The sequence below is a fragment of the Hyla sarda genome, chromosome 2 (assembly GCF_029499605.1).
Source record: "Hyla sarda isolate aHylSar1 chromosome 2, aHylSar1.hap1, whole genome shotgun sequence".
NCBI lineage: Eukaryota > Metazoa > Chordata > Amphibia > Anura > Hylidae > Hyla > Hyla sarda.
The window spans coordinates 53,447,141-53,519,229 of NC_079190.1; the positions used below are offsets into that span (position 1 = coordinate 53,447,141).

General features: G+C 43.2%; 1 protein-coding gene across 1 annotated transcript; it reads left to right on the plus strand.

Moving 5' to 3' along the window:
* Positions 1-19,723: 19,723 nt before the first annotated feature.
* On the plus strand, positions 19,724-35,125 carry GTF3A (general transcription factor IIIA). Its single transcript, XM_056561808.1, has 9 exons — positions 19,724-19,921; positions 21,762-21,862; positions 22,187-22,283; positions 24,784-24,872; positions 28,636-28,709; positions 31,080-31,166; positions 32,633-32,859; positions 33,689-33,745; positions 34,707-35,125. Exons 1-9 carry the CDS (start codon positions 19,736-19,738, stop codon positions 34,884-34,886), a joined length of 1,098 nt encoding a protein of 365 aa, XP_056417783.1. The 5' UTR covers positions 19,724-19,735; the 3' UTR covers positions 34,887-35,125.
* The last annotated feature ends 36,964 nt before the right edge of the window (positions 35,126-72,089 follow it).

Sequence of the window (72,089 nt, forward strand, 5' to 3'; positions counted from 1 at the left end):
AGGAAAACTAGAAGAATGGTCCGAACTCTGGGAACTGAAATCTAATGTGGATAAGTGCAAGATAATGCACCTGGGGCATAAAAAATATCAACAAATATATAGTAAATGTGTGCAGTAAAAATAAAAATAAAAAACCTGTAAAAAATGTATATACATATGGTATCATCATGATCATAATAGCACTAAAAATCAGGGTACTGTGTTACTGAAATCGCTTCTGAAAACCTGCAAAACAAGCCCTCATACGTATATGTTGTTGGTAATTTTTTCCATAAATCATGTTTTCATTGTGCAAAAAGGCTCCTGAGTCTAATCTGTACTTCCCCAACAAACCTCTGCTGTAAGGCTGTTGGTCATAAATAGGTCAAAGAAGATGATCAGCAGGATAGGGGAAAAATGTCTGATTGCTGGGGGTCTGACCGCTGGGATCCCCCCCGCAATCTCCCATACGGCCCGACTCTGCGCTGCTAGAGTGTGTTTCGTACCCAGCACGCCTCTGACGTCACGGACGCGTCCCAGCCCTGGCTGCTCCACGCTCAGCAGGAGGAAGAATGTGGAGCTCTGCGTGCTGATGCAGCCTGCCTCCTGCAAACGGTGAGAGGGCAGAGAGGGGGTGTCTGGGGGGGGGGAGGAGAAGGGGCACAAAAGTTGAATAAAGGCTGACTGGGGGACAGAGGGAAAGGTCACAGAGAAGTCTGGGGGAGGGGAAGAAGGGGACAAAGGGGTCTGTTGGAGGGGAAGAAGGGGACAGAGGGGTCTGGGGAGGAAGAAATGTGAAGGAGGATAACTGAGGAGTCTGGGGGTAAAGGGGACAGAGGGGCCCTGGGGGGGCACAAAAGTTGGAAGAATGATGACTTAGGGGTCTGGAAGGGGACAGAGATGTCGGGGGGGGGGGAGTGTGAAGGAGGATGACTGAGGGCTCTGTGGAAGGGGAGGGGATGGAGGGGTCTGGGGGGAGGCACAAAAGTGTGAAGGAGGATGACTGAGGGGTCTAGGGGGGGGTAGAGGAGTCTGGGGGAGGACTTAGGAGTCCGAAGGAGGAGGGGAAAGATGGGTCATGAAGAGGGCTAAGAGGTCTGGGGGGACTAAGGGCCCATCCACATTGAGGACATTCTGTTGATAGAAATCAGCTTTCCGCAGAATCCAATTGTTTTCAATTGGATTCTGTTGCTCTGTGCTGCGGAATTCCATTGGCAGAATGAACATCCACCCAAATAATGAACATGTTCTTTTGGTGGATGTCCATTCTGCCTGTAGAATTTTACCAGACTGCATAGACTGCATCAATAAAGATGGTATACATCCATGCAGGTCTACTGCCAATGGCTTTGGCTGTTGCAAGCGTACATTTCATGGCTGAATGAATGTCCACAGTATGGAGAAGCCCTTAAGGGTCTGCATTGGAAAGATGGGTCTGGAGGAGGAGACTACTAGTGTTAAGCCCGAATATTTGAAATGCTAATTTTTACCGTGAATATTGGCACTTCGCGATTTCGCTAAATATTTAGAATATAGCACTATATATTCGTAATGACGAATATTCGTTTTTTTTTCTTTTCTTCACAGTACACATCACAAAAATTATGTGTACTGTGTAAAAAAAAAGTGATCATCCCTCCCTGCTTCCAGCCTGTGGTCCAAAGAAGGCTCCAATATTATTTACTGTGTGAGTCGGTGTGAAGAGCAAATATTTCGTATATGCGAATATGCAAATATTCGCGAATATCGGCACTTCCAGAGGACACTGATCCTTCCCTTCTTTTAGCTTGTGGGCCAATGGGAAGGATGCAAATACAGTTGTCAGAGGTTAGCAACATCCCTAGCAACCAATAGGAAAGTTGCCCACCCTTCACTATATAAGATTCTTCCCAGCAGAGATTTTTTGCAGTTTCTTGTGGTTGTGAGAAGAGATCGAATACTGTCTGTGTTGTGCTTTTTGTAAAAGCAAATCAAATAATATACTGAATTGATAGTTAGTGTTAGATAGGGTAGGTTAGTTTAGCAGATAGGTTCTAGTGTAGGGTATAGTGTTAGTTAGTTGAAAGATATAATCGCGCATGCGCACTATACAAATTTCATTACAATTTTTGCATGGAAAAAAAATGTGAATATGCAAATATGTCCATATATTTGCAAAATATCAAATTCAAATATGCCCCCTGCCGCTCATCACTAGACAGTACAGGGGTGGGATTCTGCCAAACAGAAGAAACAGTGTCTGACAGTATTATTTTTAGGGGGCATTGTGTCTAGCAGTATAATTTTTAGGGGGAATGATGTTTGGCAGTATTATTTTTAGAAGGCATCATGTCTGGCAGGGTTATAATGATTATTGTTGTCATCCAGAGGATGAGGATCTGCTAACAAAGTAACCAATGATGTCCGGGCATCAGACTCTGCAGAGAAGATGGAAGAAGACACGGCATCTGGACCAGATGAAGAAAAAACAGGAAAGACAACAGAGAAGACGTCTCCTGTGAGTCATTATATTATTGTGTATTATGTCTGACTGTCCCATCAGATCTGGGGTCACTTGTATGTTCTACAGTGATGATGGGTAAAACTGTGCCCAAATCTGTGGCTCTACAGCTGTTATAAAACTACAACTCCCATCATACCTGCAGCATTGCAACAGATGGAGAGTCATTTTACCAAGGTGATTTCAGACTATGCAACCTTTTTTTATTTTAACCCCTTAAGGATGCAACTTGTTTTTACCTTAATGACCAAGCCTAATTTTTAAAATCTGACATGTGTCTCTTTAAGTGGTAATACCTCTGACACCCTTTTACTTAGCGACGCAATTCTGAGATAATTGTTTCGCGACATATTGTTCTTTATATTAGTGGTAAATCTTTGTTGATTCATGCAGCATTTTTTGTGAAAACCCCAAAATATTGTAAAAAATTATTTTATTTTTGTTTGATTTTAACAGCGTTCACCGTGCGGGATAAATACCATTATCGTTTTATTATACAAGTCATTATGGACATAGCAATACCTATTATGTATAGGTTTGGGCGTTTGTTTGTTTTTTTGTGATAATATAGGGTTTGATTGGGAAAGGGGCATTTATTTTAATTTTTTACACTTTATTAATTTATTTAAAAACATTAAATTTTTTTACCTGTTATACTATGCTGCAGTACATGTACTACTGTTATACTATTCTGTACATCTGTACTGCAAATGTACTGCAGCACAGTATAACAGTCAGTACTACACAGCCTGGGCAATCCAGCCTATGGCTGAACCTCACAGGCTGTCATACTAGGCAGACAGGAGGTCATCAGCAGGCCTCCTACTGCCAAGGATCCAGCGATTGCATGGCGGGATCACCCTTGGTGGACAGGGGGAGCCCCCTTCCCTTGTCATCCCCATAGATTCCGTGATCAGGACTGATCACGGCATCTATGGGGTTAATGCTGCCGAGACTGACGTGATCCCAAACTCGGCAGTTGTGGCAGGACACTGGCTGTAATTGACAGCCAGGTACCGCTGTTGATCTTCTGCAGCGCATTGCACTGAGCAGGATGTTGCCAGGACGTATGCATATGTCCAGTTGCGCTAACATGTTGGCAACTGGGACGTGTGCATATGTCCTAGGGCGGTAAGAGGTTAATGGGGGTCTGACTGCTGCGACCCCAACCCAAAAAGATGGGCAGCATAGTCTAATATGCCCGGGCCTATTTTTGGTCCCAGTCCAGATCTGGTATGGTGTGTGTGTGTTTGTGTGTATGGTGTGTGTGTAAGGTATGATGTGTGCAGGGACAGACTGAGGGGGAAGGGGGGCTGCCGCGGCCAGGATCTTTTTTTTCTTTTCATTTTTTATTTATTGTTTAACAGCCACCCTGCTGCCTTAGGGCGTTTGGCATTTGCCAGAGAACACCAATATTGGTAAATTTACCACTGGTGCCCTGTGCTCTTCACAGATGAAAGCAGGTTCACACTGAGCACATGTGACAGATGAGACAGAGTCTGTAGACGCCGTGGAGAACGTTCTGCTGCCTGCAACATCCTCCAGCATCCTCCTGGCAGTGGGTCAGTAATGGTGTGGGATAGCATTTCTTTCGGGGGCCGCACAGCCCTCCATGTACTTGCCAGAGGCAGCCTGACTGCCATTAGGTACCGAGATGAGATCCTCAGACCCCTTGTGAGACCATATGCTGGTGCGGTTGGCCCTGGGTTCCTCCTAATGCAAGACAATGCCAGAACTCATGTGGCTGGAGTGTGTCAGCAGTTCCTGCAAGAGGAAGGCATTGATGCTATGGACTGGCCCGCCCATTCCCCAGACCTGAATCCGATTGAGCACATCTGGGACATCATGTCTCGCTCCATCCACCAATGCCACGTTGCACCACAGACTGTCCATGAGTTGGCGGATGCTTTAGTCCAGGTCTGGGAGGACATCCCTCAGGAGACCATCGGCCACCTCATCAGGAGCATGCCCAGGTATTGTAGGGAGGTCATATGGGCACGTGGAGGCCACACACACTACTGAGCCTCATTTTGACTTGTTTTAAGGACATTACATCAAAGTTGGGTCAGCCTGTAGTGTGGTTTTCCATTTTGATTTTTAGTGTGACTCCATATTCATAAATTTGATTTCCATTGATCATTTTTGTGTGATTTTGTTGTCAGTACATTCAACTATGTAAGATGAAAGTATTTCATACGATTAGTTCATTCATTCAGATCTAGGATGTGTTAACTTAGTGTTTCCTTTATTTTTTTGAGCAGTGTATTTAAAGTGCACAGTGTATAGTAGTATTATATTCTAAGGCCACAGTGTATAGTAGTATTATATTCGAAGGCCACAGTGTGTGGTAGTATTATATTCAGAGCGTGCAGTGTCTGGCAGTATTATATTTAGAGGATGCAGTGTCTGGCAGTATTATATTAGAGGGTGCAGTGTCTGGCAGTATTATATTTAGAGGATGCAGTGTCTGGCAGTATTATATTAGAGGGTGCAGTGTGTGGCTGTATTATTTTATCCAGAAGGTGCAGTGTGTGGCAGTCCTCACCTATTTATTTACTTAGGTTGTTAAACATAGATGGTCTTATTTTATCTACGCTATAGTACACTACAGTGGCATTTAAAAAACAAATGTAAGTATTACTTACAAATGCTCTTCATACGTCCAAAGAAAATGCCTATGGGTCGTGTATTTCAGTATGGGCGGAGGAATTTTGTATGGGTGGGATACATTGGCATGGGTGTGGCATACCTTGTGGGGGGAGGAGCTTAGGGGCCTCCTCAGTAGGTCTCGCAGGGGGGCCCCCAAATTTATTGTAACATTACTGTGTTTACTGCCATGCCTGCAATGGAGCAAAGATGACCTCTGTGCAGTGAGGCAGGTGCTGCATGGACCAGCAGCAAAAAATAAAGAACCAGTTAGCAACATAATGGTAGATAAAGTAGCAGTTCAAATAGAGATTCTGGAGTTGCCATAGCAACCAGAAATTAAGGTAATGCTACAAATATTGTGAGAGCTGTACAGAATATTGATGAATCACATACGCCCCCTTCTAATGCAATTCCTAGTATATGCATTAAGGAAGCATTGATATGTGAATTATCCCCACTGGGGATTTATCTGTCATTAGCAATAAAAGAAAAATATGGAAGGGGGAATATGTTGATATTTTTGCTTTATTACCATTTAATAAAGAACAATTAGTTAAGAGTACAGATGGTAAGAAAGATCATAAGGAGGATGAGCGTAAGTGTCCATTTTTAAATAAAACATTTCATAACTGGGTCCAGGCTTTTTGCATATTGGCAGCAGTAATTGGAGAGAAAAACTCTCTACTGTGTTCCTCATTATTTCAACATTTGAAATAGATCCTGGTTGTACCCAGTGAAGATCTGCTCCCTTCCCGATTAGCGTTAAGAAAGACCACTCAGACACCTGTCAGCTGAGTAGACACTTTCTTTATTACAGAGGAAGCAACTACAGGAGGGGGGGGTTATATACAGGGATAATAGTGGACGGTCGATATGTGTCACCAAGGCTCCTGGTTTTGGTGAAGAGCCGGTATTTATTCAGTGTCTGTGCTGCAGTGCAGACTGACACTGTGACAGTAGTATGGCTGGAAGGTCAATCCGGGACGGCTCTTACTGGGAATGACCAAGTGTAGGGTGGGGGCCATTCCCCACAATCCAGGACGTCTTTTGTTGGCCTTAAAGCTAGGCTGCCTCATTAGCTGAGGCGGATTTGCTAGTTGCAGATCACAGTGCCAGAGAAAGCTGAGTGTGGAGTTCTTCCCTGAGAGTTTGGATGCTGGTCAGCAGACTGCCTGGAGGCTTGGAAAAGACTTGCTTGATGCCACATGGCATGGACTAAGGTGTGAACAAACACTTAAGGAATACAGTTGGAATTTTGTTACATTATCCTTTGTTTTGCATTTAAAGACTGTTTGCTGTTTGCCAAGTGTGAATAAAACACTGATCTTTGAGTTTAAAAGTCCTGTTTCCGTGCCTCTATACTGCAACCGCACCTGTCTGCAAGAGCGAGTCATCACATACAAAGCTGTGTGCAGGAGGTTACGTGAATTGGGGGTAAAAAACTGCAAATTGGTTAAAACTCCTTCTACGTATTCCTCTAGAAAGTAACATTTCTTATCTCTGCTACATTCCAACGCCATCTTTGATTCTCGATGGGAGGGGGAAGGAGCATTTCAGGTGAAGGAGGAGGGAGCAGTTCAGCTGGAAAAGGAACTCTGTATGCAGTTAAGGAGTTAAGGAAAACTAGACATTTTAATAAGTGCAGTCATAAATGTTGGCATCCTTGAAATTTTTCAAGAAAATTAAGTATTTCTCACAGAAAAGGATTGCAGTAACACAAGTTTTGCTATACACATGTTTTTTCCCTTTATGTGTATTGGAACTAAGCCAAAAAAAAGGAGGAAAAAAAGCAAATTGGACATGTCACACCAAACTCCAAAAATGGTCTGGACAAAATTATTGGCACCCTTTCAAAATTGTGGAAAAATAAGATTGTTTCAAGCATGTGATGCCCCTTCAAACTCACCTGGGGCAAGTAACAGGTATGGGCGATATAAAAATCACACCTGAAAGCAGATAAAAGGGAGAGAAGTTCACTTAGTCTTTGCCTTGTGTGTCTGTGTGTGCCACACTAAGCATGGACAACAGAAAGAGGAGAAGAGAACTTTCTGAGGACTTGAGAACCAAAATTGTGGAAAAATATCAACAATCTCAAGGTTACAAGTCCATCTCCAGAGAGCTAGATTTGCCTTTGTCCACAGTGCACAACATTGTCAAGAAGTTTGCAACCCATGGCACTGTGGCTAATCTCCCTGGGCGTGGACGGAAGAGAAAAATTGGTGAATAGGTGTCAATGCAGGATAGTCCGGATGGTGGATAAGCAGCCCCAAACAAGTTCCAAAGATATTCAAGCTGTCCTGCAGGCTCAGGGAGCATCAGTGTCAGCACGAACTATCCGTCAACATTTAAATGAAATCAAACGCTATGGCAGGAGACTCAGGAGAAACCCACTGCTGACATAGAGAAATAAAAAAGCAAGACTACATTTTGCCAAAATGAACTTGAGTAAGCCAAAATCCTTCTGGGAAAATGTTTTTTTGGTAAAGCACATCATTCTACTGTTTACCGAAAATGGAATGAGGTCTACAAAGAAAAGAACACAGTACCTACAGTGAAATATGGTGGAGGTTCAATGATGTTTTGGGGTTGTTTTGCTGCCTCTGGCACTGGGTGCCTTGAATGTATGCAAGGCATCATGAAATCTGAGGATTACCAATGGATTTTGGGTCGCACTGTACAGCCCAATGTCAGAAAGCTGTGTTTGCGGCCAAGATCTTTGGTCTTCCAGCAGGACAATTACCCCAAACATACGTCAAAAAGCAACAAAGGATGGATGGCAGCAAAGCGCTGGAGAGTTCTGAAGTGGCCAGCAATGAGTTAAGATCTAAATCCCATTGAACACCTGTGGAGAGATCTTAAAATTGCTGTTGGGAAAGGCGCCTTCCAATAAGAGAGACCTGGAGCAGTTTGCAAAGGAAGAGTGGTCCAACATTCCGGCTGAGAGGTGTAAGAAGCTTATTGATGGTTATAGGAAGCCACTGATTTCTGTTATTTTTTCCAAAGGGTGTGCAACCAAATATTAGGTTAAGGGTGCCAATAATTTTGTCCAGCCCATTTTTGGAGTTTGGTGTGACATTATGTCCAATTAGCTTTTTTTCCTCCCTTTTTTTGTTTAGTTCCAATACCCACAAAGGGAATAAACATATGTATAGCAAAACATGTGTTACTGTAAACCTTTTCTGTGAGAAATACTTAATTTTCCAGAAAAATTTCAGGGGTACCAACATTTACGGCCATGACTGTATTTATATATATAGTACTTGGATTAGCTTGGATTTTGTATGATGAAATGTTCAGACAAAAATTAGCGGTACATCCTCAGATGAAATGGGGTCAAAAAGACGTTGGATTATGGTTGAACTTAATGTTGCCCCAAAGGAATCACACTTTTCTTGCCACCAGAAAAGTAACTTTCGCAAAGGTGTCTGCTTTCAACGATGGGTTGTGCGGGTGGCAGGCAAACTGTAAATACCGGCACGAGTGCTCTCATTGTGCCGGTAACCACCCAGTTAATAAATGCTTACAATAAAATCAATATGTCATCACAAAATCAGCCAGGGAGGCACTTTCAAGGAGCATCGACGCCAGTGAGGCTCAAAAAGATGTTGCCTTATCTAAGCAGGTACCCAGACATGCAGACTGCTAATATGCTGATAGAAGGTTTTGCAATTGGATTTTTTGTACCTGAATTCAAAGGTTTAGGTTGTACATGGGTTGAAAATTTAAAATCAGTAGAACAGCACAAAGAGGTGGTAAGGGCAAAAATTTGAAAAGAGGTAGAAGAAGGTAGGGTGGAAGGTCCATTTGACTCCCCCCTTTTCCAAATTTTAGATCATTTCCTTTAGGTATCATCCCAAAAAAGGAACTGGGTTAATTTCATATGATACATCATTTATCATACCCAGCCAAAGAATCATTGAATGATGAAATGAACCCAAAGGACTGCTCAGTTGAGTATGCGTCATTTGACTCTGCATTGGCATTACTACCGAATGTTGGGCAAGGAGCCATTCTTGCCTAAGCGGACATCAAATCTGCATTCAGATTATTACCAGTGAGAGAGTCTGGGTACAATTCATTGGGTTTCCAAGTTGACGATACATTTTATTTTGACAAGGCGTTGCCAATGGGCTTCTCCTTGTCCTGTTCATATTTTGAAGCATTTGCATCTTTTTTAGAATGGGTAGTAAGACAACAGTGTTCAGTTTGGGAAATTATACATTACTTAGATGATTTTTTGTTGATTGGTTCAGAAATTAAAAGGGAAAAACCATTAGGAAAATTTATTTTTCAAATCAACTGGTACAAGAAAGTTAAACAGATTTGTAAATCACTTCTATTTAAATATCTTAACCCTTCTAGTACTTATCAGCTACTGTATACTAGAGATATGCCACAGAGAAATTTGTGAAGTTCTTGCCAGCCTGACTACAGTGCTCTCTTCTGACACCTCTGTCCGTGTCAGGAACTGTCCAGTAGAGATGAGCGAACTTACAGTAATTCGATTCGTCACGAACTTCTCGGCTCGGCAGTTGATGACTTTATCCTGCATAAATGAGTTCAGCTTTCAGGTGCTCCAGTGGGCTGGAAATGGTGGATACAGTCCTAGAAGACTCTCTCCTAGGACTGTATCCACCTTTTCCAGCCCACGGGAGCACCTGAAAGCTGAACTAATTTATGCAGGATAAAGTCAGCAAACGCCGAGCCGAGAAGTTTGTGACGAATCGAATTACTGGAAGTTCGCTCATCTCTACTGTCCAGAGCAGGAGAGGTTTTCTATGGGGGATATGATTATAATCTGTACAGTTCCTAACACGGACAGGGGTGTCAGCAGAGAGCACTGTTGTCAGACTGGAAAGAAATTCACAAATGTCTCTGTTTTATATCTGTAGTATACAGCAGCTGATAAGTACTAGAAGGGTTAAGATTTTTAAATAGAAGTGATTTAATAAGTACTGGTAGGATTAAGATTTCTTAATAGAAGTAATTTACAAATCCATTTAACTTTCAGGCACGAGTTGATTTGAAAACATTTATTTTCTACATGTTTCCACTAAAGTTCACCTTTAATAGCGAAGTAGATCAGTTGTTTAACCCCTTAAGGACCAAGGACGTAAAGGTACGTCCTTGGTCCTGCTCTCCCGATATAACGCGGGGTTACACAGTAACCCCGCGTCATATCACGGCGGCCCGGCGTCATAGTAAAGCCGGGACCCGCCTCTAATAGTGCGCAGCGCCGCGCTATTAACCCTTTAGCCGCGCGCTCAGAGCTGAGCCGCGCGACTAAAAGTGAAAGTGAAAGTTGCCGGCTAGCTCAGTCGGGCTGTTCGGGATAGCCGCGGCTAATCGCGGCATCCCGAACAGCTGACAGGACAGCGGGAGGGCCCCTTCCTGCCTCCTCGCTGTCCGATCGCCGAATGACTGCTCAGTGCCGGAGATCCAGGCATGAGCAGTCACACGGCAGAATCGTTGATCACTGGTTTCTTATGAGAAACCAGTGATCAGCATAGGAGATCAGTGTGTGCAGTGTTATAGGTCCCAATGGGATCTATAACACTGCAAAAAAAAAGTGAAAAAAAAAAAGTGAATAAAGATCATTTAACTCCTCCCCTATTAAAAGTTTGAATCACCCCCCTTTTCCAATAAAAAAAAAAAACACAGTGTAAATAAAAATAAAAATAAACATATATGGTATCACCGCGTGCGGAAATGTCCGAATTATAAAAATATATCATTAATTAAACCGCTCGGTCAATGGCGTGCGCGCAAAAAAATTCCAAAGTCCAAAATAGTGCATTTTTGGTCCCTTTTTATATCATTTAAAAATGAAATAAAAGCGATCAATAAGTCCTATCAATACAAAAATGGTACCGTTAAAAACTTCAGATCACGGCGCAAAAAATGAGCCCTCATATCGCCCCATACACGGAAAAATAAAAAAGTTATAGGGGTCAGAAGATGACAATTTTAAAAGTATTAATTTTCCTGCATGTAGCTATGATTATTTCCAGAAGTCCGACAAAATCAAACCTATACAAGTAGGGTATCATTTTAATCGTATGGACCTACAGAATAAAGATAAGGTGTCATTTTTACCGAAAAATGTACTGCGTAGAAACGGAAGCCCCCAAAAGTTACAAAACGGCGCTTTTTTTTCAATTTTGTCGCACAATGATTTTCTTTTCTGTTTCACCGTAGATTTTTGGCCAAAATGACTGACGTCATTACAAAGTAGAATTGGTGGCGCAAAAAATAAGCCATTATATGGATTTTTAGGTGCAAAATTGAAAGAGTTATGATTTTTTAAAGGCAAGGAGCAAAAAATGAAAATGCAAAAACGGAAAAACCCCCGGTCCTTAAGGGGTTAATGTTTTTGTAGATGTTTGTAGTTTGTTTGGGATTCCTTTAGCACATGAGAAAACAGTTTTGCCTTATAAGAAGTTAATATTTTCAGGAATAGTTATAGATTCGGTTAATATGCAATTCTGTTTACCTGAGGAAAAGGCGTTAGTAATGTTGGAAGGGATAAGAAAAATGTTGTTAAAGAAGAAGGTGACACTGAAAGAGTTACAGGAAATTTTGGGGATGTTTGTGTTTGCATCCAGAGTCATTCCAATGGGTAGGGTATTTCAAGACGCATATTTATGGCCACCAGGGGGGGTTAAATCCCCTAGGTGTCACATTAGATTAGACAGAAGTTTCAAAAGACGATCTTTCATTATGGTCTGAATTCCTGTCTGGTTTTAATGGGGCATCAATATGGCAAACAGTATTTAGAAATTGGGAGGAATTAGGAGTGTACACAGATGCAGCAGGATCATTTGGCTATGGGGCTTATTTTCAGAATAGTTGGAGTGCTGAACCCTGGCCAACAGTGAGGACTGAGGCGAGGTTTCGTTATACATATTGCTACTGGAATTATTGCCGGTTGTTGAGGCATTAGTTGATTTGGGAACATGTTTTAGCAACAAACGCATTGTGATACACACTGATAACAAAGCTGTTCCTATTAACTGTCTTGCATCCAAATCTGACCCTGTGATAAAACTATTGAGACACTTTGTCTAAAACTCAATATATGGTTAAAGGCGGTCTACATTAACCCCTTAAGGACCAATCCCATTTTGACCTTAAGGACCAGGCCAATTTTATTATCGCCTTCTAAAATCCATAACTCTTTTATATTTCCATGTACAGACCCATATAAGGGCTTGTTTTTTGCGTGGCAAATTGTACTTTGTAATGAAACCTCTCATTTTACCATAAAATGTACGGCAAACTCGAAAAACTATTTTTTTAGGGAGGAAATTTTAATGAAAACCACAATATTTCACATTTTGGAGGGTTTCGTTTCATTACTGTGCACTTTATGGTAAAAATGACATATGTTCTTTATTCTATGGGTCAATATGATTAAAATGATACCCATGGCTAGATACTGTTATATTTTTGCACCGCTTAAAAAAATCTAAAACTTTTTGTACAAAATCAGTAATCTAAAATTGCCCTATTTTGACCACCTATAACTTTTTCATTTTTCCGTATATAGGGCGATATGAGGGCTCATTTTTTGCGCCGTTATCTCTACTCTTTATCGCTACCACATTTGCATATATACAACTTTTAGATAATTTTTTCTTATTTTTTTGGACTGTTTTTTATTTTTTACATTTACACTGTTTACCATACGGGATCATTAACATTATATTTTGATAGTTCGGACATTTATGCACGCGGTCATAGCAAATATGTTTATAAGAAAAATTTTGGGGGGAAAAACTGAAAATTGGGGATTTCTCCATTTTATTTTTTTAATACTTTTTATGTTTACGTTTTCATCTTTTTTTTTTTTTTTTTACACTTTTTATGTCCCCATAGGGGACTATCTATAGCAATCATTTGATTGCTAATACTGTTCAGTGCTATGGCAATCTTCTGCTCTGGTCTGCTCGATCTCAGACCAGAGCAGGAGATGCCGGGAGACGGACAGAGGCAGGTGAGGGGACCTCCGTCTGCCATTACAGATGATCGGATCGCCGCTGCAGCACTGTGGGCGATCCGATCATTTATTTTAACATGCGCATTGCCGCAGATGCCGTCATCTGTACTGATCACGGCATCTGATGGGTTAATGGTGGACATCAGCACGATCGCGGATGTCAGCCATTACCGGCGGGAAACCTGCAGTTTTGCAGATTTTATAAGTTATGCCCGTGGGCAAGCGAGGAGGGTTTTCCCTGTGTACCACACCTATGGAATCAGTATCAGAGAAAACTTATGCAGAATATTGTAAGTGTTGGTCAGTTTGCTGTGAGTTCTGTGTCAAGAATGGTATTTTGCTTTCACAGGCTGATGTTAATTGTTCATTATCATTTTTAACAGATTTGTTATCAAAACGGTTATCATATGGTTATATAACTAATATTTTAACTGGAATAGTATTTTTCCAGAAATAGCTGTGTGTTCGTCCCATAAATTCTTATTATCAAACTAAACAAGTGATGAAAGGTTACAGGATGTCTTCAGTGAATAAAGATCAGAGGAGACCTATTGACTTGTTACAAAAAATTGTCTGTGTTTGTCAAGTAGCGTGTAAAGATGATTATGAAGCTAACCGTTTCAGTGTGCCTTTATAATAACATTCTTTGGAGCACTAAGGGTTGGTGAATTGGCAGCCAATAACAGGGCATCAGCAGCAACACTGGACAGTTCAGGAATTCAAATTTCTGAGTCGGGGTTGGATATATGGATCAGAAAGTCAAAAATAGACCGTTTAGGTCTAGGGAAAAAGCTACACATTAATAGATTACCAGGGAACTCATTTTGTCCTGTTGGGTTAACTGAATGGTACATATCAGTTCGCCCAGCTGGCTATGTTTATGTTAAATGGTAACTCTCATTAAAACTAATTTTTGCTATTGCACTCCTTATGGTAAATGAAAAATATTTCTAATATACTTTGTTTAAAAAAAATGAAGTTTTCTATGTTTTATTTGTGCTTAAAAAAGCTCAAGAGCACATTTTCCCCCAACTCATACACAGACTTTGGACCAAAGTCCGAACAGAGGAAGTGCCGCCTGGAGTTCTGGGGGGTCCAGCCTCATCCAATCATAGCTCCTCTCACACATAACTGCCATATGCTGTTGGCTGGACACCCCCTCCCCCCCTCCCTCAGCATTCCAGGCGGCACTTCCTGTGTTCGGACTTTGGTCCACAGTCTGTGTATGAGTTGGGGGAAAATGTGCAAATAAAACAGAAAATTTCATTTTTTTAAACAAAGTATATTAGAAATATTTTTCATTTAGCATAAGGAGTGCAATAGCAAAAATTAGTTTTAATGAGAGTGCCCATTTAAAGAAGTGTTGTACAGAAGCAGGACTGGATCATTTTAGAATCAGTCCACATTTACCGTATTTATCGGGGTATACCACGCACCGGCCAATAACACGCACCCTCATTTTACCAAGGATATTTGGGTAAAAAAAGTTTTTTACCCAAATATCCATGGTAAAATGAGGGTGCGTGTGTGTGCGTGTATACCCCGATATACCCCCAGGAAAGGCAGGGGGAGAGAGGCCGTCGCTGCCCGCTTCTCTCCCCCTGCCTTTCCTGGGGTCTAGAGCGCTGCTGTCGGCCCTTCTCACCCCCTGGCTATCGGCGCCGCTGCCCGTTCTGTCCCCCTGACTATCGGTGCTGGCGCCGATAGCCAGGGGGAGAGAAGCGGCGCCGACAGCCAGGGGGAGAGAAGGGGCAGCGGTACCCATTGCCGGCGCCGCTGCCCCGTTGCCTCCCCCCATCCCCGGTGGCATAATTACCTGAGTCGGGTCTGCGTTGCTGTAGGCCTCCGGTGTGCGTCCCCTGCGTCGTTGCTATGCACGGCGCGGCGCACTGACGTCATGCGCCGCGCCGTTCAGCGCATAGCAACGCTGCCCCTTCTCTCCCCCTGGCTGTCGGCGCCGCTTCTCTCCCCCTGGCTATCGTCGCCGGCACCGATAGTCAGGGGGACAGAACGGGCAGCGGCGCCGATAGCCAGGGGGTGAGAAGGGCCGACAGCAGCGCTCTAGACCCCAGGAAAGGCAGGGGGAGAGAAGCGGGCAGTGACGGCCTCTCTCCCCCTGCCTTTCCTGGGGGTGTATCGGCGTATAACACGCACACAGACTTTAGGCTAAAAATTTTAGCCTAAAAAGTGCGTGTTATACGCCGATAAATACGGTATTTAGAATCGGGGCGGTAACCGAAGAAGCCATGTCTGGTTTAGGTCTGGAAATCATAAAGGCTATAGGCAGATGATAGATATAAGATTTATGTACGTCCTGAATTGTTAATTAATTGATGTTATGCTTTCTTTCAGAACTATCCATAAGAATTATCTGGATAGTAGGACATTCTATCATTCATTGGGCAAAAAAGCGAGCAGCAGTTAGGTCCTATTCATTAAACCTGTAGTGTGACCCAGATAAGGTCTGTGTTGCTTGGGCGGGAAAAAGGGATTTACAATGGGTGGAATTGTTTGATTTATGTTTAAGTAAAGCCGCTATCTGGCCCTCCCCTGATGTCCCTCCCCCAATATCTGGCCCTCCCCTGATGTATTGATTGTGCACATGGGGGGAAACGATGTGGGCATAATTAATACATCATTATTGTTTCAGAGTTTTAAACAAGTGATGTGGTCTTGATGAAGTTTTCCCTTTAGCAGTATTAGTTTTCTCAGAAATGTTACTAAGGCTGGTTTGGTCCAACAAGAATGTGAGATTTTTGGAAGGGATGAGAAAGAGATTGAATAGAGGAATGGAAAACTTCATGAAGGCGGTTGGTGGATTTTCTTATAGGCAAAGGAGTTAGAGAATATTATAGCAGGATTATATTGGTCTGATGGAGTACACTAATCAGAAATAGGAGTAGATAAGGCCATGGTTTTGGGGGGGGGGGGATGCCTTTAGAGCAATGCGTGTGGGTGTCACCCAGATGGGTCTGGGGGGACAGTATATGATTAGAGTGGTCTTATGGTGATTTTATCCTGGTTACAAAGTGATGAGTTAAATATTTATTGTTGAGTAATTAATTAATTAATTAATTAATTAGACGGCCATGGCCTTTTAGCCCAATAGCAGTCTCATGTGTTTATTTTATTATATAGTTAAGTAATTTGGGGCAGTGGGGGGGGGGGGGGGGTGCTCTATCCCATGCCTGTTGCCCATAGCAACCAACACATCACAGCTTTCATTTCCTATTTAGCGCCTGAAAATGAAAGCTGTGCAGTGATTGGTTGCTATAGGTAACAGACAGTTGTTGTTTTTTCCTCCAAACATTTGCTCCATTAACCCCTTTCCGACTTTGGACATAAATGTATGGCATGGTTGCCTGTGCCTTACACACCGTGCAGTACAATTACGTCATGAGCTGCATCCTGTCTGGGAAGCGAGCACAGGCACTGCACTTGCTTCCTAGACTGTAAGTGGCAGCTGCCATCACCGCCGATGTCCATCATTTATCCCCTTAACTTCTTAAGGACCAAGGCCCATCGCTAATATTGGCGGACATTAGCGTTAGGTCAGGTACCCCATCGGCACCTCCGCAACATATTTGTGTCCATTGGTTTCTATGGCAGCTGGAAACCTTTACTAGACCTCTGTGCTGGCCATTCTGCAATCTATTAATAGAGTCTGTCTCAGGATGACTCTACTAGCCGAGGGCAGATCTCACTGATCATGTGCTTTGTTATGGAACTCTGTTTCAGCTAATATTAAAGTATAACATTATTGATTAACGTTGAACAGCGTAAACAAAACAATATACCACAATTGCTGATTTTTTTTAACATTAACATCTATAAAAAAAAAATAAAAATAACAAAAAGAAATTAAAAAGTCCCATCTAAACCGAGCTACGTCCAAAAACTACAGATCACAGCGCAAAAAATGAACAGCCTCGTATACAGAAAACTACATAAATTGTGATTTTTCTAACAATAATAAATTCACTATGTAAACCTGGGTATCATTATAATCATATTGAGGTGGATTTATCAAAACCTGTGGAGAGGATAATTTGTGCAGTTGCCCATAGCAACTTATTAGATTGCTATTTTAATAATAAAAAAAAAAAGAAATGGGCCACTTCTACTCTGCACAGCTCCCGCTGTATGAAGCTCCTGAGTGTGCTTCATATCCGGTGATAGCAACCAGGACCCAAGGCTAATGCTGGACATTGCCGATCAGGCTGATGTCCAGCATGAACCCTTTAGACGTTGCAATCAAAGTTGATTGCAACGTCTAAAACGGGAAAAACCTCATCCCGGCTAGCTGGGACCACCACGATGAAATTGAGGCATGTCAGGAGTTCCCTTACCTGGCTCCTTGCTGTCCGATCGGTACTCCAATGCTCCAGGAAGCCATGGCAGGCAGAATCAATGAAGTGCCGATAACACTGATCAATGCTGTGCAATGGCATAGCATTAAACAGTGTATGCAATCTGAAGAATGTATGTAATAGTCCCCTATTAACTAAGAAAAATAGTAAAAAAATGTAATAAAAAAATGTTAATAAATGTGAATAAACTCATTCCTTAATAAAAGTTTGACTCACCCCCCCCCTTTTCCTATTCTTTGTAAACAAAATAAAATAATGTTAATAAAAAAAAAAACATAAACCGCATGCATAAGTGTCCAAACTATTAAAATATAACATTAATTAAACCACATGGTCAATGGCGTACAGGTAAAAAAAATACCAAAGTCCAGAATTGTGTATTTCTGGTTACTTCATATAAAAAAAATGAATACATATCGATTAAAAAGTCCCATCACAACAAAAATGGCACTGATAACAACTACAGATCACAGCGGAAATAATGAGCCTGATACATCCTTTCATACGGAAAAATAAAAAAATTATGGGGGTCAGAAGAGGACAATTTTAAGTAACTAATTTTCATTATTTTTTAAGTAGTAAATTAAAGCTAAACCTATAGAATACCTATTGGGTATATGGTTAAAATAATACCCCTGGTTACATACTTTTTCTATTATTGTGCTGCCCTATTTTGACCACCTTTAATTTTCTCATTGAGGATGTGTGAAGGTCATTTTTTGCACCACGATCTGTATTTTTTTTAGTTCCACTTTTGAGTATATGTGACTTTTTGATCGCTTTTTATTAAATTATTATTTTTTTTTGCAATGTGATGTGACCAAAAAGCAGATTTATTTTTATTTTTTTTATGTTTACACCGCTCACCAAATGGGATCATTAACATTAGATTTTTATAGTTCTGACATTTCTACACACGGTGATACCAAATATGTTTGTAATTTATCATTTATTAAACTTTTTTTTTTTTTTTTATAAAAATGAGGAAAACGGGTGGTTTAAATCTTTATAGGGGGGGGGGGGGCTTTGTCACATTTTTGATTCCCTTTTTTTTTTTTTTACATTTTACTATTTTTTAAGTCCCCATAGGGGACTATTTATAGCAATCGTTTGATTGTAATACTGCTCAGTGCTATGCATAGGGCATAGCGCTGATCAGTGTTATCTGCGATCTTCTGCTCTGGTCTTCTGGAAGGCAGATCAGAGCAGAAGACCCCGGGAGAGCGGCGGAGGCAGGTGAAGGCAGGTGAGGGGACCTCTGTCTGCCATCTTGGCTGATCTGATCCCCGCGGCAGTGTCATGGGTGATCAGATCAACCATTTAAAGTGCCGCACTGCCGCAGATGCCGTGATCTGTATTGATCACGGAATCTGAGGGTTTAATGGCAGACATCAGCACTATCGCTGACGTCCGCCATTACCGGAGGATCCGCAGCTGCTGACAGCCCCCCGGAACCCACCTTGCATGAAGCAAGCGCAGCTCCACCACTTGCGTCATAGCCGCACTGTAAATTTACAGCGATGGGCGCGAAGTAACACGCTGCAGCACCGTACATTTACAGCGGATGTCCTTAAGGGCTTAAAAAGATTTGCAAGTTTGTCGCAAAAGTGTAATTATAGAAAGTGGTGAACTGATGTGAATTATAGTTTTTTTGCTTATGTGAGCCAAATTTATCAACCCCCTTGGGTTATTATGATAAATATATATTATGATGAATATGTCTATATGTCTCACGTAAGCAAAACCAAATAAAAAATAAGTGACTTCAAAACTCGCTTTCTAAAGACATGATAAATGCTAAATGCTCCTCTATGTCTCTTAAAAGGGAGAAGGACAAAAAAAAACTTAAATGAAAATGATCCGTCCGCAAAGGGTTAATCTGATTTATCCACCACAAACGAAAATAGAAACTTTCTAAACTTCTCAGCTACATGTCAGTCCCTGACTCCCTTTACAAATATGGCGCGCCTAGACGTCAAAAAGAAAATCACCCACGTGATCAACTAAGCACAAACCATTTACATCTACAAGGGGGGGGCATAAATGTGCGAAAGTCTGAAAACCATAAGTAACTTTAAAGTAACCTATAACACCAACAAAGTGTTCCAAGAAATAATGTTGTAAATAATGATAGTCATCTTACGTATTTGATCAGTCTATTGTAAACTTTACGCGTCGTCGCTCCCCCCCCTGCAGGATGTGGGCAGATGGTACGGTCCTCTTATAGAAAGCCGGGCTATGGCGGCGGTCGTAGTTTCGCGGTGCTGTTCGTTTGCGCTGCTGGAGCCGGTGCACGGTGTCAGTATGGGGGAGACTGCGCCCCCGGTCGTTTATAAACGTTTCATCTGCTCTTTCGCCGATTGTAATGCCGCGTACAATAAGAACTGGAAGCTGCTGGCCCATCTGTGCAAACACACGGGGGAGGTAAGACGCAGCGCTACCGCAGTGTGTGTATGGGGCGTTGTTGTCGCCGTCATTAGTAGCGTTTTTTGACTGGTTTAGTGCTTGTTCTGGAGCTGCCCTGTAGGTTAGCACGTGGCTTCCTTTTTGCATTGGATGGTTATGTCTGGGCATGTCCATAGATCTGCAGGGCTCCTGATCTCACTAGGCTTTCCCAATCTGTAGGTCTCCAACTATTGTAAAACTATAACTCCCATCATGGAGCTGCAGATTAGAGAACACCACAAAAAGTATGACCTCCTATGGGTGACACTGGCAGTGCTACCCATTCTGGAAACAATAGCAGGCAGACTTGTGGTGGGGAAATCATTTAAAATATAATAAAAAAAAAAATGTAATGCAATTTATGGAAGTTTTTACACTTACACAGTGCACTTCACCCTGATCTGACTTGTGTTGTGTTGGTCAGTAAAATTACAGTGCAAATTTGAAAGGTTTATTTAGACCTGACTTTAAAATAGTCCTATTCTGACCACTAACACTTATTTTTTTAAACTTGATACATCAGACATTTCTGCACATGGGCATACCAAATGTGGTGGTTTTGTTTACTATATTGCACATTTAGGGGGCTGATAGCAATCATTGGACTGTTCACTATCATAGTATGATCGGTGATCTTGTTCAGTCTGCCTAGGCATCCTTCACAAGATTGAGCCATCCTGGATGCCGGAGGAGACATCTGGCCACCATTTGCGCTCATCTGACCCCATTTGATGGACTGCAATGGTCTGTGAGCCTCCATTTTTCCTGTAGGTGCTGTGATCTCGCGCTGATGACATTCATCAGTGTCCTTTAAGGGTTAGGCGGCTTTCACACTATGAAAAGTACCCGATATATAACCTGTTATAAAATAGCAGTGATTGCGGGGTTAAACCGCTATTAGAAAATCCCTAACAGAAGTTAGAAAATCCCATTGTAGTCTGGGATTTTTCTAATAGCCGTTTTAACCCGTTATTCATAACGGGAGTTATTTTGTTATGGGAGATAGTAATGGGAGCAATAGTGAATGCGCAATTTCTTCCGAATGCCTGTCACAAAATAACGCAAGTTATGAATAACTGATTAAAATGGCTATTAGAAAAATCCCATAGACTATATAATGGGATTTTCTAATGGTGGTTTAACCCTGCGATCGCCTGCTATTTTAGAACGGGTGTTATATAACTGGTACCTTTCATAGTGTGAAAGCAGCCTTAAAGGGGTATTCCCACCTTAGACATCTTATGCCCTATCCAAAGGATGGGGGGATAAGATGTCTGATCACAGGGGTCCCGCCGCGTTGGACCACCACAATGCAGCACCCACCTGTTTCTTGTCCGGAAGCGCTGGAGGGTCTGGGTCGCGACCACAGGAACGGAAGTCCATGATGTCAATACTCCGCCCCATGTGATATCACGCCCCGTCCTCTCAATGCAAGTCTCTGGGAGGGGGCGTGATGTCACACGGGACGGAGTCCTGACGGCACAGACTTCCGGTGGTCGCAACACAGACCCTCCAGCGCTTCCGGACAAGAAACGGGTGGGTGCCACATGCAATATTGCGGGGGGTCCCCAGTGGCGGGACCCCCGCGATCAGACATCTTATCCCCTATCCTCTGGATAGGGGATAAGATGTCTAGGGTGGGAGTACCCCCTTTACTAAGCATTCCACAGGCCTAAAGTCAGTGAGTTGCCTGTAATGTAGGAGAGGGCAGCTCTTCCGGAGTAGAGCGATTTTCTAAAGTGGGCAGCCCCTTTGTTTATATAGTGTTCCACCCCCTTAGGTATTGAAAGTGTTAATCTAACGGCCTGTTTTGTTTCAGAAACCTTTTCCTTGCACGTATGAAGGCTGCGATAAAGGCTTCACGTCCTTGTTCCACCTGAACCGCCATATTCTGACTCACACCGGAGAAAAACCTTTCAAGTAAATCCTCCTGCGCTGCTTATGGCTACTAATCACTTATTGTAGAGACGTCCTGATCAATGACCTCCAGCAGAACTTACTATAATGTAACAATGGTCTGTCCATCAGATTAGCCTATCATTGTAGGGTCCCCACAATCAGTATGACAGGGGTACATTGACAGATGTGGGACTACTCCTAAATACGGTCACAACCCATTTACTTTTAGTGGTTTAACCCCTCCAGACCGCTTGGCTCTAGTACTAGTTGGGAGGAATGTTCCTGTTCTTGTAGTTATCGCTTTTAATTCTTGACGTCTGAAGTGTAAATCTTCTTCTCCTTCAGGTGTGATGCAGAAAACTGCAGCTTGTCCTTTACCACGCCATCAAACATGAGGAAACACTTTAAAAGGGCTCACGCTTCTCCAGCTCAGGTCTATGTGGTAAGTTTTGTTACTTCAATGTGCACTGTAACATATAAAAAATAGTTGGACATCTTGGCAAAACAATAATTTTTTTTCTAATCAACTTCTTTAAAAAAAATCTTCACATTCTATTAAAAAACTGCCTTTGAAAATCCCACCACTAGGGGTCCCCATACCTCCTGGGACACGGAGTCCCACAGCAGCATAAGCGCGTCCAAGGGTCATGGACACAAGGTGGCTGACAAGACTGCAGGAGGAACACGGCCTACACCCACACTACTGTAACGGAGTTTTCCCGAACATGTGCCTCCGGTTGTTGCTAAACTACAACTCCAAGGATGTCTGGACAGTCAAAGGATGTCTGGGCATACTGGGAGTTGTAGTTTTTCAAAAGCTGTAGGCTCACTGCTGAAGGACACACTGCAGCAAAAAGGTTATTCAAACGCTGTACCTCCAACTATTCCAAAACAAGTCCCAGCATTACATGACTGCTTAAGGATTACATAGGAAGATGGCAGTCATACACTCACCATATTGTCTCTGGTAGAGTACAGGAAATCTCCAATAATCATTGTGCACAGCATAAAACCAGAGGAGAATGGGTTACAGAGCAGGGCTGCCAGGCTACAAGATCAGGATGAGGTACTGAGTAACATAACTTGAAAAAACAATGTACCCTCCCCCGGTCTGCATAAAAAGGTAAAAGGTATTGGCAAATCTATAGAAGCCTGTGTATGGTGTCCCACACCACCCCTACATGTTTTGGTCTTTCATTCAGTAAGACCTCATTGGGGGATATACATGGGTGTAAGTACAAATGTGAGTTATCAAAACCCAGGTGACCACCAGTATGTCACTAGTTCACCACACAATATCTAGAAACAAATTAACCAGCCTGCATACCGTAAGACCTAAAGTGAGCGCCATCAAGACCATAGGTAAGTCTTAGATGCTTCAGTCTTCCTATACTGTGTGCCCTCGGTGGTGGGGCGTGCAGTGTTGCCGGCTGACATGTACTTGTTACAGTGGGACAGATCTGCTGTTAAAAATGTGACTTAAAACTGTAGTGCATGCTGTGCACCTCATCTAGGCTATAGGTTACTTAGTCCCTAATCCTGACCATGTACATCTAATTTCTGTGTCTAGCACCATTTATTTTTATGCACTTGAATGAAGATGAAAAGAAAAGATCGTTCACTCACCACTTGTAGCTTGCAGAATTTCTTCTTTATTGAAAAACACTCAGACATGTAGTGGGGGGGGGGGACACTGGATGGCAACCAAGCTCCGTTTCGCACAAACTATGTGCGAAACGGAGCTTGGTCGCCATCCAGTGTCGTCCCCCCCCCCCCCCCCCCCCTACCCTCTTTTCCCCGCTACATGTCTGTGAGTATTTTTCAATAAAGAAATTCTGCAAGCTAAAAGTGGTGAGCCGCCGATCTTTTCTTTTCATCTTAAAGTGCATATAAATCTCTATCTCTGATCTGAGCACCACCATTAGCACATCAAGGGGTCCACTACCACCTATTTATATCCTTACACTGGGACGGTGCAGTGCCGTGCTATCTTTGTCTTTCACCTTTTATTTTTAAATATATATAGTAGCTCACTAGTTTGACTTCTTCTCCGAGGGGGTGTGGCCTCACTGTGCAGGTCTCCGCCCCCTCCCTCAGTATGCTGTCTGCTCACATCTCTCCTAGCATTAGCAAAACTTCAACTCCCAGCTTGTCCTCACTGTCAGGGCATGCTGGGAGTTGTAGTTTCGGACAGTTTACTGTACCCTAAACCTCTGCCCACTGCTCTGGGCTCTCAGCAGTGGCATTGTCTAGGGGTGTCCTCTGCCTGCTCAGCCTGGCCAGGAGAATTAGCCCCGCACATCTGCATATTGTAAAGACTCACCTGGGCAGGGGTGTCTGGCTGCAGTGTCCAGGTTCGGCAGTCAGGGCCCCCCAAATCCTGCTCAGAGGCTCACTGAAGTCCGTGTGCTTGCTCCCAGCACTGGACCTGCTTTCAGAGGATTGTTCCAAGACGTGTAGGCGATGACCTCTGGACACAGCAGACTGGTATGTCAAAGCATGAGGGGGGGACCCCTAGTTGACTGGCTGCTTCACCCTGAATTGGTTACAAATTTTCTAATAAAAGCAACTGCAAAACCTATTGGTTATCCATGCTTTACAACATGTGAAACGTTTTTGTATCTGACAGTTTCCATTTAAATAAAATGACTTTCACTACAGCACTTCCAGGTGCGGGTCCTGTGCATGAAAATTGTACAAAGCTGCTCACAGAGGTAATAGAAATATATTACACATACGTTATAATGTGGCGACATAATCCACACCCAGTCTGGCACTCCAAATGTGGCTTAAATGGGATCTGTCATTTGGAAAAACTAAAGTAGCTAATATGCATATTTGGAATTAAGGCTGGTCTAGTTTCTGGGTAGCTGTTGGGAAAGATTAAAAAATTTTATATTTGGTCTTTGTTTTATGGTTAACTTCCTCTATTTTCTCTTTAGTGTTATGTTGCAGACTGTGGCAAAGAGTTCAAGAAACATAACCAGCTCAAGATCCATCAGTATATACACACAAACCAGCAACCTTTCAAGTGAGTGGCTGCAGGCACTAAAATGTTGAAGAATCACTCTGGGGGGGGGGGGGAAATCCTGGTCTGGTCTGGTGTGCTTCTTTAGATGGGCACTTATTAAAACTAATTTTCCCCATCGCCATGACGGCACCATCTGAGGTACTCCGCCCATAAGGACAGGAAACCAGAGAATAGAGCCCTCCCCTCCAGCCTCAGTGTTTAATGTCCCTAAGGAAGCCTGAGCTGGGCAGGAGTCCCTGTCTCTGGGGGTGGACTTTCCATATCTGAGGGAAAGACGCTAAATCCCCGTCGTTGCAGGGTTCCCCTTACCCTACATACCTACTTAGTTGGGGAGGAGAGTCTGGCTCCACAATGGGTTCCGGGAGCTCTGCAGGTGGGGACCGCTTATGGCCGGCATTGTAGTAGTGCATCTGGGGCCAGAACCTGCTGTTGGACTACAGGTAGTGCCCCCCCCCCCCCCCCCCCCACGTGCGCTGCAGGGCAGAGGGCCGGCAGACGGATATGACATTGGATCATGTGATCTGAGGACTTCAAAAAGTCAGCTGTGAAGTTGGCAGCAAGTGTCCCTGAACAGCGGTCAGCATGAGTTCAGCCAAGGAGGACCCCCTAACAGGATACTCAAATGATTAAAATAGATTCAAAATTCCCTGAAAGGGGTTAAATACTTCTTTCTATATCTGTCTGCTTGCCAAACCCCTGCAGCTATATTACAATCTGCTGTGGGGTCAGAAGATTATAGTAGATTCTGGAGAATAGGGGGATGAGTCTTCTGAGGACACTATTAGAGATGAGCAAAGTTAGTGATTCAATTCGTCACAAACCTCACGGCTCAGCGGTTGCTGACTTTAGCCTGCATAAATGAGTTCAGCTTTCAGGTGGGCTGCAGACTTTCCTAGGACTGTATCCACCTTTTTCCATCCCACCAGTGCACCTGAAAGCTGAACTCATTTATGCAGGCTAAAGTCAGCAACTGCCGAGCCGCGAGGTTCATGACGAATCGAATTACTAACTTCGCTCATCTCTACACACTGTCTGGAAGCCTTTTATTGTATATTTTTTTCTTCCCCCCCCCCCCCCTTCTATCCAAGGATACAGATGGACTTATTAAAAATGTCCGTATGGCCATGAACAGAGAATCCGAAGGAAGTTAAAACTATCCAGGATATGTTTGAGGGACTTGAACCAGGGAAGCACAGGGGGTTTTCTGGTCCACAGATGCATTTCTGGTCTCACGAAGTGTGAAACCCTGATAAGAGGTTATTTTTTTTATTTGATTTTTTTATTTTTTTTCCTCAAGGATCTAAAACACAAATATCCCTTTGATAAGGATCTTACTATGTGAGGAAAAGTTCCTAAGATAGACGTATCAATCTCTAAAATTCCTAATAAAGGGGCTCTTCCCTTGGAAGGTTTGGGGGTCCTTTAGGGATCCTATGGATAAAAAATCTGAATCTTTCTTGAAGGGCCTGGGGAGCCTCAACTGCTTCCTTCAAACCAAACCATATGTGGCAGCTTCATGGGTTTCTAGATCCATGTTACTATAGATCGATTGTCTATGGATATCCAGAACAAAGTTCCCCATGGACAATTATCTTCTATACTTCCTCAGATTCCTTGCTGCTGCTGATCTGGCAAATTCTGCCCGCAGAGCCCTTTGGCTTAAAAACTTGGCAGGGGGTTGTAACCTCCTAAGAAAGAAACTGTGCCCTCCCGTGCTAGGGAAATTGGCATTTTGCTTTGTCTGACATTTTGGACAAGGCATGTGACTGAAAGAGGGTTCCCTATCCAGCCTACCTTTAAACAAAACAAGCCCGATCCTTCAAATATAAAGTCTTGGGGTCAGGGCCATAAAACTGGGAAATTCTAGATGGTGGTTTCCCAAGGGTTCTCTTTAACCAGTCCGCCTCAATAAAAAAAACAGGTCAGCAATGACTCTTCAGATTGAGTCGGCAGCAACGGAAATTTGTTCCCAATGGATGAAGAAACTTCTCAGTTCTTGGGTATTAAAAACCCTAAAAGGGATTAACTTCCTACTTTCTCAGCCTCCCCCCGACTCGTCTAAAAATCACGGTAGGTCAACTAGCCCTAGGAAAAATTAATTCCTTAATAGAAACGGAGGTCTGTCCCAAAAAGTGGAAAGGTCAGGGAGCATATGCTAGGTTCCAGTCCCAAGGGTCATAAAAGATTTGGATGGACAAAGATCAGGTGATCTTGATGGCCACTGAGGGTTTGGTTTTCCTCACAAAACTGTCACAGATCCATGGGTCCTTCCAGAGTCAGAACCTCCTGATGCAGGGTCCAGTATTAAATCTGTTGGTAAATCTTCATCTGACAGCATGGCCCTTGAGGATGATTCTTAAAAGTAAGGGAGTCTCTGACTCGGTTATATTGACCTTACAAGCCAGTAGGAAGGTATGACCTACAAAATTTACTTCAGGACCTGGAAAGTTTATCTATCTTTTATTTTTTAATCAACCATTCTCTCATTCATCCATCCCAAATATTTTAGACTTCCTTCAAGCAGATTTGGAGAAAGGGTTAAAACTAGACACTTAAAAGTCCAGGTCTCAGCATTAGGTGCCCTGTATAATTCCAAAATGGCAGATCATCCCTGGGTTATCAGATTCCTCAGAGCTAAAAACTTTGGATCTAAAAAACAGTCCTGTTAGTGGCAGTAACTTCAGCCAGGAGGGTAGGGGATCTTTCTGCCCTTTCTAGCGTAGAACCATATACTAAAATTTGAGGCTAGCATAATCTTCTCCCAGATCCTGCATACTTAAAAGTAAATTTTTTTTTTTTCAATGTTTCTCAGAATATTGTATTACCACCTTTTTTGTAACCACCCCTCTAATGACAAAGAAAAGGCCCTTAATTCATTAGATGTTAGATGGGTCCTGCAGTATTTAGACAGAACTAAGGACTTCAGAAAATCTACTGCTTTATTTGTTCAGTTTGCAGGTAAGGTATCCAAAGCTAGTAGAAATACATTAGCTAGGCCGATCAGTCTATTGCCTTAGCTTATACAGAGTTAGGTCTCAATCCACCAGTAGGAGTGAGGGCCCATTCTACCAGGTCCATGGCTGCCTCTTGGGCTGAAAGGCATGGAGCTTCTCCAGATCAAATATGCAAGGCTGCTACTTGGTCTTCTCCACATACTTTCTTACGTCACTACAGGGTGGATGTAAGGTCTTACAGGCAATTATCCGACCCTATGTTTAACCCCTTAAGGACCCATGACGTATGCGTACGTCATGAGTCCCGGTCCTGCGATATAAGGTGGGGTCAAAATAGCGCATTTTTGATCACTTTTTATACCCCGGGGGGGTGTGGGGGGGTAGGGGGCAAGTGAACTGGGAGGATTATAAAATTCAACAAGATCATGAGGGGTACTCTTTAAGACCATCCTTGCTCTCTAGGTTACCCTCAATTTGTCCAAAGAGAAATTGGCCAGTCAGCACAATTCCTTGATGGTGGCAGGCAATGTCACTGGGGTATGTGCTACTTGTAAGTAATTGTTCCCCAACCAGGGTGCCTCCAGCTGTTACAGAACTAAAAGTCCCAGCATGCCCGGACCGGTCCAGGCATACTGGGAGTTTGTTTTACAACAGCTGGAGGCACCCTGGTTGGGAGACACTGACTTGTCACTTCATGCCTTTATGTAGTGGCTAGTAGGTGCAAAATGGAGAAATTGATAAATGCTTAAACTTGCATAAACGTATTTAAAATATATAATGGTTTATACATTTTTTTTTTTTTTTCCCAGATGCACTCATGAGGGATGTGATAAAAGATATTCTTCACCTTCACATCTCAAACGCCATGAGAAAACTCATGCAGGTAACTTCTATCAAGGCAAAGTGTGCTCATCAAGAATGTGTACAGCGTATTTCCCACTGCCTAGTGTGAAATACGCTGCATAACCACTATGTAGGACCCTACCCTTAAGCCACTTTAGGCAGTACAGTTGCCAAGGCATCCCTATCATGTTCAAAGTTCTGTGAAAGTATCTTTATGAATGAGACCAATGCATAGAACTTCTGTGTGGTACAGTTGCTTCGGCATCTACCACCCAGCATTGCCAGCATCTTCCCACGCTGAAGATTGTACGGTAACGGTTTGGCTGGAGGTTTAACATTGTGTTCATTTCTTAGTATAGCTATTAGGGATCAACTGGAATTGTTTTTTTTAATTTTAGGGCAGCTACCGATAGATAATCTGTCACCTTTCAGGCCGATATTCTGGTATAAGTTATCGGCTACTTCAATCAATGGTTTAAAGCGGGCGCTTTAAATCAATGAACTGCGGCGGCTTTTGCCGGGCCAGAGACCGCCACCACCCGCTACTCTCCCCCTGCCTGTGCTTGAGTCTAACCACCACAGCTGTCCCATCGCCTCCCCCTGTTATAATTACCTGTTCCCGGGGGTCTGTGATACTTCCGTCGGCGTCCTGTGCTGTCACTGTGCACACTGATGGCGATGTCACTCGTCATTGCGCTTCGCACGGGAGCCAGAAGTAGCGCGGACCCCTGGAACAGGTAATTGTAACACCAGGGATGGGGGGAGGCAATGCGGCGGGGGTATGTGGCCAGAGGATGGAGGGAGGCAATGGGGCAGCAGCAGTATGTGGGCAGAGAATGGGGGGAAGCAATGGGGCGGCGACGGTCATCTCTGCCCAGGAGGAAGGGGCATTATCACCAGATCGGTAAGGTAATTGCCGATAATGTCCAAAGTCGTGAATATCGGCCGATAATATTTGCCAAACCGATAATCGGGCAATCCCTAATGGCTATATAGCTGTACATGGCAGAATTTCAGCTTCCCTATGTAAGGTCAGGGCTGTACTGTGACTTCCTGTAGCACTACTGATTGACTGATGCAATCCACAAAATTGCATACAACCAAATGTGTTGCTTTGGGCTGTAGCTTGTATAGACAGCCTACATTATACCCTACATCTAGTCACCACTGGGGAAGCCTGCTGCATAGGAATCTACATAGTGGTTGCTACTGGTCGACATGATTGGTTAAAATCGGCTGCAAAGATGACATCCATTGCTCCTTCCATGGTTCCTTGGAATCCCTAGAGCTTAGACAAAAATCAAGATTTGCAGATATTACATAAGGGTATATTCACACTGGAATTCCATGCAGTGAACATTACATCAGTGTAAACAGGTCTTCCGATAGACCTGTTTACACTGATGCTAATAAGCAGTGTGAATATACCCTAAGGCTAGGTTCACCCGACCGTTGTCTTTTTCCACTTTCCTCACCCTATTGCTACTAAGCGGACCATACTAACAAATCAATGCAAAGAAATGCCATTTAGTGATGTCTTTTTGAATCAATTTTTCATTAACTGAGTCAGATGCCTACAGACTCCTTCAACTGGTGGTACTACTCCTATTATGGAACAGGCTGGCTTCCATGATGGTGGTAGTTCCCTCGGCTGGGGAGACTACAGTAGTGCTTGTACTACTACTACCCCCATCATGGAAGTCTGATCCATGTTGGGGGTAGTAGTACAGGGGCTGAGGTATTGATCGCACAGGGTTCACTTCTGAGATCTTCTGTGATAAGCTCTTAACCACGAAAGCGGGCGGCATACTCTGCTCCCCAGTGATGTATATTTGATACCCCATACTTCATTTTCCAATCCTCAGCCAGAGCCCTGAATGGCCGGCAGGGTGGCCATTCACAACTTTTGGTGGGGTTTTTAAATTCATGATTTTTTTTTTATGAGACTAATACTGCATGCAAAGTCTTTTCTCCACAAAAGAGAGATTTATCGATGTTGCCCATAGCAAAAAATCAGATCTCTGCTTTCATTTTTGGAAAGACCTCTGGCAAATGAGAAGCAATCTGGTTGCTATGGGCAACTCGGCCACTTTTCCTCGACAGGTTTTGATAAATCTTCCCAGAAACCACACAAGTGACAAAGGACTGTAACAAACCTGAACGGATTTGAGAGGGCACACATTATGACGGGGACTGACACTAATGTGAACAAGCCCTAACCTACATTGGCCCCAGCTGTCACTGAGCATCACAATACACTAACAGGAATTTGCCGGATTTTAGCTATGAGTTAGAACATGGTTAGCAGTACAGAATGGCAGCATTTTCTTTTGAAAAATCAATGTGCAACTGAGTTATATTTACCCTTGTGTAGATTTATTTAGGCTATTACAGACTTTATCTTCTGCAGGGTATCGATGCCAGAAGGACAGTGCTTGTCCATTTGTAGGAAAGACCTGGTCGGAGTACCTAAAACACGCTGCAAACGTTCACTCAGGTAAGCAGTCTGATTTGGAAAAAAAAGGGACATACAAGTTGCTTTAACCCCCTTAAGGATGGGCCATTTTTCATTTTTGCACTTGTTGTTTACTCCACCTTCTAAAAATCATAACTTAAAATTTTCCACCTACAGACCCATATTGGGGGTGCTTAAGGATCCACCCCACTTGAGGACCACTGGGGACTGGTTAAAGGTCCCTTTTTAGATGCTGCTGTCAGCTTTGACAGCAGCGATATAAAGGGTTAATAGCCAGCCTTGGCAATTGCCGCATGTTGGCTATTAACAGCAGCCCCCAGCTACAGGAATCGGCTGGGAGGTCGGCCGGTATGGCACGGCTCAAGTCGGGAGCCCGCACCATACACTGGTTGCCATCTCAGGACAAGCAGGCTTGTCCTTAGATAGCAACCAGTTAATATAATGGTGCAAGATATATATAACAGAATTTTATAAGGTATTTAATTACAGGGAACCATCATGGGGAACTAAGCTACTCCTTCTAGATCTTAGTGCACACAACAGGACTGCTCCATTTTATTTTTGTAGTATTTTTAGTGTTGGAGCCCTCTCCCACCCAGTTCTTAGGGCTTTATAGGCTTTGGGTGCACAATGTGAAGATGGCAACACTGCATGTAATGTTAGGCTACATTCACATTACACTTGAGCTCAGCTTATGGGAGCTTTGTCCCGAAAGGATTGGAGGTGTGTGTATAGAAATGAGATACTGCATGTCCACCCCAGCCCCCATCTAATTCCCTAAAATATGCATCGGACTTCAAGTTATTGGGATCTGGCAGTGTGTGATGGGCAGAATGTCTGTCTGGGCTGAATGGACCATGAACTGGTCAGGGCACATCGATAATGTGAATGTTGCAAAAAAAAAAAATCTGTCACAGGTCACCTTTTCACCATTGACCTTTATGCAAGTCATATACAACTGAGACCTGCTTGGAACTTCTTTCAATAAAGCAGGGGGTGGAAGGTGTAGGCAAGTCGGGAGGCTTGCAAGGTGGTGGCATTTTAGAGAAATAAAAGGGATTCTATAGGTTTAGCAACAACCCTTAGCTCCAGTAAAGATACTGTTTAATTCTATAACCTATCCAATGGTGTCTGCAGCTCATAGCAGAAAATACATGTGTCTGTGCTATGTCAAAGTATTTAAGTTTGGCAATGCATTGGCTTGTTACTCTGTGGCACACAGACAGCTGGCATCTGCCTGTCAAGGCATGACACGGATTCAAAGGGCATCGAAGAAATCGTGAATCATGCACATCATCACTCGGCACTAGACATGGCTTTTGCTTGGCTTGTTAATATAACAATCCTTATACAAAACTTCAAGAGCAGTCTGACTCATATAAACTGTAAATGGTTAACTTTATTAATACAAAATACAAAGTAGCTTGGTCCTGACAGGCCACTTATAGAAATGTGAGGAATATGTCTGACCCTCTCTCGCTCTACAGACGTTACTTGTAGTGTCTGCAATCGAACATTCAAGAACAAAGGAAACCTGAAGGATCACAAGCAAGTCCACAAAGGAGAGAGAATTGTCTTTTGTTGTCCACGAGAAAACTGCGACAGATCATATACTACAAAATTCAACCTCAGAAACCATATCCTAGCATTTCACGAAGGTGTGCGACAATTTGTTTGTGAACATGAAGGCTGTGGAAAAACCTTTGTGATGAGGGTAAGATATATTTTTGTACATGGGCAGGTTGGACAAAATAGGTACATGCCTATTCGAGTAAAATTGAACTCTTCCAGAAACAATCACCCCTAACACCCCTTGTGTTAATACTTATTTGTGTTAAGTGTCTGTTTCTTTGACCACGTCTCAATATGCAAAGACCAGAAAAAATTTGGAAGACTGAAGTAGCTGTGGTTAAAAGCCAAACCTTGACAGGAGAGCATTTTTTTTTTTTTGTTGACTTGTAGCCAGATAGACATCTTTGTGCAGTGCACACCTGCTGGCTTTAGCTAAAATTAAGGCCCTTGGTTAACTTTTTTTTTTCCAATTTCTTGAATAGGTTCTACTTTACCTTGCATGAAGTGTTGACTTTTAACCACAGCTACTTCTGTCTGCAGATATTATTCTGGTCTTTACATACAAAGATTTAATTAAGGAAATGGTAGACCTCAACACCAACTTGGGGCAGGCACACATGACAATCTTTTGGAACTGTCATGTCTGACAGGTTCCCAAATTTTTTTTTTTTTTTACTCTAAGTTTATAAACAGAACTTCTGCAAGGGTTTGCCAAAACAAGGATGTGATTTGTGTAATTTTGAGCCATGTGGAAGAGGTGTTAATGTGTGTGCTATTACCCTGTACATTCCCTTACTGTTTGAAGTGCCTGTTATCTAAATTTCAGAAGCAAGCTGTTTGGTTCATTTCAAGTTAAGACAGTATAGACAAAACTAAGCATATATTTGTTGTAGAGAACTGTTAACACTGGAGTGTGAAAGTCTTAAAACATATGTAATTCTTGAACTGAACTGTAAATCACTTTATTACAGCAAAGCTTGGACAGGCATGTCAATACCCACAACCCAGAGAAGAAAAAGATGGTAAAGGTAATGCACTTTAAGCAGAGATAATGTACATTTGTCTATGTTGAACAGCAGATTAGAAACAATCTTTTTTCCTTGATCAGGAGACCACAGGTCAGCTTCTCTGTATACAATATTTGCAGAGTTGGGTCTTCACTTTTATTTTTTTATTTTATTTTTGCAAATGGGCTCCTGACCTTTATCACAAAGTGAGATTTATCATCACTTGGGGGTTTGTCAGGCTTCAAAATATAGCTGGTAAGTGGTAAATAGGTTATCTAGTATCTAAAAATGTATCTTGTATCTGCACTATAGGGCATTTCAGGGGCACTGACTGCTGGGACCCACTGATCGCGTGCCTGGTGCCCTGCTCTCCTTAGGCATGTAGGTGTCTACCACTGCACAAGCTATGGCTGGTATGCCCCTTCTGTGCACCGCAGATTCAGAGATACCTGAACGCTGTATATCCAGCTCTGCATAGCTATACACTGAGGGGGGCACATCAGCCAGTTTGATGTATAGAGCCAGGAGATTGTGGGGGTCCCAACGGTCTGATCTAGAGATGAGCGAACTTAGTGATTCGATTTGTCGCAAACTTCTCGCCTCAGCAGTTGCTGACTTTAGCCTGCATAAATTCAGCTTTTAGGTGCTCTGTTGGGCTGGAGACTCTCTCCTAGAAATGTATCCACCTTTTCCAGCCCATCGGAGCACCTAAAAGCTGAACTAATTTATGCAGGCTGAAGTTGGCAACTGCCGAGCTGAGAAGTTCATGATGAATCGAATTTAAGTTTTCTCATCTCTAGTCGGACCCCTGCTATCTGACGCTTATTCTCTATCCTACGGATACAGTCTTAAATACAGGACAACTTTAAGCATTTGTACATCTTGTTAGAAGTATATGCCATATCTAAGTAAACTACTGGTGAATGCTTCTTTGATCATGGTTGAGCCCTTTTCAGTATTTATTAACTTGGTGTCCCTATAGGTGAAACCGCCACGACCTGTAAGAAGCCTTGCTTCTCGCCTTTCTGGATACAAGCCCAAGAGTTCATCCAAGAAGAAGAAGAAATCCTCTTCCAAAACTCCTGCCCTAGAGTCTATAAAGAAACCACCTGATGTCAGCCGACTAGACTCTCTATTAGTATTGGAAAATCTGAGCCTTTAAATAACTGCAGTGTCTTGTACACTAACAGAGTATGTATTATGTTAATATTTCTGTTACACACATGTAAATCTTGTTTATTCTTCCTGGAAAAGGAAATTTTTTTGCTTTTGTTCTATGCAGTTGCTTTAGTCATGTACTTTTGACAGAATGCTTGTAGAGATTTAAAGGACCAGTTGAACTTTATGTAAGATCATGTATTAAAGAGAAGCAAATGTAAAGTGCTGTAACCTTCTTAGACTCTTAAATACTGACAATAGTACTGTATAGACAAATGGAGTAGGGAATGGCTCACAGGAGTCAAATCCAGTCACCCTTTACTTTTTCCTGGTTATAGGAAACATGCACCACTCGCATAAGGCACATGAAAGTTTGGATAAAGCGTACATAGTAAAAAGAGCAGATGGTGCAGATTGGACAACTAATACTACAGGCCACTCAACCTATTTTGCAATAGCCTGGGTGCTGTACTGTATAGGGAATGTGTATGAATTAGGGATTGACCGATAGATATATTATTATATATCAGCAGGCGCCCTGGGGATCCTGAGACTGTTTAACTATTTTCCATACCTGTGACACCAAGCGATGTAGAGGCAAAAGGCAGCTACCCCCAGGGGAAGGCATTTCCAACCAGGCACGAAGAGTTTGGTGGGCAAAATGAGCTAAGTGGTGATCTGAGTTGGGCAATGGCTCCATCCGCACCCAGGACTGGAGCAACTGCAGCTGTCCAGCCAGGTAGTACATATGAAAGTCCGGGAGGGCATAGCCCGCCCGGTCCCTTCCACGCTGAAGAGTGGAAAGCTTTAGCTTAGAACGGGAATTGGCCCATTTAAATGCCGGCAATAGGGAGTGGAGCGAGTTAAAAAAGGGGACAGGGATGGCAGCATGTTTTAAAACATTTTGGTAGTATGATCATCTTGATCAAGTTAATCCACCCGGGGACCGATAGAGGTAGGGAACTCCATATTTTAAACTTATCTTTAATTACAGTTAAAAGAGGGAAAGAGTTTAACAAAGTCCTCAGTCATGTCTCTATGAATTATAATGCCCATGTACTTAAACTGTTTGACCACCTGGAGACCAGCAAAAACAGCAGGCCACCCAGAAGGTTGAAGAGGGAGCAGGTAGGACTTGGTCCAATTTATCTTAAGACCGGAGAAGATGCCAAACCTGTCTATCATATAGAGAGCCAAGGGGAGGATTGTCGGTCGTCAAGAAAAAGGACCATATCATCAGCATATAACCCGATACGGTCCTCCCTACCACCATAGACCATACCCCTGATGTTCACATCATGCCTTATTTGTATAGTTGGGGGCTCAGCTGCAATAGCATATAAAAGGTCGAGAGGGGGCAACCCTGTCGGGTGCCCTGTCCCAAAGGCAAGAAGGAGCAAATCCCATTTATACAGATTTGAGCCTTAGGGTTAGTATATAGGATTTTAATCCAATGAATGAAATTAGTTCCAAAACCAAATTTTTGCAATACAGGTAGGAGATAAGGCCATTCAATGGAATCAAAGGCCTTGGCTGCATCAAGTGAAGCTAAGGCCCAATCTACATCTAACGCACATCCCAACTGCACCGCCGTCTGAACCCTCCTAATGTTATCAGTAGTAGACCTACCCGGCATGAAGCTGGATTGATCTTCATGAATAATGGTCCGCACTACTTTATTGAGGCGATGCTCCAGAATTTTGGTTAGTATTTTATAATGGATATTAACAAAGAAATTGGCCTATAGGACCCGCACTCCAAAGGGTCCTTGCCGGGCTTAAAGAGAACTACTATGGTGGCTTCACATAAAGAAACCGGCAAGGACCCCCCCCCCCGGCAAATGCGTGCTCAAACATGGTTTTAAGACTGATATGTGGTAGGTACCTGGAATAGACCTCCAGTGGAAGCCCATCAGGGCCAGCCGCCTTCCCCCTGGCCATGGCAGCCACCATCTCCTTTATGTCCTCAGTCGTGATGTCTCTGTCAAAGTCCGTCCTGCCTTCAAGGGATAGTTGGGGAAACGAAATCTGTGCCAAGAAGTCCGACAATTCGTCAGGTGAGTATGCAACCCTGGAACAGTAGATGTCCTCATAGCATTCAGCGAATCTGGAGGCTATACTGTCAGAGGTCACCAAGACTATACCTCTCGATGAGAGAAGTCGAAGTACAGATGGGGGTGTCCTATCCTGATGGACCAGATGGGCCAGCAGTTTGCCAGATTGGTTACCATGTTCGAAGAACTGTTTAGAGTAAAATAATTTTCGGTTCAGCCTCTCATTGAGATGCTGCATATAGACCCTGCCCGCAGTGAGCCAAGCTTCCCTATGGACATCGGTAGGTTCATCCACGTACCTGGCCTCCAAGTCTGCACACTGCCTAGCTAGATCCTCCTCTCTACCAGAGGCCTCAATTTTTAGATAAGAAATGGATGATTTAAGGCAGCCACGTAAATATGCTTTAAAAGTCTCCCACAGTATCCCTGAGTTCATATCGTCAGTCTGTACCCAGAGAAATATTTGCAGTTGGTCAGGGATCCTGTCAATCGGATCTAAAAACTGCAGGGTAGAAACAGATGGGAGAGAAATGGTTAATAACATAGGAGAATGGTCTGAAATCGCTCTGGTGCGATAGGATACCTCTGAAACCAAACCCACCTGTGCCGGAGAACCATAGGCAAGGTCTATACGGGAAAGCGAGTTATGACTACTAGAATAGCAGGAATATGCCCTACTGCTTGGGTGTCTAACTCTATATAAATCAAGCCACCCCACTTCCTGCATCAAAGCTCGGAGAGGACTGGGGTCCCCAGAAGGGGAGCTTCTCTGACCCACATGGCGATCTAGATTAACATTGGGTAACATATTAAAGTCCCCCATACAGAGACTTCTAATACCTGGGTATGCAGCCGCAAAAGTTGTCGCCATATGCAAAACCTCCATCGTCGCCGGTGGCGGGTTACAAATTCCCATAAGGACGATAGGGTCATGGTGTATGAAACCGTGAGCAAAGACAAACCTACCCTGAGTATCAATTTTAGTAGTGAGGGGTTCCCATCTAAGAGAACGATGTATCGGCAAGGAGACACCCCGTGAGAAGGATGTGTGGCAGGAATGTGCCTGCCATTGTACCCACGGCCTTCCCAGGAGGTGGCATCTGGAAGGCATCAAGTGTATTTCCTGTAGACATATGATTTGTGGCTGTAACCGAGGTATGTGTGAATAAACTAATACTCTCTTCTTGGGAGCTCCCAAACCCCTCACATTCCAGGACAACACACGATATTCAGCCATTAGGAGACACAAGAGATATACATACAGAATAAGTGAACATCCCGCCCCACCCACCCCCACCCTCCCTGCCCCCACCCCGACTCGAATCACAGAATAGAAATCTCCCATATGAAAAGACACGTGCGGCCCATAACCAAAAACTAAAACCTAACACAGTAAAACAGGTACCCGCAGATTCCCGCAGACAAGACTAAGTCCAAGGGACAAGTGACACTAATGTCCAATACCCAGTACGGAGATGGTACAAAGGTGGCTTATGAAGAACCGGAGATGTTGCATTATGTAATGTAACCCCTTCCCCATCATAAGGCAGTCTCAGGCAGATGGTAAAGGGGGGGAATCAAGGGATGTAGGCCTCAGCATGGGGCATAATAGGTAGTACTCAAGGGTTCAGGCGTGGGAAAGCTCCATTCCTCCCTCCTGTGCAGCCAGGCCGGTGCTTCCACCGGATCATTGAAGAACACCGCCCGATCTCCATCCGACACCCGCAAACGTGCAGGATAAGCCATTGAGTAGGAAATTTGTAGCTCCCGGAGTCGTACTTTAACATTCGCAAAGGAGGCCCTTTTTTTTCTGCAGGTCAGCTGAAAAGTCCGGGAAGAAGGAAACCTTGGAGTTGTCGTAAGTAATGTCTCCCAGTATTCTCGCCTGCCGAAGGAGTAAGTCCCGGTCATTACAGTTCTAAATGCGTGCCAAAAATGGCCTGGGAGGGGCCCTCTCTACGGTAAACGCCACTGAGAATGGCGCCGTAGGGAATAACTCATGGAACCAACGCTCTGCAAACATGGCGGGTGACTGACCTTCGGCCCTCTCCGGCAGCCCAATAATGCGGACGTTGTTCCGTCGCAGCCTGTTTTCTAAGTCATCATTTTTCTGCTTACAAAGTGATAACTGTGACTTCAGAGAGGAGAGTGCATTCGGGAGACGTGAGACATATCCACTTTCACTTCCTCCAGCTTCCCGGTCAGCGTTGTTTGGCAAGAGGTAATGGCGTGGAGGAGTTGCTCCGAGACTTGCTTTAGAGTGAGGTCGGAATCTGCATCCTCAGAGCCCTCAGCGCCCTGGGGACTCACCTCCATCCCCTCAGAGTCCGTAGTGGCGCAGGGCGCACCGCCGGCGCCATCTTGGACAGGGCCTCTAACGAACTCTTGCAGCTTTTCTACTGCAGATTTGTCCCGAGTTCGGTTTGGATCGACTTTGTTGGTCCGCCCCATGGTCCGTGAAAGCCCAGGTGGAGGTTCCAGGGACAGGATACCGGTCAGGATAATGAAATCTCCGGTTCAAAGCGGGAGCTGTCTCTACATGCGACCGCTCAGTCCGCTGCTCAAGCCACGCCCCCGGTCAAATCAGTTTTAATGGAGTGTAATATGGGGGGGTGGAAATTTAAGGCAAAAAGTGTCTTTAAGGTTACTTGGGACTTGAACACCCAGGCATGTGAGGGATCTGGTGCACCATTTGAAAGGGTAAGTCTCCTGTAGTTGAACAGTCTCGGGGGAGGGATATGTTAAGAGCCTCACTCTTAGAGGAATTTAACTTATAGTTGGAATAATGAACAAAGGTCTGTATGGGGGAGAGCAAGGGCCATCCCTGTCTCGTGGTGTTCCAGATGTCCGGTGCAAAATTGAAAGTGTAATGACTTTTAGAAGATGAGGAAAAAAATGAACATGCAAAAAAGTTTTGAGTCCTTAAAGGGGTACTCCGGTGGAAAAACAAATTTTTTTTTTCTTTTTTAAATCAGCTGGTGCAAGAAAGTTAAACATATTTGTAAATTACTTCTATTTAAAAATCTTAATCCTTCCTGTATTAATTAGCTGCTGAATACTACATTCTTGGAATGCTTTCTGATGACATCACGAACACACTGCTCTCTGCTGACGTTATTATTATAATAATAATAAGTCTTTATTTATTGTTGTCCTTAGTGGGATTTGAACCCAAGGCCCCAGCACTGCAAGGCAGCAGTGCTAACCACTAAGCCACCATGCTGCCCTTAGCATATATCTGCTATGCACAGTTGCTAAAAGGGACAGAGATGTCAGCAGAGAGCACTGTGGTCGTGATGTCATCAGTGTTCCAAAAAGAAACGAATTTCCTCTGTAGCATTCAGCAGCTAATAAGTACTGGAAGGATTAAGATTTTTTTTTTTATAGAAGTAATTTACAAATATGTTTTAACTTTCTGTCACCAGTTGATTTAAAAAAGAAGAAATATTTTTTTTTCCCACCGGAGTACCCCTTTAAGGTGAAAATGGGCTGATTCTCTAAGGGGGTTATTCTACTACTTTTGGTATTTGACATCACTGAAGCCTGCTGGGGGAGCACTTCTGCCCCTCACATGGTTTCAGTGCTGTGATGAAAAGAAGACCTCAAGCTCTGTGCAGATTTCATTGAGGCTCTCCTTCAGCTGTCAGTCTGTGTGGCTTTCTGTGAAAATCTGTGGAGCTTTCACTGTCTGTGCAGCTGTTAATCAAGCTCAGTGCAGAGAAACGCTTCCTGAGTTTGGTCTCCTGCTCGGCCGGTAGGAGACTGAACTCACTGTATTGACTGTGGCAGGGAACAGAACATAGCCACCTAGTGGCTGTTTTTTTTTCTATTACTTTTTAAACCTATTGATGTTAAATTTTAAAAGCAAGTGAATGGGAAAGTGTCTGCTAATTACACAAGGGACACTTTATAAAAAAAAAAGTTTTATTTGGTGACAGGTACTCTTAACCCCTTACCACATATGGAAGTGGGCATCATACCCAGTGGCTATAAGCAACCAGGACCAGTGGCTAATGCTGGACATCGCCGATCGGACTGATGTCCGGCATTAACTCTTTAGACGCGGCAATCAAAGTTGATCACCACGTCTAAAGTGAAAGTAAAAGCTTCCTGCCAGCTTAGTCGGGCTGATCGGGACCATCGCGGTAAAATCGCGATATCCCGATCAGCTAGAACACAACAGGAGCGTGCCTTACCTGCCTCCTGCGTGTCCGATCGGCGATTGATTGCTCCAAGCCTGATCATTTTACCCCTTCCCTAATAAAAGTTTGAATCACCCCCCCCCCTTTTCCCAATAAAAACTGTAAATAAAAATAAACATGTGGTATCGCCACGTTCGTAAATGCCCGAACTATAAAAATATATTGTTAATTAAACCACACGGTCAATGGCTTATGCGCAAAAAAAATTCCAAAGTCCAAAATGGTGTACTTTTGGTCACTTTTTTTATACCATAAAAAAAATAAATAAATAGAAAGCGATCAAAAAGTCTGATCAAAACAAAAAATGGTATCGATAAAAACTTCAGATCACGGCGCCCCGTACATGGAAAAATAAGTTATGGGGGTCAGAATAGGACTATTTTCCTGACAAGGAGTACGACAAAATCAAACCTATATAAGTAGGGTATTTTAATCGTATGGACCTACAGAATAAAGATGTCATTTTTTTCTGAAAAATGTACTGTGTAGAAATGGAAGCCCCCAAAAGTTTTACAAATTTGCATTTTTTTCTTCCATTTTCTCGCACATTGATTATTTTTTTTGTTTTGCTGTAGAGTTTTGGGTAAAATGACTGATGTCATTACAAAGTAGAATTGGTGGTGGAAAAATAAGGTGCAAAATTGAAAGGGTTATTATTTTTAGAAGGTGATGAGGAAAAACGAAAATGCAAAAATTGAAAAACCCTGCATCCTTAAAGGGTTAAGCTATAACATGTGTACCCCATGCTTTCCGTGCTGAGACAGCTGAACAAACATGGTCAATGGACAAAATCCCTCCTGAGATGTGAGCAAACCTGGTGCCATGTACAAAAAAAAAAAACTTCTAATGTGCTGTGTCAAATACTTATTTCACTTAATAAAATACAAATCATTTCATAACTTATTGGGAATGTGTGTATTTTTTATTTTTTTCTTTTGTTCGTTTTTCTCACTGGTCAAATAAACCGACCATTAACCCCTTGGGGACCGAGCCCATTTTGACCTTAAAGGAGTAGTCCAGTGGTGATTCAGTGGTGAGCAACTTATCCCCTATCCTAAGGATAGGGGATAAGTTGCAGATCGCGGGGGGTCCGACCCCTGGGGCCCCCCGCGATCTCCTGTACGGAGCCCCGACAGCCCGCTGGAAGGGGGCGTGTCGACCTCCGCACGAGGCGGCGGCCGATACGCCCCCTCAATACAACTCTATGGCAGAGCCGAAGCGCTGCCTTCGGCAATCTCCGGCTCTGCCATAGAGATGTATTGAGGGGGCGTGTCGGCCGCCGCCTCGTGCGGGGGTCGACACCCGCTATCTCGGCGGAGAGCCGGGGCCCCGTACAGAGAGATCGCAGGAGGCCCCAGGGGTCGGACCCCCCGCGATCTCAAACTTATCCCCTATCCTTAGGATAGGGGATAAGTTTTTCACCACTGGACTACCCCTTTAAGGACCAGAGCATTGTTTTTGCAAATCTGACCACTGTCACTTTAAGCATTAGTAACTCTGGGATGCTTTTACTAATGAATTTGATTCCGAGATTGTTTTGTCGTGACATATTCTACTTTTGTAAGTGGTACATTTTTGGCGATACTTGCATCATTTCTTGGTGAAAAATTCCAAAATGTCATGAAAAATTTAATTTTAAATTTTAGCATTTTTAGAAGTTTGAAGCTCTCTGCTTGTAAGGAAAATACCAAATTTATATATTTCACATATACAATATGTCTACTTTATGTTGACATGTTTTTACTTTTTAAAGACATCAGAGGGCTTCAAAGTATAGCAGCAATTAGAGTTGAGCGAACTTACAGTAAATTCGATTTGTCACGAACTTCTCGGCTCGGCAGTTGATGCCTTATCCTGGATACAGTCCTAGGATACTCTTTCCTAGGACTGTATCCACCTTTTCCAGCCCCCCGGAGCACCTGAAAGCTGAACTAATTTATGCAGGATAAGTCATCAACTGCCGAGCCGAGAAGTTAGTGACGAGTCGAATTTACTGTAAGTTCGCTCATCTCTAGCAGCAATTTTCAAGTAAATTTTTAAAATCTGAATTTTTCAGGGACCAGTTCCGTTTTGAAGTGAATTTGAGGGTCTTTATGTTAGAAATTCCCCCATAATGGAGCCTATTATGAAAACTATTCCAAACAACCAATAGACCTATATATGGAGGGTGAGCTTAATCACTATTACTTATAGATCACCGTGGTGATCCAAAAAAGCCTGTTGTCCTCTTGACAAAGCTGCGTCTTGCAGCGAAACATGTTGAGGGGGGCTGAGAACTGATTTTAAACATAGTGCTGTCTCCATTCGCAGTGCACTGCAGGTGCATGCGACATTCATATTAGTTTCAGGTAGCCAGGTTGGCACCGATTTGTTACTATATGGAGAGATTGGCACATCTGTTTGTCCTAAGTGTGAAGCAATTAATAAAGTACAGGTTTTTTTTTGGATCACAACGGTGATCTATAAGTCATTATGAAAACTGCACCCCTCAACGTATTCAAAATGACATTCAGAAAGTTTGTTAACCCTTCAGGTGTTTCACAGGAATAGTAGCAAAGTGGAGGCGAAAATTCAAAATCTTAGTGTAAAAAAAATTAACGTGTTCTTGTAGACCCATATTTTTTTATTTTTTACAAGGGGTAAAAGGAGCCCTGCAAAATGTGTAACCCAATTTCTCTTGAGGGGTTACACAGACTTTTTGGGGGTCTTTTTTTTTTTTCCTTTTTTACCTCTTGAAAAAATAAAGTATGGGGCAACACCAGCATGTTAGTGTAAAAAACATTTTTTTACGCTACCATGCTGGTGTAGACCCCAACTTCACCTTTTCATAAGGGATAAAAGGAAAAAAAGCCACCAAAGAGAGCGGCATGCGCATTTGAGGCATAAATTAGTGATTTTCATAGGGATGTATCTGGATGCAAGAATTACACTTGTCTCCTCCTCCAAAAATACTGTATGTCACTTTTCCCCAAACAGGGTGCCTCCAGCTGTAGCAAAACTCCCAACATGCCTGGATAGTCGATGGCTGTCCGGCAATAATGGGAGTTGTTGTTATTTTGCAACAGCTGGAGGCTCTGTTTTGGAAAAATAGTGTTTTACTCATTATTTAGGGTTAGTGTTATGAAGTGCAATGTTTTTAGGATACATTCACACGGGCAGGGGTTTACAGTGAGTTTCCCGCTTCATGTGTACATTCATGTGGGGGCCAGACCGTGCATGCTGGGAGTTATAGTAATGCAACAGCTAGAGGCACACTGGTTGGGATTGGGAAACACTGAGATAGGTAACTGACTACCGCAGTGTTTCCGCACCTCTGTCTGTTTCCTAACTCAGTGTTTCCCAACCCATGTGCCTCCAGCTGTTGCAAAACTACAACTCCCAGCTTGCATGGTATGTCAGTGCATGCTGGGAGTTATAGTTTTGCAACAGCAGGAGGCACACGGGTTGGGAAACGCTAAGTTAGGCTGGGTTCACGTCACGTTTTTGCCATACTGTTTTCAATCCGTTTTTCTAAAGAAAACCGTATGGAACAGTATGGGAGAAAAAGTAAACCGTATGCGTTTTTAAACTATACTGTTTTTAAAAGTGCATACAGTTCCATCCGTTTTTATAAAAAAACATACGTTTTTGATGATTTTGTAAATTTTAAATGGGAGGGGTGTTGGGTGGGGACTTTAGGATGCAAATGCGCATGTGTAAAGTAAAAAACGTATACGGTTTTCCTGTATGGAACTGTATACTTGTGCACTTTCCAGTGACGTCCATGTTAAAAAAAAAATTAAAAAAAAGTATGCGGTTGCAGTACGGTTATTTAAACCAGAGACAAAAACGTTGTCAACCACAGTTTTGACTCCGGTTTAATAACCGTACTGCAACCGCATACGTTTTAACATGGATGTCAATGGGAAACGCACTTGTATACAGTTCCATGCGGGAAAACCCGTATATGTTTTTTACTTTAGGATGCATGTGCAAAGTCCCCACCCAACACCCCTTCCATTAAAAATTTACAAAATTATCAAAAACGTTTTTTTTTTTTTTAATGCCATACGGTTTTCTTTAGAAAAACTGATTGAAAACAGTACGGCTGGGTTCACATCACGTTTTTGCCAAAGGAAACATGCAATGTCTCCCAACCAGTGTGCCTCCAGTTGTTGCAAAACTACAACTCCCAGAATGCCCAGACAGTTGAAGGGCATGTTGGGAGTTGTAGTTATGCCACAATTGGAGGAGAACAAATTGGAGACCACTGTGTAGTACATGAGAAATGGAAAAAAAAAGCGTGTTATGGCCACCCCAGTCATTTATGGAATATTGGTCTCCTTCCAAGTCTGCAGACCCCTGAGAAAAGAAACAATGGGGTTTAGGTACACGTGACTCTCCAGGATCATAAACTGCAGCAGTTGAGTTTCCGTTTTGTGGATATATAGAAAACATTCTATAATTGATGATAATTTAGGGGTGCAGCAGCTGCCATTGGCTGTTACCGTTGCAAATAGAGAGTAGTGTGATTCATCTGAATAAGATTTTTTCTTTTTGTGATTCAAGAGTCTCAGATGTTATATATTACACTGCACGAAGTTAACACATCCTAGATCTGAACTAATCGTATGAAATACTTTCGTCTTTACATATATGAATGTGCCGACAACAGAATCACACACAAATTATCTATGGAAATCAAATTTATCAACCCATGGAGGTCTGGATATGGAGTCACACTCAAAATCAAAGTGGAAAACCACACTATAGGCTGATCCAACTTTATGTAATGTCCTTAAAACAAGTCAAAATGAGGCTCAGTTGTGTGTGTGTGGCCTCCATGTTCCTGTATGACCTCCCTACAATGCCTGGGCATGCTCCTGGTGAGGTGGCGGATGGTCTCCTGAGGGATGTCCTCCCAGACCTGGACTAAAGCATCCGCCAACTCCTGGACAGTCTGTGGTGCAACATGGCGTTGGTGGATGGAGAGAGACATGATGTCCCAGATGTGCTCAATCAGATTCAGGTCTGGGGAACGGGCGGCCAGTCCATAGCATTAATGCCTTCCACTTGGAGGAACTGCTGACACATTCCAGCCACATGAGGTCTAGCATTGTTTTGCATTAGGAGGAACCCAGGGCCAACCGCACCAGCATATGGTCTCACAAGGGGTCTGAGGATCTCATCTCTGTACCTAATGGCAGTCAGGCTACCTCTGGCAAACACATGGAGGACTGTGCGGCCCCCCCAAAGAAATGCCACCCCACACCATTACTGACCCAACGCCAAACCCGTCATGCTGGAGGATGTTGCAGGCAGCAGAATGTTCTCCATGGCTTTCATCTGTGAAGAGCAAAGAGCGCCAGTGGCGAATTTGCTAATCTTGGTGTTCTCTGGCAAATACCAAATGTTCTGCATGGTATTGGGCTGTAAGCACAACCTCCACCTGTGGACATCGGGGCCTCATACCACCCTCATGGAGTCTGTTTCTGACCGTTTGAGTGGACACATGCACATTTGTGGCCTGCTGTAGGTCATTTTGCAGGGCTCTGGCAGTGCTCCTCCTGCTCCTCGCACAAAGATGGAGGTAGCGGTCCTGCTGCTGGGTTGTTGCCCTCCTATGGCCTCCTCCAAGTCTCCTGATCTGTCTCCTGGTAGCATGAAAGCACCAAAACAGCCAGGAAGCTTAGGAACTGAGACGTAGTCTGTGGTCACCACCTGCTGAACCACTCCTTTATTGGGGGTGTCTTGCTAATTGCCTATAATTTCCACCAGTTGTCTGTTCCATTTGCACAACAGCATGTGGAATTGGTTGTCAATCAGTGTTGCTTCCTGAGTGGACAGTGTGATTTCACAGAAGTGTCATTGACTTGGTGTTACATTGTGTTGTTTAAGTGTTCCCTTTATTTTTTTGAGCAGTATATATATATATATATATATATATATATATATATATATATATATATACACATATCGATAAGCGGCAATGCCTTATGGTAGCCCCAACATGTAGAACCGCAGTTATAACACTTATGGAATGGGATCCAAAGGGAGCAGGTGCCCCGGTGAGACTGCACCCCTCTTCTACCCATTAATTCCACCCAAACCCCTTCTTATGCCCCATCCTGTACAGCACAGGAGCCGCATAATGCTACGAGAGCCTGGCAAATCAAATGTAGGATCATATGTTAGCATCAACCCTTTAAGAGGATGCAGCCATGCAGGGTCAGGTGTGGGATACTGTCACATGCTGTCCTTGGGTAAAATACTGCCACATGAGATGATATGTGTATTATCTCTTAACTTCAGAAATATAGGAATATCTGAGGTTTGTGTTATTACAAACTAAAATGGCAATGTAATAGAATACTTTATGCCTTGTCATTTTAGTTTGTACAACTTGCTGGCTATATGAAGCTCTACTAAAGCCATGTAAATCGTGTGTGTCCTTAAATGTAGTAAATTAAGAGTAACTCCAGTTCTCTATTATAAATACATTTCCTGGCCATGTCAAGTATGTAGAACCACTGATAATAAGAGCTGTATATTAAATGTTCATTTGCAATAATCGTCAATGTGGCTTTATAGGAGAATCTTTTTCCGATTGCATTAATAGGTATTTTATTGGCAGTGCCAGTCATCTAGTGAGCGTCCCTAAATGACACATTTCCAGGAAGCCAGAAGCCGGCTGTGTATGGGACAATACAACCTTTAACATAGACCGCTTTGTGCCGCGGCCTCCCTACAATTAAAGTTAAAATTCCCCAGTGGGCAATGTTATTTTTTTAATGGGTAACTCCCAGCCCCGACTCCGCAGGAGGGATATGTTTCTTTTTTTTGTTTTGTTTGTCTGCGCATCTCAAACATAGCCTGCAGCCTTTATACAAGTGGCCAAGTTCAGCTGCAGAGTTTGTGAAAGGTGCATTGTCTGGCGGTCCGGGACATATCTATGACCTTATTAAACAAGAAGGGAAATCTTTTCCTCCCTTTATTGCAACAGTAATTCTCCTCATTTTACAGTCAGTTGAGCAAGAATAGATTGATTTGTTGGAAGTCTTCACAAAGGACATCAGGACTATACTGTCTTGATAAACCTCACTCCGATATTTGGGAGGGGAAGGGGTCTATTAGCGATCTGTAGAATAGGGGAACGTCTTTCTGTCACCTGCCTGCGCTCCCAGGTGCTGACCCCTCTCTTATTCCAGGCTTCCTGTCATAGGAAAAACCAAGATCCCCCTTTTGTTCCAGACGCGAAATTTTTTCCCCCCCCCCAAATGATTGTGTTATTTGGCTTCGGCAAACACAGGACAGAGGATAATATGAGGGGAAAAGGCCAACCCAAGGTCACAATGGGTTAAATTTAGCCAACATCTTAAGGTTATAGCTTAACAAGGGAGATTGTCCGCAGACATGTCATTTGTTTCTTCTTTCTCACCCATTATGCCTTCTTCATTCTATTCAACGTGACAGCTTAACAAAGTTTTTATATGTTGGGGTCTTTCTCCCCTTTCAGCCTAAAGAAAAGTGAATTTAAAAAGAGATGCAGGTGGGAAAGTGCATGATTTTTGAATCGGGGGTTGGAAATTGGCCCCCTGCCTGGGCAAGTGAATACAAAAATAATTTGTTGGGGTTTTCTACGGCCAATTCCAAGGTGCAGTTGCTGCTGGAAGGTAAATAAATTAAGCTTTGTAAATGGCGTCCTTTGTCTGGTTATATGGGCAGCACACGTGTTGTCGAGAATTAAAACAGACTTTACCAAGATTTATTTCCTAATTGTCTCCCATTTGCTTTGTGTTATGTTTGTGTTGCTTCATAGGCTTTAACTGGGCCAGTAAAAGAAATGCGTTTTTGCAGTCAATACCTTTGTTTTATAGTTTGTATTTGTATCCTATAGTTTGTATTATATTACAATATTCCCTTTGATATATATATATATATTTATTTATTTACACATATATATGTAACCTATTATATGAGGTTAGAAATGGCTCCCAGGACATTTCTTGTTCTAATTTTGGCCGGTTTAACCGCAGTGAATCCTCCAGTGCCGATAGTGTCCCCTAACATTTACCAAATATTTTGATATGTCACAAAGACATGTCATAAGCTTTGATTTGTTCAGACCCCCCACAAATTATTAGAACAAGTGAAAAGAAGCGTGCGACTGACTCACTTCTATCTCTGTCCAGTTGCAGGAGACGGCAATAGCAAAAAATGAGCAAAGGTTTAATAAGAGTGCCCATTTAAAAGAAAAAAAATTCCAGTGTCACTGTTAGTAATAGTGACCTAAAAATGTTACATTGATCACCAGACCAATCGCTTCCATTTATTCCCACTATAATGCACAATGGTCATCACATTAAGATCTGGGGACAATCGGCAACAACTACCCCTCTCTGTGTTTTCCATGCACAGCCATGACGCCTATAGGCCAGAAATCTTGGTGGACCTCCAGCTAGGGCTGGGCGGTATGACCAAATGTGTGTATCACGGAATTTTTTTTATTTTTGGCGGTTCCACGGTATATAACGGTATTTCCCAGCCCCCCCCCCCCCTTCCCATATTAATTATCAGCCCACATCCCCATCGGGGTAAATACTCACATATCACCCGCATTCGCTGCCCTCCTCGTCCTGTTTGTTGTGGCCGCCAGCGCTGACACTCTATACTGTGCGGTATCCCTATGCCCGGGCTGCAAAAGGTAAATAAAATAAACTTTAACTCACCTGCGTCGGCCTTACGCTGGGGACGGGAATGTCGGAGAGCTGTCAGCCTATCACCGGCCGCAGCGATGTTCCGCCTCGGCCGCTGATAGGCTGAGCCCACTGTCATGTAAGAAGCCGGCTTCTTACATGACAGTGGGCTCAGCCTATCACCGGCCGAGGTGGAACATCGATGCGGCCAGTGATAGGCTGACGGCTGTCAGACGTTCCCATCCCCAGGAAACGTGAGGCTGGTACCAGACCAACGGGAGGTGAGTTAAAGTTTGTTTTGTTTATTTTTTGCAGCCCGGCCATTGGCATACCACACTGTATAGAGCAGTGGTCTCCAACCTGCGGACCTCCAGATGTTGCAAAACTACAACTCCCAGCATGCCCGGACAGCCAACGGCTGTCCGGGCATGCTGGGAGTTGTAGCTTTGCAACATCTGGAGGTCCGCAGGTTGGAGACCACTCATGTTCCCCGATGTGGGGACAGCGCAGCGCTGGGCTGATTCATTCATTCCCGAGGGGGAGGGGCCAAACCGGTATTGCGGTATGGGTTCAAATTCATATCGTGCAGGACAAAAATTTCGGTATTCGGTATGAACCGGTATACCACCCAGCCCTACCTCCAGCTGTTGCAAAACTACTACTCCCAGCATGCCGAGAGTTGTACTTTTGTAACCGTTGAAGGCCCACAGTACGGAAACCACTGCTACAGGCTCTATGAATCCAAAACGTATTATAAAATCAGTCATTGAATTTAGTAATTGAATGTATTAAGTACAAGGAAATCTCGTTGTATCCTGAGCCTGTTATTTCCTACCTATTTGGTTTTTAATATCCGCTTTGAAATAAATGCAGGTTGTATGAATGTAATACGGCTATGCTAGTAACATGCAATTACATCAATGTGCTAATAATGTCCCCCAGAGAGAACGCAAATTCACATTACTTATTAAATCCATCTCCGCGTTATACGTGTCAGCGTGTCTCCTGCCGCTGCAGGTGCTACAGGAGCCCGGCTCACAGATCCACTTGATATGGTAAGTACCATGAAAGTGCCAAGAAAGCGAGGTTAATCTATTTATACTGGATGATACAGATCACAGGACAGCCAATGAGCTGATATTGTGCTGTTTATTTCTCAAGTGCCTGGGAACATCACTTCAAAGTTTCCTTTTCTTTATCGAATCTGTTTCTTTCAATGGCTCCGATACTTTGAAGATGTCTTCTTGACCTTGCTAAACCATATAACCAAATATATATACCGTATTTTTCGTCCTATAGGACGCACCGGCGTATAAGACGCACCCAATTTTTAGGGGCAAAATCTTAAAAAATAAAGATTTTAAACCTAATAGAGGTCTTCAACCTGCGGACCTCCAGATGTTGCAAAACTACAACTCCCATCATGCCCGGACAGCCGTTGGCTGTCCGGGCATGCTGGGAGTTGTAGTTTTGCAACATCTGGAGGTCCGCAGATTGAAGACCACTGCAGGAGGAGGTAATACTCACGTGTCCCCGCCGCTCCGGACCCGTCACTGCTGCCCTGGATGTCGCTCCATCGCTGTCCCCGTCGCTCTGGAAGGTTCTCTGCTGCCGGCCGGGTATCCTCGCTCTCCGTCGCCGCCATCACGTCGTTACGCACGCCGAGGCACGTACACGACGACGTGATGACGAGGAAGGGGAGCGCCGGCCATACAGGGGATCCCTGAACGGAGAAGACACCGAGGAGGCAGGTAAGGTCCTCCCCGGTGTCCTGTAAGCACTAACCCGGCTATTCAGTCGGGCTGTTCAGGACCGCCGCGGTGAAATCGCGGTGGTCCCGAACAGCCCGACTGAACAGCCGGGTTAGTGTCACTTTCCCCTCAGACGCGGCGGTCAGCTTTGATCGCCGCGTCTGAAGGGTTAATACAGGGCATCACTGCGATCGGTGATGTCCTGTATTAGCCGCCGGTCCCGGCCGTTGATGGCCGCAGGGACCGGCGCGATAGGGGTGTATTCGCCGTATAAGACGCACTGACTTTTTCCCCCCAGTTTTGGGGAAGAAAAAGTGTGTCTTATACGGTGAAAAATACAGTATATATTTTTTTTACGACTTAGAAAAATGTTTTATGCAGTTATATAACACTGTCTTTCAAGGGTCCTATGCACATACCTGCACCATAGATGTTTATAGGTTCACTAGAGTATGTCTGAGCAGGCCTGCTCTTAACCCCTTAGGAACGAGCGTTTTTCCATTTTTGCACTTTCATTTTTTCCTCCTTACCTTTGAAAAATCATAACCCTTTCAATTTTGCACCTAAAAATCCATATGATGGCTTATTTTGTGCACCACCAATTCTACTTTGTAATGACCTCAGTCATTTTACCCAAAAATCTACTTCGAAACCCCCCAAAAAATCATTGTGCGACAAAATTGAAGAAATAACGCAATTTTTGTGACTTTTGGGGGCTTTTGTTTCTACACAGTACATTTTTCGGCAAAAAATGACACCTTATCTTTATTCTGTAGGTCCATACAATTAAAATGATGCCCTACTTATATAGGTTTGATTTTATCGTACTTCTGTAAAAAATTATAACTAAATGCATGAAAATGTATATGTTTAAAATTGTCATCTTCTGACCCCTATATCGTTTTTATTTTTCCACGTACGGGCCGGTATGAGGACTCATTTTTTGCGGCGTGATCTGATTTTTTTATCAGTACCATTTCTGTATTGATGGGACTTTTTGATCGCTTTTTAGTCATTTTTTCAGGATATAAAAAGTGACCCATAATACGCTATTTTGGACTTATATGCGCGTACGCCATTGACCATGCGGTTTAATTAACAATATATTTTTATAGTTCGGACATTTACGTACGCGGCGATACCACATATGTTTATTTTTATTTACACAGTTTTTTTGTTTTGTTTTTTTTATGGGGAAAGGCTTTTATTAGGGAAAGGGTTAAATTATCTTTATTTACTTTTTTTTTGCAATGTTATAGCTCCCATAGGGGACTATAAAATGCAGTGCATGTATCAATGGTTAAGAAGGAAGAAAGAAATAGTCCGGCACTGCTCAACTAAGGTATGCGGCAGCAGGTGTGGCATGGATAGCTCTGGAGTTTCTGACGTGTAGCGTTAGGTGTGGTGGTGCACAATCCAATAGTGTATAAGGATATCAACGAAAAGAAAGACACGGACTGCACTTGCCATCCATCGGCATTTATTCCATGTGACGAGACATAACAGGCTTAGGTGGGGGTGGAGGCGGGGGTGACGGTCACCCGCGCCTCCACCCCCACCTAAGCCTGTTATGTCTCGTCACATGGAATAAACGCCGTTGGATGGTGAGTGCAGTCCGTGTCTTTCTTTTCGTTGATAGCAGTACATTGATCTCTCATACTGTTCAATGCTATGCCATAGCATAGCATTAATCAGTGTTTCTGCCGCTTGACTGCTCCTGCCTGGATCTCAGGCACAGAGCAGACATTTGGCGGTCGGACAGCGAGGAGGCAGGTAGGGATCTTCCTCGCATCCTGCAAGCTGTTCGGGACGCCGCGATTTCACCACGGCGGTCCCGAACAGCACCACTGAGCTAATCTGCAATGTTTACTTTTGTTATAGACGCGGCGATCAAGTTTGATCTCTGAGTCTAAAGGGTTAATGCCGGAAATCAGCCCGATCGGCGATGTCCAGTATTAGCCGTGGGTCCCAGTTGCTTATAGCACCGGGTATGATGCCCGCTCACCTGCTGAGCGCGCGTCATACCTCGGGAGCCGCAGATGGACGTTAATGAGGCAAGGGGTTATCCAGTAGCTAAAAACGTATCCCCTATCCGCAGGTCCAACCACTGGGATAATTATTTGGATACTAGATAACCTCTTTAAAGGGGTAATAAACTTGTGTCAGAAAGATATACAGATTTGTAAATTACTTCATTTAATCCTTCTTGTACTTATCAGCTGCTGTATGCTCCAGAGGAAGTTGTATAGTTCTTTCCAATCTGACCACAGTGCTCTATGCTGTCACCTCTGTTCATGTCAGGAGCAAATCCCCATAGCAAACATCTCCTGCTCTGGACAATTCCTGACATGGACAAAGGTGTCAGCAGAGAGCACTCTGGTCAGACAGGAAAGAACTACGCAACTTTCTCTGGAGCATACAGCAGCTGATAAATACTGGAAGGATTAAGGTTTTTAAGTAGAAGTAATTTACAGATCTAAAATTCTCTGGCACCAGTTGAGTACCCCTTTAACCTGTTAAGGACAAAGGGCGTATAGGGACACTTTTGCGTCCTGGTACTTAAGGACCAAGGAAACCCTGAATCCTTTGAAGCGAGCACAGGAGCTGCGGTCGCTTCAGAACAGTGAGTGTCGGCTACTATCAGTAGCCAGACACTCACGGTTAATGACAGCCAGTGACAATCCCGCTGCTGCTGATCATTAAAGGGGTACTACTCTGCTCTGCGTTTTGAACAAACTGTACCGAATGCTGGAGCCGGTGTTAGGGAGCTCGTGACATCATAGCCCCACCCCCTTATGATTTCACGCCCCGCCCCTCAATGCAAGTCTATGGGAGGGGGCGTGATGGCTGCCACGCCCCCACCCATAGCCTTATATTGAGGGGGCGGGGCTATAATGTCACAAGCTCCTGGTGCTGCCTCCAGCTTTCGGAACAGTTTGTTCCAAACGCTGAGCAGCGGAGTACCCCTTTAACACTTTAGACGCCGTGATCAATGCCGAAAGTAAAACATCTCAGAGGGGCTCACAGAACCATGGTTTCTGTGAGCTAAAATGGCAGCGCAGGGTCCCCTTACCTGCCAATTCACTGATGTAGCTTGGCTTAGCCAGGCTATATCAGTGGATAGCCGATCCCACTATATAATGCTATGTCATAGGCATAGCATTATACTGTAAATGCAATATAATGTTGCATATAAAAAGTGTAAAGAAAAAGAGTTTAAAGGAAAAAAAAAGGTTCTAAAATTATGTAAAACCCCCTCCCCTAAAATTTAATTACCCTTATTTTCCCATTTTACACAAAAAAGAAAAAAGTTTACATATTTGGTAACACTGTATGTGTAAATGTCCAAACTATTAAAATATAATATTTATGATCCCCCAATGGTAAATGGCGTAATTGTAAAAAAAAATACCAAACACCAAAAATACAGATTTTTAATCACATCATATATCAGAAAAAAAAATCCCATCAAACATGGTATGAATAAAAACTACAGATCACGGCGCAAAATATGAGCCCTCATCCAGCCTCATATACGGAAAAATAATAAAGTTATGGGAGTCAGAAAAGGACAATTTTATGCATATGAATTTTGTTTAAAAAAAGTTAGCATTTTTTAAAAGTAGTACAGTAATAGAAAAACTATATAAATTGGGTATTGTTTTAATCGCATTGACCTAAAGAATAAAGATAATGTATCATTTTCGCCGTAAAGTGCACTGCGTAAAAACCAAACCCCCTAAAAGTTGCAAAATTACAGTTTTCTTATAAATTTCCGCCCCACAAATATACATTTTTTTGTTTCATGGTACATCTTATGGTTAAATGAAAGATATCATTACAATGTACAATTGGTCGCCCAAAAAACAAGCTCTCATATGGGTCTGTAGGTAAAAAAAAATGTTATGGTTTTTAAAAGGAGAGAAGGAAAAAAAACTAAAACGCAAAAATGTCCTTAAGGGGTTAACACATATGGCTCTGTGCTATATCTGGCAGGTGCTGGCTTCTATCTGGAGCTGACACTTGCTGGCAGTGACCAGCATCAGGGATTACTCCAGTGCGGGCTGTTTATAAGTGATTTAAAGATCCTGTGTGGAAGTCCCCTAGAGGGACTCAAAAAGTGTAGAGTAAAAAAGTCTTTAAAAAATAGTTTAAAAAAGTCCCCTTAGGGCAAAGCAGAAGGTTTGGGTGGAAAAACGTATCCCCCATAAGTTTTAGATCATGGGGGTCCAACCACTGGGGACCCTTCGATCTCCTGTATGGAGCCCTTGTTCTCCCTGGGAGCAGCGCGTCATGACCCCTGCACGAAGCGGGGGCCGCCAGGTCCCCACCCCCCCCCCCCCCCCCGAAGTTGGCCTAATTTTGGCTCTCCCATAGAGCTATATGGAGGCGGCGTGGTTGCCCCTGCTTCGTCTTGATGCGCCGCTCTCGGGGGAAGTTTTTCCCCGCAAGACTTCTCCTTTAACTTTTTATTGGGAAGACAAAATCTGCAACAAATCTGCAGTATATCTGCCACCTGTATCCATTTACAGAAAAAATTAATGTGAAATTTTTTTTTTAACGTATTTGAGAGGCAATCTGATTTGTCGTTATGGGCAGAATTTGAGCAGGGAAAAAAATGCTTCCTGCCCTATATTTTTCTCCGCTCATGTCCAGCTGTGTCAGTGAACTATGAGCCGCTCGCCAAAGTCCACCGCAGTATTTAACTTTACGAGAGTCCCATACAGTCCCAACTCTAAGGATACCCATACATGGGCTCAAATCTTCAATTAAAACCATAAAACCACCCACTAGTGTATGCCCCTGAACAATGAATGCATAAACAAACGAAATGAATGAAAATGTTCATTCTACCAAACATTGAAAATATGATTGCTGTACAAAATGTCTGGTTTTGCAAATGAAGCAATCCGATATAAATATTAAAAATGACAAAAAGTAAGCTCTCATATGGCTCTGTAGATGATAAAAAATGTTTGTGTGTTTTAGAATGTAAGTAAAAAACTGATAAAATCAACATGTACCAGGTTGAGAACAGTATAAAGAGGTACTCCACCCCTAGACATCTTAACCCCTATCCAAAGGATAGGGGATAAGATGTCTGATCGCGGGGGTCCCGTCGCTAGGGACCCCCCCGCAATATAGCATGCAGCACCCACCATATCTGCTTGTGGAACCGCTGGAGGTCCTGGCTCCCGACCACGGGGATGGAAGATCGTGACATCACGACTCCACCCCCATGTGACTTCAGGCCCCGCTCCCTGAATGCAAGTCTATGGGAGGGGGCATGACAGCCGTCACGCCCCTTCCCATAGACTTGCATTGAGGGGGCAGGGCGTGACAGCCGTCACGCCCCTACCCATAGACTTGCATTGAGGGGGCAGGGCGTGACAGCCGTCACGCCCCTTCCCATAGACTTGCATTGAGGGGGCAGGGCGTGACAGCCGTCACGCCCCTTCCCATAGACTTGCATTGAGGGGGCAGGGCGTGACGGCACACAGAGGCGGAGTCGTGACGTCACGATCTTCCGTCCCCGTGGTCGGGAGCCAGAACCTCCAGTGGTTCCGGAAGCAGATACGGTGGGTGCTGCATGCTATATTGCGGGGGGGTCCCTAGCGACGGGACCCCCGCGATCAGACATCTTATCCCCTATCCTTTGGATATGGGATAAGATGTCTAGGGGTGGAGTACCCCTTTAAAGGAAATCTGTCATCAGTGTCACCTGCACTAACTTGTTGTTACAGACAGGTAGTGCAGGTGACACTGATGACAATGATACTTACCTGGTCCTGTTCCGTGCTGTGGTTCTCCGGCAATTCTCTTTGGTATCTTCCGCTCCGGTCAATAAGCTCCGCCCATGCTCCAAGTCGGGCCCGGAGCTGAAGATACCGAAGAGGATTGCCAAAGAACGGATGCATGTAAAACATGATGTGAGCCTAGCCTTAGTGCCTCTCTGACTGAGGGAATATAATAAATTGCGTCCCCGCCATAAATTATTCCAATCTTTCCTTTTCTGTTTTCTTGTTTTTTTCTTGACTATGATCCCAGATGAGCGATGCAGGTTTATTGTATATAATATATGCACAGTGAATGTTTTGTTGTGTCTGCAGTACAGGGAAATACATCTGCTGTAATGACAATATGAATTCTGCTGTCATATCTGCAAACATAATGATTAAATGAAAGGTTCTGCTCCTCCTACCACCCGACATGAGCTTATCCCTCAGAAAACAGCCATTTAGCATTTTTTGCGTTTTTTTTTCTTTTTTCTCCTCGTTTTTCTCCTGCAGACCCATATGAGGGCTTGTTTTATGAGTGATTTTACCACAGAATCTACTGTAAAGCCCCCCCAAAAAATTTTGTGAGACAGATTTAAAACTTTTTAAGGGCAGGGGGTAGGTTTCTGCTCAGTGCACTTTTTGGTAGAAATTATGTTATCTTTATTCTCTTTATTCATACAATTACGAAAATTTCACATTCATACAGGTTTTGTTTTATTTTAGTACTTTGTAAGAAAATTAGGGTATGTGCAGAATTTTTGCCAGAATATTCTGCACGGACATTCCACTACAGCAGAGTCCCATTAATTTAAATGGGATTCTGTTGCACTGTTCACACGGTGGAATCTCCGCAGCAGATGATCCCGATGATTCCGGCGTCCACAAAAAAGAATAAACTTGTCTATGAGACGGCGCATTTCCAAGCGGTTCTAGCGCCGGTTGGCATATTCAAATGTGCAGACATTCCGCCCATTTTACGCCTTGTTAACCCCTTAATGATGCAGGACGTAAATGTACTTCCTAGTGAGGTGGTACTTAACGCACCAGGATGTACATTTACGTCCTATACATAACCAAGAGCATCAAAGCGATGCTCAGGCCATGCGCGGCAGGTCCCGGCTGCTGATAGCAGCCAGGGACCCGCCGGTAATGGCGGATATCCACGATCATGCAGATGTCCGCCATTAACCCCTCAGATGCCGTGATCAATACAGATCACGGCATCTGCAGCATTGCGGTCACTAAAATGGATGATCAGGTCGCCCGCAGATCATCCAGAAAATCCTTCCACAGGTCTTCTGCTCTGGTCTGCAATTGAGCAGACCAGAGGAGAAGATAACCGATAATACTGATCAGTGCTACGTCCTATGCATAGCACTGAACAGTATTAGCAATCGAATGATTGCTATAAAGAGTTCCCTATGGGGACTATTAGAGTGTAAATATAAAAGTGAAAAAATGTGAAAAAACCTCCCCCAATAAAAACGTAAATTGTCCTATTGTCCCTATTTCACCCCCAAAAAGTGTAAAAAAAAAAAATTATTATATACATATTTGGTATCGTTGCGTGCATAAATATCCGAACTATTAAAATATAATGTTAATGATACCGTACGGTGAACGGCATGAACGTAAAAAAAAGTCCACAATTGCGGCTTTTTTATAACATTTTATTCCCAAAAATATGGTATCAATAAAAAGTATAGATCACAGCAAAAAATGAAAAATGAAAAAGTTATAGGTCTTCAAAATAGGGGGATTTTAAACGTACTGATTTGATTAAAAAGTTTGCGATTTCTTTTAAGCGCAACAGTAATAGAAAAGTATGTTATCATGGGTATCATTTTAATCGTATTGACCCAAAGAATAAATAACACACGTCATTTCTACCGTAAATTGTACGGCGTGAAAACAAAACCTTCCAATTTTTGCAAAATTGCAGTTTTCTTTTTAATTTCCCCACACAAATAGTATTTTTTTGGTTGTGCCATACATTTTATGGTAAAGTGAGTGATGGCATTACAACAGACAACTGGTCGCGCAAAAAACAAGCCTCATACTAGTCTGTGGATGAAAATATAAATGAGTTATGATTCTTTGAAGGCAAAGAAGAAATAACAAAAACGTAAAAATAAAATTGAGTCCTTAAAGGGGTACTCCAGTGGAAAACTTTTTTTTTAAATCAACTGGTGCCAGAAAGTTAAACAGATTTGTAAATGACTTCTATTAAAAAAATCTCAATCCTTCCAGTACTTATTACCTGCTGAATACTACAGAGAAAATGGTTTTCTTCTTGGAACACAGAGCTCTCTGCTGACATCATGACCACAGTGCTCTCTGCTGACATCTCTGTCCATTTTAGGAACTGTCTAGAGTAGGAGAAAATCCCCATAGCAAACATATGCTGCCCTGGACAGTTCCTAAAATGGACAGAAATGTCAGCAGAGAGCACTGTGGTCATGATGTCAGCAGAAAGCACTGTGTTCCAAAAAGAACACCATTTCCTCTGTAGTATTCAGCAGCTAATATGTACTTGAAAGATTAAGATTTTTTAAATGGGCACTGTCCTGAAATCAAAAAATTGATATGTTGTAGTACTTAAGTACTACAACATATCTCTAATATACTTTAATAAAAAAAAGTGATTTTAAACCAGTTTAAAATCACTTTTAAATTCGGCCACTAGAGGTCGCCCTCCTAGTGGCCGAATGCATTGGGCAGTGACGTCACTAATGAATTTCGACTCGTTGAAGCCTGGCAACGAGTCGGAATTCATTCACTGCGGTTCTCGCTCCCGCCTGTCAATCAGACAGGCGGGAGCGAGCGCTTTGAATGAAGAGAACGCGCGCAGGCTCCCTGGCAGGCCCCAGCAACAGGTAAGATTATCTATGTTGTGTCTGTTACTGAATGTTTTTGAGGGGAGGGGAGGGGGGGTAGGGGGTTGTGCAGCGCAGCGGGGCCACGGGGGTTGCGGGCTGTGCGGCGGGAGCGGGATGGGCCATCACGGTGTGCCTCCAGTTGTTTCCCCACTACAACTCTCAGCATGCCCTGACAGCCAGTAGATGTCAGGGCATGCTGGGAATTGTAGTGGGGAAACAGCTGGAGACACCCTGTTAGGAGAACTAAGGGCGGAAGTTGGCCCCCGGCAGGCATCAGTGACGTGGTGCCTGCTGGGGAAGTCTGCCTGGTAGTGAGCACACTACCAGGCAGACTAAATGCCATTTTTAAAATAGTAAAAAAAAAAAAATAAAGGCAGGGAGGGGGTTAGGGATAGAAGGGCAATAGGCAGGGACAGAAAAAAAAATGATGGTGGGAGCTACCCTTTAATAGAAGTAATTTACAAATCTGTTTAACTTTCTGGCACCAGTTGATTTAAAAAAAAAAGTTTTCCACGGGAGAACCCCTTTAAGGCCCAAATGGGCTGAGTCCTTAAGGGGTTAATCTGGCCTTAATATACTCAAAATTGTCCTTCTCTGACCCCTATAACACATTTATTTTTCTGCTGTTTGCTCTGTGGTCTTTATTTTTTATCGATACCATTTAAAAAAAAAATAAGACTTTTTTATGTTTACTTCATTCACCATGCGGTTATATTTTAATAGCTCGGAGATTTCTGAACATTGCAAAACCACATATGTTTTTTTTTGTTTACATTAACTTATTTTAAAAATGGGAAAAGGGGGATTATTAAAATTTGTATTAGAGAAGGGGCTTATTCACGTTAATTAACTTTTTGTTTGTACATTTTTTTTTTCACAATTTTTTGGTCTTCATAGGGAACTATTACCTGCAGTTTTTCGATTGCAAACAATGAACATTGCTGTTCTATAGCACAGCATTATCAGTGTTATCAGCACTGTACTTCACTAGCCTGCACAATCAGGCTGGAGAATCAGATCGACTGGTAGACGGCAAGGAGGCAGGTGAGGACATTCCGGCCATCATGCAGACTGATTGCAAATCCGCTAACGTGCCAGTAACTTTGATGGTGGCATTTGAAGGGTTGATGCTGGACATCGCTGAGTTGACATCGGTGACTGCCAATAGCGGTATGTCCTGGCTCTTATAGTACCTGGGACTAACCAGGTATTAAAGGGCTACTCCGGCCCTTAGACATCTTATACCCTTTCCAAAGGATAGGGGATAAGATGTCTCACCGCGGGGGTCCCTTTGCTGGGGACCCCTACAATCTTGTATGCGCCACCCACCTGTTTGAGCTGCACGCCGCGGTGCCAACTTACAAACAGCCGGGTGGCGACCACGGGGCTGGAGTATCGTGACGCCCCCGTGTGACGTCACCCCCTGCCCCCGCTATGCAAGTCTATGGGAGGGGGCGTGACAGCCGTCACGCCCCCTCCCATAGACTTGCATAGCGGGGGTGACGTCACTATACTCCGGCCCCGTGGTCGCCAACCGGCTGTTTGTGAGCTGGCACTGCAGCATGCAACTCAAACAGGTGGGTGGCGAATACAAGATTGCAGGGATACCCCTTTAAGTGTGCTCAGCTTGTGAGTGTGTATCATACACCTTAACTTCATACACGTATGCCCTATGTCATCCAAATGCCTGTTCACATGGGCCCATTAAACTTCAATCGGCCAGCAGAAAATCCCCAATAGTAACAGATTTGCGGATTTTCCACTGACCCATTGTTGTCGATAGTATCAGAATCTGCTACTGATTTTCTGCAGTAAATATACTGCAAAAAATATGCAAGAAATCTGTTTGTGTGAAGGGTATGTTCACATGTTGGAATTGATTGGAATGTTGGAATTGATTGCAATGGGATTCTGCTGCAATGTGCACATGGTGGAATTTCCGCCCCAGATGTTTCTGCTGCGGAAATTCTGAATCTGGTGTCCGCAAAAAGAATACTATATTATGGACGATCGCATCGAGCGATATGTCTATTAGTACAGGTACTACTACTCCCATCATGGAACAGTGTGTTCCATGCTGGGATTACAGTACTACCTAAAAAATGTCAAAAAAGAGAAAAAAAAAAGTGAACACACACACTTTATTAAAAATTAATTCAAATTTCGGAATAAAAATATACATTTCGTTAAATAAATTTTTTTTCCACCACTACTGAATATTTTTTTTTTTGGTATTCAACAAATTTTGGGTACCAAAAAAAAAAAAATTACGCCAAAGGGGCCAAAGATGCAATTTCCACACAAATGAAAAAACGCCAGATGCAGGAAATTGCACTGGCGTTTTTTTCAGGCGTTTTTTCAGACATTTTTTTTTTCCAAAACAAAAAACGCAGGACAGAAAAACCAAGTAGAAACTTAGCCTTAAAGGGGTATTCCAGGGAAAAAAAACTTTTTTTTATATCAACTGGCTCAAGAAATTTAAACAGAGTTGTAAATTACTTCTATTAAAAAATCTTAATATTTTCAATAATTATCAGCTGCTGAAGTTGAGTTGTTGTTTTCTGTCTGGCAACAGTGCTTTCTGCTGACATCTCTGCTTGTCTCGGGGGTTTGCTATGAGGATTTGCTTCTACTCTGGACAGTTCCCAAGACAGGTGTCATCAGAGAGCACTTAGACAGAAAAGAACAACTCAACTTCAGCAGTTCATTAATACTGAAATGATTAAGATTTTCAAAGAAGTAATTTACAAATCTGTTTAATTTTCTGGAGCCAGTTGATATATATAAAAAAAAGTTTTTTCCTGGATAACCCCTTTAAAGGGAACTAATCATGAGATTTTACCATATATATCAAGTGGCAACTTAAAGGAGTATTCCAACTGCTTAAAAACATTTAAAAGAACGTACCTACCTTACATATTTGGGGTCGTCATATGCAATGCCTACTCAGCGACTATGGTGGGACACCATGACATCTGATGGTTATGTGGTGGGATCAGATCGTATTAACCCCGGGGGCAAGATGTTATTAACCCCTAGTGTTCATGACGCCAGAGTGGTTTTTGGTACCGGAACCAGATGAACGGTATCTCCGCTATTCCAAGGGCTAGTTAAGGAAAGGAGAGTCCACAACCAGTTATGGTTTAACGGAGGCTTTACTGAGTTTAAGACAGATGGAAATATCTTCACAGCTAGGCCAGATTCCCAGAGAGGAACTCAGAAGACCTCACAGCTTGCTGGGACCAATTATACTTGTAATAGGCTTGACTATATGGAGGACTTGACTACTTGTAGTGACAGCAGACATAGACTTTTGACTTACTGGAATGACTGTAACTTTGTGGTCTTCCAGGTAGCTGAACACTTGCACTGAGATCTGTGGTGATTTCTGTGCTCAGTAGCAGGTAGTAAGAGAAGAGAGTAAATTGTAATGGCTGCCCCTTTATATAGTGGGGGCTGGACTAAAGCCCATTGGTCAAGCTGCAGGTCATAGGTTAAGCTGGTGCTCTCTGGGAGAACATGTGACAACAAATCATGTGACTGCATAACATAACATGTGACAGACTTACAGGTCCTTGAGACAACCTCTCACAGGTCCTCTGCTCTATCTATACATTAGGATCCTGTCTATACATTAAAGTAGTATACACAACATTCTGGAAACAACAGGGGGGACCCTGCAGGGGAGCCCCCAGGTCACTGAGGGTCTCAACCTGACAGGGCCTAAGGGTAGTACATGACCATGTCCTGTACTGGGACATTGCAGATAGCTAAGCAAGTGCTGATCCCAAACACAGAAAAGTCTGTTCAACAGGGCGGCTTCAGGAGAACAGTGGCACTGGGGGGAAGCAAATAAGGTAAGTTCATATTTTTTTATGTTTTCAAGCAGGGTAAGCAAATAAAAAAAGACAAAATACTCCTTAGGGGTCTATTCACATGTACAGTATTCTGCGCAGATTTGATGCGCAGGATTTCAAGCTGTGTTCAGTTTATATTAAAAACTGCAGCAGAAAATACTGCGCATCAAATCTGCACAGAATATTGTACATGTGAATAGACCCTAAAAATGTCTTGCTTTTTGAGCATTTTATCTTATGGTAATATTGTTTTCTAGTCAGTTTATTTATAGACATTCGGCGGCATTGAGGCTGCTCTGCCAGTGGGTCGTTCCCCCTGTGGGCACTGGTGTTGCGGCGTGGTGGTCGCTGCTCAGTGCAGCACCATTTTATGCTAGGGATGTTAGGGACCCTCTACTTACAGGTGACTGTGACGTGGCTAGCGGGCTTGCAATTCATGATCATCGAGTACATTAACCACCTATAGTGGTCCCTCAACATACGATGGTAATTCGTTCCAAACGATCCATCTTTTGTCGAATATGTTGAGGGATCCGTGCAATGTAAAAAGTGCATTTAATACTCACCTGTCTCCGCCGCTCTGGACTGCGTCCTCACCGCTCCCGATGCTGTCCCAGGGGCTCCCGATGCTGTCCCGCTGCTCCGGCGTCTTCGGGATCCTCCGGCTTCTTCCGCATCTTCTCCGATGTCCGGGCCTCGCTTTCTGGTGACATTATTACGTTGCTGCGCCGGGACGGCGTGCGCACGATGTAATAACGATGCCGGAAAGCATGGCCCGGACCCCGGAGAAGATGCAGAAGACGCTGGAGGATCGCGAAGTGGATAGGTAAGTGAACCTGTCCGGGATGCTTAATCTGCTATCCGACAGCAGCTTAAGCATTTTGCGCTGTCGGATAGCAGTTAATGCGATGGCCCCGACATATAAAAGCATCGTATGTCGATGCTGAGATCGACATGCGATGGCCTCTGAAAGGCCATCGTATGTCGATTTGATCATATGTCGGGGCCATCGCATGTCGGGGGGGTTACTGTATTAGTGTAATAAATGTTGCTGAGAAGCTGAGGATCACTGTGCAAGATGTAGACGTGCGACCATGTCTGTTGCTTTCTTCTCTATTGAATTCACATTATTATTTTATGTTACGGTTGCATTTACTGTCAGTACTAGCAGCATTATTATTAAGAATAATATTAATAATAATTAAAAAAATAACAATTATAAAAGTTATACATCAATTAATACTAACGTTTATTATTAATAGTAACACTAATAATAATTTCTAGTAGTAATACAGTGATCCCTCAACATACAATGGTAACTTGTTCCATCGTATGTTGAGGGATCCGTGCAATGAAAAGAATAGGAACTTATACTCACCTGTCCCCGCCGCTCCGGACCATCACCGCTGTCCTGGATGTCGCCCTCCGTCGCTGTCACCGCATCACCGGGGTGTCCCCGCCACTTCGGACCGTCTCTGCTGCCTGGGATTGTCGGTTTTCATCGCCGTCATCACGTCGCTGCGCACGCAGCTCCTATTGGATGACGGCGTGCTCGGCGACGTGATGACGACGAAGGAGAGCGATGGCAATGCAGGGGATTCTGGAGAGAATGGTCCGGAGCGCCGGGGACAGGTGAGTGATCATCAGCGGACCACACGGGGCACCTTAAACAGCTATCCGGTGGCAGCTGAAGCAGTCTACGCTGCCTGATAGCCCCCGACATACAAAAGCATCGTATGTTGATGCTGCCTTCAACATGCGATGGCCTCTGAGAGGTCATCGTATGTTGAAATTGTATGTCGAGGCCATCGTAGGTCGTCTGGGGGGGGTCACTGTACAAAATACTGCTAAGAACTGCTAATAATTAAAAAAAACATTAAAATAGTAATTATATGCGCCTATTAATAAAATATTGCAAAAACTAATAATAAAACAAAAATAAATAAATAATACTAATGCTCATAGTAACAACAAGTTATTCTCATATTAAATACTGATGATAATATTACAAAAAAATTCTAATAATACAAAAACATAATATATAATTATTACTATTATTATTAGTAGTAGTAATAATAATGATAATAAATATGATTACAACTAATTATTCACTTAATATAAGAATTTCTAAGTCACACACAACCTGATCAGCCACACAGACGCTGTATTATTATTATAATTATTTTTTTATTATTATTATTTTTCATTGGAAATATTTCCGATAGGATCCTATTGTTTCCTTCGATTATTTGTTGATACACAACACAAAGCTTAAACAATATGGTCGTATACGAGCAGCAAACACACCATGTTTAATGCCCATTCCCTAGGTCTAAAAGGCCGAAAACTGTCTTCTAATTGGCCAATTATTACTAATGTTGCATAGTGTTGACTGTTTTGTTACTTCATATTGTGTACAGAACTAATTGTAGTGAAAGCAAATGAATAGGGTAGATGGGGAAACAAGGCACTAGAAAATAATTATTTGGAGTGTTTCTTTATAGTACCTGTACTGTCTATTTTATTTTAGTCAACAGCCTCTGAAGCAGGCGGGAAAAGTGGTATTTGTCATTTTCATAGAAACTTGATAATGGCATTAATTTATCTTAATGGCCTGTTCTATTGTTATAAATAGTAAAATTAGCTCAAATTGTCATGCTTTTGCTGGTTTGGATGGCTCCAGAGGGCCCCACGCAGCAGATGAGTAGATAATTTGGTGTGCTTGACAGATATCCAATAATTTGCTATGTGGAACATGAGTAATGCTAGTACCATTAATGTCCATTTTCCTCTAAATTCATTACTGGCCTTTTCCCTTTTATCTTTTTAATGCTTAGGACATTTCTCTCTGTTTCAAGTGGCACCACAAAGCCTATTCATATTATTCAGCTGGCTATTAACATTCTGTACATGGGGAACATTTTATGGAAAAAAACAACTCTTTATGGAATGATTAGAATGGTGGCGGTTTATGACAGCGAGCGACACAATGCCTCGCTTACAGGTATTACAGCTCCTAGTTAATATCAAATAGGCAAATGTAAACTAAAATAAATTAAAATACCCTTTTATGCCTATGGGGAGGACTGTTGTTGTTTGCATTTGGAAATGTAAAGCCCAAATATTAGTCTTTTTCCTTTTATTTTTAATATCCAAAAGTAACTTAAAAAAAAGTTAATAAAACTAATTTTAGAATAAATATTTAAAATGTATTTTTGAATTTTTTTAACCACAGTTTGGACAAAAAAAATCCAACAATATACCAGCTACCTGTGCCAAACAACCAGCTTTCCTGAATTGTAAAATGGGTAGTCAGCCGGCCAACATAGCTATACGGGAGAACGGCACTGACACGGCAACCTTTACAATCTGTGTGGTGTGCACAGGTCAGAGCACTCTCCCCCCCCCCATTAACTCCCCACATGAAGGGGCAGCCACTTAACCCTACTATTGTTTAACCCCTTAAGGACCGGGTTTTTTTTCTGTTTTTGCATTTTCGTTTTTTTCTCCTTGCCTTTAAAAAATCATAACTCTTTCAATTTTGCACCTAAAAATCCATATTATGGCTTATTTTTTGCGCCACCAATTCTACTTTGTAATGATGTCAGTCATTGGGCCCAAAAATCTATGGTGAAACGGAAAAAAAAATCATTGTGAGACAAAATTGAAAAAAAAAAACGCCATTTTGTAAATTTTGGGGGCTTCCGTTTCTACGTAGTACATTTTTCGGTGAAAATGACACCTGATATTTATTCTGTAGGTCCATATGGTTAAAATGATACCCTACTTGTATAGGTTTGATTTTGTCGTACTTCTGGAAAAAATCATAACTTCATGCAGGAAAATTTATACGTTTAAAATTGTCATCTTCTGACCCCTATAACTTGTGTATGGGGCGGTATGAGGGCTAATTTTTTACGCTGTGATCTGAAGTTTTTAACGGTACCATGATCGGTTGCATTGATCGGACTTATTGATCGCTTTTTATTCATTTTTTCATGATATAAAAAGTGACCAAAAATGCACTATTTTGGACTTTGGAATTTTTTTGCGCGCAGGCCATTGACCGTGCGGTTTATTTAACGATATATTTTTATAATTTGGACATTTCCGCACGCGGCGATACCATATATGTTTATTTTTATTTTTATTTACACTGGTTTTTTTTTTATGGGAAAAGGGGGGTGATTCAAACTTTTAATAGGGAAGGGGTTAAATGATCTTTATTCACTTTTTTTTCCCACTTTTTTTTTGCAATGTTATAGCTCCCATAGGGACCTATAACACTGCACACACTGATCTTTATCATTGATCACTGGTTTCTCATAAGAAACCAGTGATCGATGATTCTGCCGCATGACTCCTCATGCCTGGATCTCAGGCACTGAGCAGTCATTCGGCAATCGGACAGCGAGGAGGCAGGTAGGGGCCCTCCCGCTGTCCTGTAAGCTGTTCGGGATGCCGCGATTTCGCCGCGGCTATCACAAACAGCCCACTGAGCTAACCGGCATACTTTTGGTTTCACTTTAGACGCGGCATTCAACTTTGAACGCCGCGTCTAAAGGGTTAATAGCGCGCGGCACAGCGATCAATGCCGCGCGCTATTAGCCATGGGTCCCGTGGCCCCGCGTTATAGATCGGGAGTGGACACATGACGTTCCAGTACGTCATGTGTCCTTAAGGGGTTAAATCAGTCGGACATTTTTGTGCCCCCACAAGCAGTTTTTTCCTTATTTAATTTTTCCATCCTGCTAAAACAAACACAACTTTTTATTTAAAAACAAATGTGTCATCAGAAAATGGCCTATTGTTGAAATACAGTTTTTACTGAATTTGTAATGTTTCTTTTTCCTTCTAATTAAAGGAGTACTCCGGAGCTAACCTTTTATGGGGGAATTGGAGCATGAGGCAAAGTTATATAACATTCTAATATACTCACGTTTTCCATATGGTCTTCTTCCCGGTCTTCTCCTCGCTTTTCTCTCCGGCCGGAAGCTGGGTCTTTTGATGACGCTCGACCTGTATTTCTTCTTGATCCGCCGCCATCTTCGCCCGGTGACTCATCGCTCCAAATGAGTCACTGCGGGCTGTGCCGGCCTCCCCACCCCGAGTCGGCTACTCCCCCAAAGTTAATTTATTCTGCGCATGCGCAGTACTACGCAAATAGCGTAGGGCTGACGCTAGGCTTCTATCGCTGCCAACGTTAGCCCTACGCTATTTGCGTAGTGCTGCGGCATTCTTGTGACACCGCTAGTGCAGTGTTTCCCAACCAGGGTGCCTCCAGCTGTTGCAAAACTACAACTCCCAGCATGTTGGGAAACACTGCGCTAGTGGGCACATGGATCAGTGGGCTAGTGGGCACATGGATGGGTGGATCAGTGGGCTGGTGGGCACATGGAGAGGGCTGATGAGCTGGAGGATGGGAGGAGATAACCACAAGGGAAGGAGCTGTGGGCGTCATTTTATTATAATTTATTATAATTTCCTGGGGGGGGGGGGGGGGGGGAGAAGAAGGGAGAGAGCAGCAGCTAACAGGAAGCTGGCGCAGGGAGTCATGGGAAATGTAGTCTTTATGACATGGCTACTTACTGCTAGAGGTGGCAATTACAAGAGAATGGCTGGGCCAAATTTGACAAATGAGGTATCGTTGGAAAGGTCTTTGAAAGAGCTATCAGATGAGGTAAACTTATTTTTTTACGTACCAGCACTCCGGAGTACTCCTTTAACCAGTTTTCTATCTATAGTTTAAAATAATCCCAGAATCTTGAAGTTTTCATTCTGGCCACTAAGCCTAATAAAAAGTTGACACTGGTTCTTTAGATAAAACTTTTCAACAGTCTTTACTTTAGAATCACAGTCGGGATTACAGTAAAAGGTTATACCAGTGTATAGATGAGACTGAATCAGACCAATTACAATAGGGGATTGTCGCAGCTCCCATCCTCCCTCTCCCTGTACAATTACCTCTGCACCGAGCATGTCTAGAAACCTCTAGAAGTCAATGAGTCAACTCTGGCCTGTTGTTTATTTTGTTTATGTAGATGCTACAGTATAAAAATGTAGAAAACATAAAATAAAAAAACAATTAAAATATTATAAAAAAAGAGAGTAAAAAACAGATCATATTTCAATATCTGGCTCTAATGAATATCATAAAACAAATATAGGTTTATAATGTATTCTGAACTGAATGGGTATCCAGTGCAGTAAATGGCACAGGGGGGGGGGGGGGGGGGCATTGACATAATGACTGGAGAAGAAGAAAAGTCTGGGTGCTGCATTTAGGATGGACTGGAGAGGGGAGAGTTTAGAGAAGGGAAGACTTATTAGTAAATAGTTACAATAGTCAAGGCGAGAATGAATCAGAGCAACAGTTTTAGCTATTTAAGCAGTCAGGAAAGGTTGAAGACAAGATTGCTTACAGCTCAGTGTATTCCTTTGGACAGCAGCTGTAACTCTATAGTCAAAATCAATCAACAGCGTTAAAAAAACTGAATCCCCCCAAGTTCTGCCCACAGACTTTGCCATATTATATGCTCCCCAGGTCCATTTATCCCAGGGTGAATCCGTAGCTGGATGAGCCTCTTCGAACTGCAGATGCACACAGTTCAAAAACAGCTGTGTCCTCTGCCCTGATGCAGGCGCCGATTGTGTCACTCATCAGCGCCTGCACTGTGGAGAAGAGAGAACGTGTCCTGGCTCTTCTGGAGATCGCTTCATTGGACTAGGTGAGTATTATTTTTTTGTTATTTTCTTTGTACCGTGGGGTGGTGACCAAAAGGGGGGGGGTGTTTGGCTAATAATACTGTAATGACTCTTCTGTGTTTGACCCAAAGGGTTAAAGTTTCCTGAGCTTTTTTTTAGTTTGGTTGCTGTGGCTACGTCTATCCATCTGGGCTGGTCAGCTGACTATGCTAGGATCGCTGGTCAAGGAGTTAGCTGAGAGACTTCAACAGCATGAGTCTTCTCAGTCCCAGACAAATTTTATCCAGATCTTGACTCAAAGACTGCAAGACCAGGAGCAGCTAATTCAGGGGTTGTTAACCAGAATCCAGGAGCTGGAGTCTGCCCGTTCTCTGGTATCTCCTGTCCCCGTTTCAGCTCCTTTTGAACCACAGGTTAATCTCGTTGATTGTTTTCCCGGATATCAGAAAATGTTCAAGATGTTTTGTGAGAGCTGTACATTATACTTTTGTTTGAGACCTTAATCTTCAGGTACTGAGGCCCAGAGAGTAGGAATTATTATGTCTCTTCTGTAAGGAGGGTCCCCAAAAATGGGTATTTTCCCTTGATGCTGAGTTGTTTTCAGTGGATTCTTTGTTTGCAGAATTGGGTCTCTTGCATGCAGAACCTGACTGAGCTGCGTATGCTGAGTCTCAGCTGCGTACATTAAAACAGGGATGCAAACCAGTTGAGGAGTATTGTGCAGACTTTAGAAAGTGGTGTGTGGCCTTCAAATGGAACACCCCAGCGTTGATTTGCCAGTTCAGACTGGGGTTATTTGACACCTTAAAGGACATGCTGGTTACTTACCCCTCTCCTGACACCCTAGACCAAGCTATGCATTAGCTGTGCATTTGGATTGATGTCTGTCTGTGAACGCAGATGGGAGTGTTCTTCTTCCCCTGTCTCTCCTTTTTTGCTTGACTCTTCTCCTGTTTCTCATCACCAACCTGTGCCTGAATAAACCCATGCAGATAGGGTCTATCCGTACCCCGGAGGAGCGCAGGAGATTTTGCCAACTCTATGGCCTGTGTTTTTACTGTGGAGGGGACACACATTTAATCAGATCTTGTGTCAAGCATCCGTATCCAGGTGGTAATCGTGGAAGCCACTTGGGTGCACAGGCATCTAAGCCAGGCAGCATCCCTTTGGGTGGCATTAATTTATCCGTTCTGATTTGCCATCTGGGGTATCTAATAAGCCAGTTGATATTGTGCAAGTAACATCTGAATCTGTTAAAAGTAAGGAGGTTACTGAGGAGGATTGTGAAGACCCCAATGAGTGATG

Coding starts and splice junctions, on each gene's coding strand:
- GTF3A (XM_056561808.1), top strand. CDS start 19,736: ATGGCGGCGGTCGTAGTTTCGCGGTGCTGTTCGTTTGCGCTGCTGGAG. Junction 24,873..28,635: donor ACAAACCAGCAACCTTTCAA/GTGAGTGGCTGC, acceptor TTTTTTTCCCAG/ATGCACTCATGAGGGATGTG. Junction 31,167..32,632: donor CGCTGCAAACGTTCACTCAG/GTAAGCAGTCTG, acceptor CTCGCTCTACAG/ACGTTACTTGTAGTGTCTGC.